Below are 60,948 nucleotides of genomic sequence, written 5' to 3' on the forward strand. Positions count from 1 at the left end.
GGACATTAGGGGGGGGGGTCCAAGGCATTAGGGAGGAAACTATGGGATAACTAGGACAGGAGGAAAAAGTCTCTGGCAACTGATGCTTCACTGCCCTTCTTGTAAAGAAAAAAAACACCTTGAGCATCCTTCACTTTGGAGAAACGGCAGCCTGCCTTTGAAGGGACACACTTTTTTTTTTTAGAAGAAGAAGAGTTGGTTTTTATATGCCCACTTTCTCGACCACTTAAGGGAGAATCAAACCGGCTTACAATCCCCGTCCCTTCCCCTTCCCACAGCAGATACTACACGAGGGGTCTGAGAGAGCTCTAAGAGAGCTGTGACTAGCCCAAGGTCACCCAGCTGGCTTCATGTGGAGGAGCGGGGAAACCAACCCAGTTAACCTGATTAGCTTCCGCCGCTCATGTGGAGGAGTGGGGAATCAAACCCGGTTCTCCAGATCAGAGCCCACCGCTCCAAACCACCGCTCTTAACCACTATACCCCGCTGGCTCCTTTTAGGAGTCCTGTTCCCCACAGTAGGGGTGAGGGATTCCCCCATCCCCTGTTCCCACCGCTGAGAAAATTTCTTTAAATTTAAATTTTAAAATATGCAATGCTGCAGGCGGGAGAAACTTTTAAAAAACCCTGCAGCATTGCATGCTGCGCTATGTAACTTTGGGTGGAAAAAAAAGTCTAAGTGGCATAGGGTAGCTCTAGGGATTGCCGGAAAGTCAATGGTTTTTACCATAGAGTTTCTGGCCATTCCTAGAGCTTCTTAGGTGGCTTTTTTTTTTTAACTGGAAGTGATTTGGTGCCGCAGCTGACATTGCAGCAGATGTAAGGGTTCCTCCAGAGGGTACAAGCCTCAGCAACTTTTCTTTTAGAAATTAACCACCTCTCTTCTCCTTGTGCTTGATCACCTGCCCTCAAAAAAACCTGTATCTAATGCATTTTTATTCCACCCTTATTTAGGATTGCCAGTCTCCAGGTGTGGGGCTGGAGATCTGCTATTACAACAGAGATCAGTTCCCCTGGGGAAAATGGCTGCTTTGGAAGGTGGACTCTATGGCATTGAAGTCCTTCCCCTCCCTAAACCCGCCCTACTCAGGCTCCGCCCCCAAAACCTCCTGCAGGTGATGAAGAGGGACCTGGCAACCTATATGTAGGGTTGCCAGGTCTCTGTTCGCCACCGGCGGGAGGTTTTTGGGGTGGAGCCTGAGGAGGGTGGGGTTTGGGGAGGGATTTTAACGCCATAGAGTCCAATTGCCCAAACAGCCCTTTTCTTCAGGGGAACTGATCTCTATCGGCTGGAGATCAGTTGTAATAGCAGGAGATCTCCAGCTAGTACCTGGAGGTTGGCAACCCTACCAATATGTCACCCTTCCTCACTGGCCAAAACGGGGGGGGGGGCCTCCTCCATCATCTTGGCTGTTTTTAGGAATTTCTGCATAAACCCACTTTCCTCCTTTACCGAGGATACGCTGGATAGATCTCTGCTCAAGGTTTCCTTTCCTGAGTGAGCAAAGCCGTAGGAGGTGCCCCCGTGACGGGCACCCCAAGGTGGAGCAAGGGGTTGTTTGTCTTCTGCCCCAAGCCCTGTATTAGTTTAGAGCAATATCCAAGGAATGGTGCCAGTTAATCTGGAAGCACAGTGGGCGGCGGTGGGGAGAGGAGAATTTGCAGATGAGTTGGCAGGGCACGCCCTGAGCTGCGTATGCCCGCTCGGCAGGAATGTGGATCGTCTGCCACAGCCGGTGCCAAAGCCGTCCCGAGGTGCAGGCGTTGCCCGTTCTACTGAAACCTTTCGGGTGTCGCCACGCATAAGTCACGGGGTAATTGTTTAGGAAGCCAGATTTCTTTTTTACTGCAGGCCGGGTCACGGGGAAGGAGTGATATAATGAGGTATTGAGTAGGGTTGCCAGCTCCGTAGGGTTGCCAACCTTCAGGGGGCGGCTGGAGATCTCTTGGGATTACAACTGATCTCCAGGCGACAGAGATTGCTTCCCCTGGAGAAAATGGCCGCTTTGGAAGATGGACCCTGGTGGCATTATATCCCACTGAAGTCCCTCCCCTCCTTCCTCAGGCTCCACCCCCAGAATATCTAGGTATTTCCCAACCCGGAGCTGGCAACCCTACAGCTCCAGGAAAGGGAAATTCCTGGAGATTTGGGGGATGGAGTCTGGAGAGGGTGGGGTTTGGGAAGGGGAGGGACTTCAGTGGGGTATAACGCCATAGAGTCCACCTCCCGATACGGCCATTTTCTCCAGGTAAACTGATCTCTATCGGCTGGAGATAGTTGTAATAGCGGGAGATCTCCAGCTACTACCTGGAGGTTGGCAGCCCTACTTCACACACACACACACACACACACACACACACACAATCACATGAAGCAGCGACCGGTGCGTCTCAAGGTGGGAGCAATCGACACCTGGAGCGATCTCACTGTCATTATTTTCTGGTATTTATTTAATTCATACCCCACCTTTCTCCCTAAAGCGGCCCATGTCGTTCTTCTTTCCTCCATTTTATCCTCACGACAACATTTTGAGGTAGGCTAGGCTGAGAGTGTGTGACTGGCCCATGGTCACGGAGCAAGCTTCCAGGGAAGAGTGGAGATTTGAACCTGGGTCTCCCAGATTCTAGTGTTGGGGGATTCCTTTTCCCTAGTACGTTTTCCTCCTGCACTTACCCTAAGGAGCTCAAAAAATGGCACATGTGGTTTTCCTTTCTTCATGCTATTTTCTCTCAGCGCCCTTGTAAGGTAGACCAGAATGAGAGAGAATGGCTGTCTTGAGTTCTCTTGGCGGGGATTTGAACCCAGATCCTAGCCCAAGAGTAACCATTCCGCTGATACGGGTGTTCTTCTCTCCGCCTCTCTCATGGACAGGCTCATTCATATGTCTGTGGAAGTGAAATTCCTGGAGGGGCAGATACATCCTCACTCTAATGTGCATGTCTTTGAGCGCACGCGCATGGTCCTGAACTAATGGCACATTGTTTGTCTTACGCATGCTTTTCACCTCTCTGAAAACAACTCTTGCTGAGCGCATTACAATCAATCCTTTAATAACTCCCAGCTAGTTCCTTTGTGACTAAACATTCTAGGAAGTAGAGAGAATGTGGAGCAGTCTCCTGTCTCCGGTTGGCAACTGCAGCAGAGATGCTGGTCGCTTTCCAGAAGTTCACAAAACCGGGTACAAACAGGGTTGCCAACCTCCAAGCTGTGGCTGGAGATCTCCCGCTATTACATCTGATCTCCAGCCGACAAAAATCAGTTCACCTGCAGAAAATGGTCCCCTTTGGAAGGTGGACTCTATGGCTTTATGGCCCATTGGAGCCCCTCCCCTCCCCAAACCCCGCCCTTCTCAGGCTAACCCCCCCCCCCAAATCTCCAGGGGTTTCCCAACCCAGAGCTGGCAACCCTAGGTACAAAGGCAGCAGCCTCCCCCTGTTGCTTGTACTCAGTGTTTGGTACTCGGGGGTAGACTGCATCGGAACATGGAGGTTCCATTTGTCTATAACGGCTTGTTGGCCTATATTTCCACATATGCTTGACTGGAGAAACATTTGATCTGTCTCCTGGCTTTTCTGCAGAGGGAACGAAACTTAGAAACAGCTTTTTTTTCCCCTTCCTTCTTTCCTGCCCTGCTGGGCTAATCCAGCTGAGTGGGTGTTATGCAAGTGCCTTGGGAAGTTACATTGGAGGCAGAAAAGTATGTCAGTAGGGCAGCATGACTCCATGCGCTTGGCGCAAGCCTGACGGACAGGCCCGACACCCAACGGCATCCGCCACTGAGTCAACAAGCAGGCCCGGCGGCCCAATGGGCGCGTGTGGCCGGGGCGGGCCCCTTCCCTCCGGATCCCGCTTGTACGTCAGCGACATGTTTAGCAGGTGGCGGTTATATAACTGTGCGCGGTTGCAGCCTCCCTGCGCCAACCACAACAAGAAAGCCTCGGGAGAAGTTGGGCAAGAGAGAGAGAGATTGCCCAGGCATAAGGGACACAGTTTCCTTGATGCGGACGTCTTGCCTCTTTTCAATTTAGAATCATAGAATCGTAGAGTTGGAAGGGACCACCAGGGTCATCTAGTCCAACCCCTTGCCCAATGCAGGAAATTCACAACTACCTCCCCCCCACACACACCCCTAGTGACCAGAAGATGGCCAAGATGCCAATTTGTTGTGGGAGGCAGGAAGAGGGGAGAAAAGAAGCATGGGGGGGGGAACCCAGTGGGAACTTTTGATTTTCCTGTTGTAACTAATTTGATTCCTTTGGCAGGATAAGCCTTCCGACCCCGGGTGGCCATGCTTTGGCTAAGCCTACCATAGGGCTGCCAACTTCCAGGTAGAAGCTGGAGATCTCCCGCTATTACAACTGATCTCCAGCCAACAGAGATCAGTTCCCCTGGAGCAAATGGCCGCCTTGGCAATTGGACTCTATGGCCTTGAAGTCCCTCCCCTCCCCAAACCCCGCCCTCCTCAGGCTCCACCCCCAAATCTCCAGGTATTTCCCAGCTTGGAGCTGTCAACCCTAGCCTACCAACTTGTTTCCCAATTTCCTTTGTTCCTTATACAGGAAGATTATTGGGGCCATGGCTCAGCGGCAGAGCATCTGCTTGGCATGCAGAAGGTCCCAGGTTCAATCCCCGGCATCTCCAGTTAAAGGGACCAGGCAAGTAGGTGATGCGAAAGACCCCTGCCTGAGACCCTGGAGAGCCGCTGCCGGTCTGAGTAGACAATACTGACTTTGATGGACCGAGGGTCTGATTCAGTAGAAGGCAGCTTCATGTGTTCAAGGTTGTCAACCTACCGGTGAGGTGTGGAGATCTCCCAGAATTACACCTGATCTCTAGATTACAGAGATCAGTTCATCTGGAGAAAAGGGCAGTTTCAAAGGACAGACTATGTGGCATTATACCCCACTATGGATGCCAGTCTACAGGTGGGACCTGGGGATCCCCTGGAGTTAGAGATCATCTCCAGACTACAGAGATCAGCTCCCCTGGAGAGAATGGCTGCTTTGGAGGGTGGACTCTATGGCACTGTACCCACTGAGGTCCCTCCCTTCCCCAAACCCCACCTTCCTCAGGCTCCACCCCCTAAATCTCCAGGTCTTTCCCAACCTGGAGCTGGCAACCCTATGGAAGTTAGTTTTATTGGGTTTTTTAGAAGGTTTTGGACCCTGGGTTGGGACAGCCCAACCTTGCATGCAGGGATTCAGTCTGGGAAGCACTCTGCACACTGATTTCCATCTCTTGTGGAGAGTCCGAGGAAGAAAAAGCCAAGAGGCCCAAAACTCTTCAGGGACAGCTGCATTCACACCTTTTATAATTTTTTTAAATTGATTGATACTTTTGAAAATTCGTTTTGAGTGTTTACACCCAACCAACATTCTCCGGTCCCTTTGAATCTCAATTTGGTACATATCAACGAAAGATAAGCTCCGCCATTACCAGCATAAATTGAACTGCGGCAAAATATCCAGGAAAAATAAATTTATTGGCGGTCTGTACACTTAAGGTTGCCAACTGAGGGTTGGGAAATTCCTGGAGATTTGGGGGGAGCCAGGGGGCAGGAGGGGAGGGACCCCAGCAGGGTATAATGTCATACAATCCACCCTCCAAAGCAGCCGTCTTCTCCAGAGTAACTGATTTTTGCAGTCTGGAGATTCATTAATTCCAGGAGGTTTCCAGTTCCCACCTGGAGGTTGGCAACCCAGACATCTCAGGGGGAAAGTTCTCATGTTCTCTCTCTCTCTCTCTCTCTCTCTCTCTCTCTCTCTCTCTCTCTCTCTCATCCCAATCAACTTCATAAGTAGGGTTGCCAACTATGGGCTGGGAAATGTCTGGAGATTTTGGGGGCAGAGCCTGAGGAGGGCGGGATTTGGGGAGGGACCAGTGGGGTCTAATGTCATAGAGTCCACCTTCCAAGGTGGAATGGGCTTCCTCGGGAGGTGGTGGGCTTCCCTGGATGTTTTTAAGCAGAGGCTAGATGGCCATCTGTCAGCAATGCTGATTCTATGATCTCAGGCAGATAATGAGAGGGAGGGCATCTTCTGGGCATGGAGTTGGAGTCACTGGGGGTGTGGGGGGAGAGGTAGTTGTGAATTTCCTGCATTGTGCAGGGGGTTGGACTAGATGACCCTGGTGGTCCCTTCCAACTCTTATGATTCTATGTTTCTAGGTCACACACAAAGGGCAAGAACAGGTCGCGCACACGCCCCGTTCCTCAGGCCATGTTGCACAAAATTATGCTTTCATGTTTCTGTTTTTCTGGTTTAGGACTGAATCCTTGGAAATGATACCTGCCTTTCTCCCTAACATAGTGACCCCGTACAGAGAGTTCTTGAGTGTACATACCTACATGGCCCGACCTCAGTGACGCTACCTGTAAAACGGGTGCCAGGTTTCCGCAAGCACGTTTTTGGAAATGATACCTGCCTTTCTCCCTAACATAGTGACCCCGTACAGAGAGTTCTTGAGTGTACATACCTACATGGCCCGGCCTCAGTGACGCTACCTGTAAAACGGGTGCCAGGTTTCCGCAAGCACTTTGAACAAGCTTGCATTAAAAAAAGGCAGGAGAGCGCTGGGGAAGAAAACACAGCCTCTGAAATATCTCATAATAGAAGCACTTTCTCTCTTGGGGGAGGAGAAGGAAATCAATTAAAAAATCTCTCCCCTCTCGGAGCATGTCACCCATATTTTAAAAGGCACAACGACCTTGCAAAGCTGAGGCTAGCAGCATCTTTTTATTAAAAAAAAAAGAAACCCAGATGTTGATTTGCAGGCAAGGAAAGTCTCTTGTGGTGTTGGAGGCACAGAGGCGGCCTGTGCACAATGCAGAAAAATTCTTCCTGGATATGCTTTTGGTAGAGACGAAAAACACTCTGCGTATGCTCAGGAAGGAACTGTTTTCTTGTGGCGGACTCCTGGTTCTGAAGCAGAGCCTCGGGAGACACAGAAGCATCGGTGCAGCCCTGCTAAGGCAACTCTGTCCCCAAAAGCGTAGCAGGTTGTGACGAGTTCAGATCCTGACTAATAGAGTTGGGTCTAAGGTTGCCAGCTCTGGGTTGGGAAATTCCTGGGGATTTTTGAGGGGAGGAGCCTGAAGGCGGCAGTGTTTGAGGAGGGGAGGGACTTCAATGGGGTATAATCACCTTCCAAAGTGGCCACTTTTTCCAGGTGAACTGATCTCTTCCACCTGGATATCAGATGTAATGGCAGGAGATCTTCCTCCACTACCTGGAGGTTGGCAACCCTAGCAAGGTCCCTGTTGTAACCTTTTCCTCCTCCCTGCAAGGAGAAAACTGGCCCCACAAGCAGAAAGGTCGTACACTCGCTCACTTTACTTGTGGTGCCTGTTTTCTACTTGCAGAGAGTTTTTAACCAAGAAAAGCTCTGCGAGACGCAAACGGACGCCTCTCCAGCGATCCGTCCATCCTGACTTCCTCATCTGTGTGAACCGAGCATCACAAAGTCGAAAGGGGGAATTTTTTTTACCTAGTTCGCTTTGTGTGTCCAAAGAGGAAGAAGGAATCTGGAAGTCAGCCCGGGAGAGCCTTGCTTTGGGGAGAGACCCAGGAGGAAGATTCTGGTTGTTTTGCATATAAGGGCTTCCCCAGCGGGCCAGGCTGACGCAGGAAGGAGCTTTACCAGCTCTGTCTTGGGTGAATCGTGATGCTCGGATTGATACTTTTCTCTTCTGAGAAACTCAAGCTCTGAACTTTCTTTAACCCAGGACTGGCTGCAGAGCGTGGCACCGTCTGGCAGTAGCCAGGGGCCCTTGGCCGGAGAGAGCCCGATTCCCAGCGCAAGAGACAGCCAGCGTGGTGTAGTGGTTAAGAGCGGTGGTTTGGAGCGGTGGACTCTGATCTGGAGAACTGGGTTTGATTCCCCACTCATCCACATGAGCGGCGGAGGCTCATCTGGTGAACTGGGTTGGTTTCCCCGCTCCTACACAGCTGGGTGATCTTGGGCTAGTCACAGCTCTCTTAGGGAGGGTTGCCAGCTACAGGTTGGGAAATCCCTAGAGATTTTGGGGGTGGAGCCTGAGGAGGGCAGGGTTTGGAGAGGGGAGGGACTTCAATGCCATAGAGTCCAATTGCCAAAGCAACTATTTTCTCCAGGGGAACTGATCTCTGTCACCTGGGGATCAGTTGTAATAGCATGACCTCACATCCCTGTTCTACTCTCTTCCTTCCCTAGGGTTGCCAGGTCCCTCTTCGCCACTGGTGGGAGGTTTTGGGGGCGGAGCCTGAGGAGGGCGGGGTTTGGGGAGGGGAGGGACTTCAAGGCCATAGAGTCCAATTGCCAAAGCAGCCATTTTCTCCAGGGGAACTGATCTCTATTGGCTGGAGATCAGTTGTAATAGCAGGAGATCTCAAGCTAGTATGTGGCGGTTGGCAATCCTAGTATAATGCCATAGAGTCCACCTTCCAAAATGGCCACTTTCTCCAGGTGAGATTTTGGGGGTGGAGCCTACGGAAGGTAGGGTTTAGAGAGGGGAGGGACTTAGAGTCCAATGGCCAAAGCACCCATTTTCTCCAGGGGAACCGATCTCTGTCACTTGGAGATCAGACGTAATAGCGGGAGATCTCCAGCCACCACCTGGAGGTTGGCTAATCTCCTGTTAAGGAAAAATATCCCAACACGCAGCCACTTCCAATTCTTTTGTTATTTTTATATTTTTCCTATGCTTAGTATCTCTTTAAATACCAGTTCACAAAGTTTTCATAACACGATTTACAATACTAAACCACCATAGACAAGATAGATAAATTGTCCACAATGTCCTGCAATCCAAGTCCTCAAAAAGAGAAATTTCAGATGTCTTGCTGCACAGTGTCGTCTTGCAATATGTCTTCTAAAAGTCAGCTGACAAGCTGACCAATAGGATTCCTCTTTTGCACAGCCGTTTAACAATCCATACTCAGTATCCACCGTAGTGAATATATGCAGGCTAATGCAATGATAATATGACAAGCAACCGGTTATGCCTTGTTTCGCTGGTTTTCTGCTTCTTCAGATAATTACAATTTCATCCGATCACAATTTTGCGATTCAAAGTTCTATGCTCATTAGCCTTATAGGCTTATGCAGGTTTAGGCGGAGCAGGTGATAGCGAAGGCCATTTTTACAAGACAGATTGTTGGCGTGCTGTTCTGGGGTGGAGATCCGGGGCCCGGAGTCTGTAGTCATCAATCCTGATGTAGTCATCAGTATGCAATCCCAGTCCCTTTGTCTCCTAAAGCGTGGAGGGAAGCTCGCCATTTGACTTGGGCAAGGGACGTTCTGTGCTGCCTTATAATTGCGGCGAACGGCTTTAGTCACTGGGCGAGACAGTTGTGAACCGTGGAATGGTGTCGCTGCAGAGAGTGGCCCCTCCTGCAAGGCATTATGGGGCACTGGTCACACCCCTCCGGCCTCCACAGGCAAAGTGCATGGCGGTGCCTCTCCTAGGGTTGCCAGTTCCAGGTTGGGAAATACCTGGAGGTTTTGGAGGCGGAGCCTGAGGAGGGCAGGGTTTGGGGAGGGGAGGGACTTCCAACGCCATAGAGTCCAATGGCCAAAGCGGCCGTTTTCTCCAGGGGAACTGATCTCTGTCGGCTGGAGATCAGTTGTAATAGCAGGAGATCTCCAGCTAGTACATAGAGGTTGGCAACCCTAGCTTCTACAGAGCCGAAAAAAGAGCGCTGTAGTTTAAGAAGCAGTTGCAAACTCATGACACATTTTTGTGTATCTGTTGTTAGGGCTGCCAACTCCAGGTTGGAAAATTCCTGGGGATTTGGGGACAGTGGCTGATAGGGTTGCCAACCTCCAGGTAGTAGCTGGAGATCTCCCGCTATTACAACTGATCTCCAGCCAATAGAGATCGGTTCACCTGGAGGAAATGGCATCTTGGCAATTGGATTCTGTGGCACTGAAGTCCCTCCCCTCCCCAAACCCCGCCCTCCTCAGGTTCCGCCCCAAAAATCTCCAGGTATTTCCCAACCTGGAGCAGGCAACCCTCGTGGCTGAGGAGGTCAGCGTTTGGGGAAGGATTGGGATGCCAGTCTTCAGGTGGGGCCGGGGGATCCGCCGGAATTACATCTCATCTCCAGACGACAGATCAGCCCCCCTGGAGAAAACAGATGCTTTGGAGGGTGGACTCGATGGCCTTGTACCCCACTGAGATCCCTGTCCTCCCCAGCCTCCACCCCCAAATCTCCAGGAGTTTCCCAACCTGGATCTGGCACCCCAGCCCCCCCTCCAGCCCCACCGGTGGCCCGGGGGGACCTGGCAACCCCACATAACACAAGCACAGCTTGAAATCTGGATGGATCTTGGAGGCCTGAGAAGCGCGGCTTTCGGTGTTTCCCGCCGAACAATGAAAGCTGCTAGTCCTCATGGCGATAAAGCTGCCTAAGGCTGCAAGGCATCAACGGCTCAGCTTCGGCACAGCGAGCCACTGCTGCTCTTGCAGAGTTGGTTTTGTTTGTTTACATTGGGGTCATGAATCACCTTTCCGAGATGACGCACGCCGAACAGTAAACCACCCGGTTCTGGGAATCATGTTTTTGCCCTGCAGTTCCAAACAAAAGTTGTCATTTTGGGCGGTCTGGATTCTAGGCTGTTTCAGTGACCAGAGGGGTTTTTGGGTTTCCTTGTGGGAATGGCCGCTAGATCCACATTTTGGCGGAGGGCTGGGGAAACCTCCAGGGCTATCCTCTCAAGGAGGTTTAATCCTGGTAGCTTTATGCAAAGAAATCTTTTCTCTTATGCTGGCTGGCTTCCTTTCTCTGTACTATCCCCAAGTGCGAGGCCAAGTGAAAAGCCATCCAGGGTGGATTGTAATTTTTTATTTTATAGAATCGTACAGCTGGAAGGGACCACCAGGGTCATCTAGTCTGACCCCCTGCACAATGCAGGAAATTCACAACTACCTCCCCTCCTACTCCACAATGCAGGAAATTCACAACTACCTCCCCCATTACTCCATGCCCAGAAGATGCCCAAGATGCCCTCCCTCTCATGATCTGCCTACTGTCATAAAATCAGTATTGCTGACAGATGGCCACCTAGCCTCTGCTTAAAAACCTCCAGGGAAGGAGAGCTCACCACCTCCCGAGGAAGCCTGTTCCACTGAGGAACCGCTCAAACTGTTAGAAAGTTCTTCCTAATCTTTTGATTTAACTTCAACCCGTTGGTTCTGGTCCGACCTTCTGGGGCAACAGAAAACAACTCGGCGCCATCCTCTATACGACAGCCCTTCAAGTACTTGAAGATGGTTATCATATCCCCTCTCAGTCATCTCCTCTTCAGGCTAAACATACCCAGTTCCTTCAACCTTTCCTCATTGATCTCCAGACCCCTCACTGTCTTTGTTGCCCTCCTCTGGACATGTTCCACCTTGTCTACATTATTATTATTATTATTACACCAGCGTGGTGTAGTGGTTAAGAGCGGTGGTTTGGAGCAGTGGAGTCTGATCTGGAGAACCGGGTTTGATTCCCCACTCTTCCACGTGAGCAGTGGAAGCTAATCTGGTGAACTGGATTTGTTTCCCCGCTCCTCCACAGGAAGCCAGCTTGGTGACCTTGGGCAAGTCATGCTCTCTCAGCCCCACCTACCTCACAGGGTGTCTGTTGTGGGGAGGGGAAGGGAAGGTGCTTGTAAGCCGGTTTGAGTCTGCCTTAAGTGGTAGAGAAAGTCGGCATATAAAAACCACCTCTTCTTCTTCGCAGTCTCCTATCCAAATGCTGACCAGGGCCGATCCTGCTTAGCTTCTGAGATCTGACGAGATCGGACTAGCCTAGGCCATCCAGATCAGGGTGTTGATGGTAATGGAGACACGTAATGTGTGCTTCATGTTTCGTTTTGGTCCCAGGATACTGGAATCTGGAGGAGTTCCAGCTAGGGTTGCCAGCTCCGGGTTGGGAAATACCTGGAGATTTGGGGGGTGGAGCCTGAGGAGGGCGGGGTTTGGAGAGAGGAGGGACTTCAATGCCATAGATTCCAATTGCCAAAGTGGCCATTTTCTCCAGGTGAACTGATAGAGTTGTAATAGCGGGAGATCTCCAGCCACCACCTGGAGCTTGGCAGCCCTTGTTCCAGCCCAGGTTTTACTGATTACAATTCCTTTGACTCCTTTATTTATTTATTTATTTTACAAGGGTCACACTAAGGGGGCTGGGGCTAACCGTTGATCCCTACCCCCAAGGCAGTTGGGGGGAAGGGAAGAAGACCTTCAATTTCTTTTATTCTCTCCTCTTGTTAAAAATTAAACTCTATAAAATACTTGAGCGCCATCTCCTGGGCATCAATTGAATTGCAACTCCTCTTCTTATTTGAGCGATAAAAAGTTCCTTTCCGGGAAACCAAAGGAATTGTTAGTGGTTAGTAGGGTTGGCAAATCTGGGTTGGGAAATTCTGTAAGTGAGATCAGAGTGAATTGATGCAGAGTGAATTGATGATCCTGAATGTGGATATACACACGATAGAGCCACGATTCGTTTTGACCATGCTTACAGAGATATTTGGACTGTTAATAGCAACATTCTGAAAAAATTATTGTGGATGGTTCTGATTTATTCCAATATTGAAGAGGGAAATATTTGGATTAATGAACAGGCCCTACTTCTTATGAGTGTTTTGAATTTTGGTCAGTGATTGGTTGTACTTTGTGTTTTAAATACTTTCACTTTACGGTGTGTATTTTAAATACCGTAATTTGTACCCCTCAGGAAGGTCTTGTGGCCGAAACATGTTTGGTTTTAATGAATTGTTTGTACTATTTGTATCATATTAAAGTTATGCTAGTTTATCTTATGTAACTCATTGGTGTTCATACTAGTATTAGGCTATTGGTCAACCTTCTTTGGGTGCAAAGGTCATTAATAGCCCACTGTTTTAAATATGGTTCATTGATAGGGTTGCCAAGCCCCTCTGCGCCACCGGCAAGAGGTTTTGGGGGCGGAGCCTGAGGAGGGCATGATTTGGGGAGGGACTTCAATGCCATAGAGTCCAATTGCCAAAGCAGCCATTTTCTCCAGGGGAACTGATCTCTATCAGCTGGAGATCAGTTGTTATTACCAGGAGATCTCCAGCTAGTACCTGGAGGTTGGCAACCCTATTCATCGATTGTTGTCAGTCTTGCTAAACTGAAAAGAGAGTTCGGTTTCATTTTAATTGTTGAGTGGATTTTTATCCCACCCTTTCTAAATATTTAGTATATGATACAAGCACACTGCTTTTTAAAGGCACTAAGTTAACCATGTGGGCATTTTTTGTCTCTCTCCTCTGCCTCCCCCTCCCTCTTTACCTTCACCCTTTTCTACAGCGCAAATAGAAGTGATCCCCTGTAAAATATGTGGGGACAAATCTTCAGGGATTCACTATGGTGTCATCACCTGCGAAGGATGTAAGGTGAGTGAGAGGGGGGTGCCGCGAAATTGGGCTGTCCTCTTGGAGTGAAATTTGCTTTCGGTGGCTTCTAGAAAGGGTTAGACCAGGGATGTCAAACATAACGCCCAAGGGCCAGATCCAGCCCCTGGAGAGCTCTCACCTGGCCCATGAGCCAGCAGAGGCAGCCACCCCCCTACTCTCAATCTAGGCTGGCGAGCCACTGCCCGGCCCGATCAAGTGACATTTTATGTTATATCCATCCCTCGTAACAATTGAGTTCGACACCCCTGGGTTAGACGCATTTAGGGACTTCAGGCAAGGGTGCGATAGCTAAGTGGAGCCTTCATGACCACACATAGCGTACTTTTAAGCACCAGTTACTGGGAATGAATAAGGGAAGACTACATGTTTTGTGCTTCCCGAGGGATCTGGATAGCCATTTTTCAAAGGATGAGAGTTGACTAGACAGATTCGGGTCTGCTCCAGCAAGCAAATAACCGTCTTCAGACCACTCGTGAAAGGAATAACAGCACTAAAGGATCCTCTACATCAGGGGTGGGGAACCTTTTTTCTGCCAAGGGCCATTTGGATATTTATAACATCATTCGCGGGCCATACAAAATTATCAACTCAGAACTCGCCCCCACACATTCTGGCCCTGCCCCCTTTAACCCCTCCATTGTTGCCACCTCCACCCCCAGCCTTCTTGTAGTACAGAGGGAATACGTTTCTCCACGGCCCGGGTAAGAAAGGGTTAACACAGTTTCTTGGCCGGTCCTAGCAGCTCCATAGCTAATGACTCTTCTGCAAGGGGGAAAGAAGATCCCTTTTCTCGGCAAAACAAACTCGAATCTGCCTTGAATAGAGGCTATTCCTGTCCGCAGGAGCGGGCAGATTGCCAGTCTTAGATCCTTCTGAGCTAGAGATCTACCAGGACCCACAAAGGGCCAGACCAAATGATTTCACGGGCCTTATACGGCCCCCGGGCCTGACGTTCCCCACCCCTGCTCTACATCATTTAGACGATTTTAATTTTTGTTTTTTATATTCTCCTTGGATGTTCCTGCCTAGTTTTTTTCCTTACATGGCAAAAGCACAGGTCTTATATAGGCGGTAACCGCTCCCAGAAATGCAAAGGAAAAAATCGACCAATGTTTCCACACCTTCTTTTATTAAGGAATGTTTTGTATTCCATTTTGAAATAATCATAAAGAAACCTGTAACTTATCAAGAAAATAGAAACCAATGAAATAAATGCTGGCACCTGTAATAAAAGAATGCAGTCGTCGAGATGTGGAAATATTATCTTCAGCCCGAGAGCCAGCGTGGTGTAGTGGTTAAGACCGGTGGTTTGGAGCGGTGGACTCTAATCTGGAGAACCGGGTTTGATTCCCCACTGCTCCACATGAGTGGCAGAGGTTAATCTGGTGAACTGGGCTACACATCAAGCCAGCTGGGTGACCTTGGGCCAGTCACAGTTCTCTTAGAGCTCTCTCAGCCCCACCTACCTCACAGGGTGTCTGCTGTGGGGAGGGGAAGGGAAGGTGATTGCAAGTCGGTTTGATTCTCCCTTAAGTGGTAGAGAAAGTCAGCACATATAAACCAACTCTTCTTCTTCTATCTAGAGTTTTTATCCTGTGTAGTTCTCTCCTCTTCCATTTTGCCCTCACAACAACCCTGTGAGGTAGGTTAGACTGGGAGAAACAAAACAAAAAAAACCCTTGGATGTTCCAGCCTAGGCCTCTCCCTTACAGTCTACTTTTCTTTATGCAGGGAGATTCTCTACCACCACCACCGCCCCAATCGAGAAGCATTTTTTTTAATGATGCACATGAGGATTGGTACAGTCCAGGCACAGTTTTACCATGTTATCTGCTGTGTTGTAGCGTTCGATCTCCCAACAACCTTTTAGGCCAGCTTGGAAGATGCTAATCTCCCCCCTTTCCTGTCCCCTCTCCAGGGATTCTTCCGCAGAAGCCAACAGAATAACGCCACCTACTCTTGCTCGCGCCAAAGGAACTGCCTCATCGACAGAACCAACCGCAACCGCTGCCAGCACTGCCGCTTGCAAAAATGCCTGGCCTTGGGGATGTCCCGTGATGGTAAGTCTTCTCTTTGCAGGGGTGGGGGCTGCCCTGTGAAATCAGTTGGGAGGGGGTCAGTGATATTCGGAAGATGATACGTTTGCATCAAGTTCAGCTGTGATACTCATTGGATAAAGTTTTGAACTTGGAAGTTCTGGCAGAGGGACGCAGATTCCTTCCTCTCTGCAGCTCTATAGCGCCACCAGGGCAGATGGTCAAAGGGTGGTATTGCAGCCATAAATTCAGCATCAGTTGGTCAATGCAATTGGCCATTTTAGGATTCGAGCTGGAGATCTCCTGATATTAAAACTGACCTCTGGGTGACAGAGATCAGTTCACCTGGAGAAAATGGCCACTTTGGTGATTGGACTGTATGGAATTCTACCCCATTGGTCCCTCCCCAAACCCTGCCCTCCTCAGGCTCCACCCCCAACATCTCCAGGTATTTCCCAACCCGGAGCTGGCAACCCTACATTATACCCCAATGAAGTCTCCCCTCCCCAAACCCCGCCCTCCTCAGGTTCCATCCCCAAAATCTCCAAGTATTTCCCAACCTGGAGCTTTGCCTCTTGGGCACCTATCCTGGCGGGTAGTTTCCGATCTCTCTCTCTCTGCCTGGTCTGCCTGTCAAGAATGCTAGAGTAATCATGTTGATCAAATAAAGCTGCCTTAAGAGCATAAGAACATAAGAAAGGTCCTGCTGGATCAGACCCAGGCCCATCAAGTCCAGCAGTCTGTTCGCACAGCGGCCAACCAGGTGCCTCTAGGAAGCCCCCAAACAAGACCAACCAGTGGTTAAGAGCGGTGGTTTGGAGCAGTGGACTCTAATCTGGAGAACCTGGTTTGATTCCCCACTCCTCCACATGAGCGCTGGACGCTAATCTGGCAAACCGGGTTGGTTTCCCCACTCCTACCCATGAAGCCAGCTGGGTGACCTTGGGCTAGTCACAGTTCTCTTAGAGCTCTCTCAGCCCCACCTGCCTCACAGGGTGTCAGTTGTGGGGGGTGGGGGGGAGGGAAGGTGAAGGTAAGCCGGTTTGATTCTCCCTTAAGTGGTAGAGAAAGTCGGCATATAAAAACCAACTTTTCTTCTCCTTCTTACTCTTGGTGTCAAAATGAATGAGTTATATTTGCTTACAGCGCCTAAGGGGAGGGGGTTGTGTGATGTTTTATAAATTGTTCTCCTATGCAGCAAAGGAGGAACGAGGGTTTTGGTTTGGAGGTGGGCAGGTTGCTGAGCTGGCAAGTGGCCGCTCAGTCCCAGGGAGGAATCTCTTTTGGACGTGGCCTGACATCTGCCCCCTTCCCCCTCTCTTCCCCCTGTTCCGGACGGCAGCTGTGAAGTTCGGCCGCATGTCCAAGAAGCAACGGGACAGCCTTTATGCCGAGGTGCAGAAGCACCAGCAGAGCCAAGAGCAGAGCGGCGAAGCCAAGGAGGAGCCGGAGACGTTGTCGCGGGTCTACACCACCAGCGTGAGCAGTGGCCTCTCCGACCTGGACGACATCTCCATGCTCTCCGACAGCTTCCTTTTCGATTTCCCCTTGACCCCCGACGGGAACAGCAATTACTACAACCTGGACCTCTTGACCTCCGCCCAGCCGTCGCCCGACCAGTCCAGCATCGACCTCAGCGATGCCAAGTTCATCAAGCAGGAATCCATTTATGAGCTGATGCTGGACCCCGGTCTCTACACCCACAGTCCCCTCGAGAGCAGCCAGCTGGTCTCGGACATTTCGGTGATGGAGATCGGTTAGTATGTGGGAGAGTTCATGGCTACTAGTAAAAATGGCTACTAGTCATGATACGTACCTATTCTGTCCAAGATCAAAGGAGCAGGCCTATTCTATTAGGTGCTGTGGAACACAGGCAGGATGGTGCTGCTGCAGTTGTCTTGCTTGTGGGCTTCCTAGAGGCACCTGGTTGGCCGCTGTGTGAACAGATTGCTGGACTTGATGGGCCTTGGTCTGATCCAGCAGGGCCTCTTCTTATGTTCTTAAGTCTTAGTTATGGGCTTCCTAGAGGCAGCTGCAGCCGTCTTGTTTGCGGGCTTCCTAGAGGCACCTGGTCGGCCACTGTGAACAGACAGCTGGACTTGATGGACCTCGGTCTGATCCAGCATGGCCTCTTCTTATGTTCGTTTTTGCCTAATTGGCTTCCCATCTTTTTTCAAATGGGCAGCCCATTCCTGAGGGAGGGGTAGATCTGTGGTCACCTCCTCAGAAGCTTCCCGGCCACTGCAAAGGAAAAAAACAAACCCTTTTTTAAATTAAAAAAAGGAAAAAAGGGGGAAATGCCCCACTGTAAACAGCAAGACTGTGCCACCGGAAAATGTGGCAGAGCCACCTTCAAGCTCAAGGGGGCGATCCCGGGGCAAAAGGGGTCTGGAAGCTGACTTATGTCAGCTCTGCCCCTTGGAACGCCCCCCCCCCAACCCCGGCGTGGCCTGTCGCTTCTGAAGTTTAGGTCCTGGCACGGTGATTGTGTCCACATTGCTCTGAGGAGCCAAGGCGCCAGCGTGTGCGCTGACTGGGTTGGCGTAAGTACCCAGTGTCCCGGGTTAAACGGGCACTTATGCCGGCATGGCACGCCAGCTCCTGTGAAGCTTTGCCCCCCACCCCAGGAATGCACTCTTAATGTCTAAATTTTTGAAAACATAAAAGACAGTTGCAATGCCAGAAATCAGTATGGAGCAATTCAAGCTCTGTTTTGGGTCTTTCAGGACTCCTGTTCTTTAACGTTTTCCTTCTGTCCTTCCGTTTCCACCTTAATAAATGACTGCTGGTTCTTTTCCCTGCCAGCTATGACATTCATGAATCATGTTGTCAATTCATCCAGCAGGGGAAAGCGACTTATTACTACTTTTTATATTCCAAGCCAAGTTAGTGCACATTATTTTTGTATGCGTGTCTTAGCGCCGTTACGGATTGGAGTAAGACAGCAAAATAATGAGCAATGGCTTTGCCAGCAAAGTGAAAAGCAGCACTCAATTTCCCCACATCCTGCCAGTGAAAACGGATAACTGATTCATAGATGCCATAGCCTGGTGAGGAGAAAACAGGGGTGGGGAATTAATTAGGCTGTAGAGGAAGGAATATTTTGGGATCAAAGAGACATTTTGCTGAACAGAATTTACCTGTGAATAAACATATGTCTCTGAGTGTATAGTGCCCTCAAGTCGTCAAGTCACAGCCAACTTATGGCAACCCCTTAGGGTTTTCAAGGCAAGAGACTTACAGAGGTGGTTTGCCATTGCCTTCCTCTGTATTGCAACCCTGGTATTGAATGAATAAGGCTTGGCTTCCTGTCCTAAAAACCTCCAGACTAACAAAGACTATAGTCAACAATAGCCATGGAGATTAGCTTTGGATTTCACACATTAACAGATCATTTCAGGATACAATGGTTCCATATTAACATACCACACCGTCATTAGCACATTATCTTGATACTTACAGGACAATGATTAGCACATTACTTTTGCAGGACAATGACTCAGCTCAAACCCAACCCCTTTCTGACTATATCTTCCTACACACTTGACACTGAGAGACACTGTCCTTCAGTGTTACTACTCTGAAGATGCCTGTCACAGTTGCTGGCGAAACGTCAGGAAAGAAAATTCCAAGACCACGGTTACACAGCCCGGATAACCTACAAGAACCAATAAACCCTGGTATTGTTTGGTGGTCGCACATATTGAAGACATGACACTGCCTTCTACTGAATCAGACCCTTGGTTCATCAAAGTCAGTATTGTCTGCTCAGACCAGCAGCGGCTCTCCAGGGTCTCAGGCAGAGGTCTTTCACATCACCTACTTGCCTAGTCCCTTGAACTGGAGATGCCGGAGATTAAACCTAGGCCCTTCTGCATGCCAAGTAGATGTTCTACCACTGAGCCACAGCCCCTGGTCTTCTATCCAAGTTATAACCAGGGCCAACGTTGCTTAGCTTCTGAGATCTGATGTGATCAGGCCATCCAGGTCAGGGTGAATGAACATATAGTAGGATGAATTTCACTCCAGGGATGAATTCTTATGGGGGATATAGTGTCATATTAAGTACTGTGTAATATTCCGGTTTCATTTCTGCTTCTGGCTAACTGTGAGAGAGTGATCTCTTAGCAGCACAAAACGTTCATGTGGATAGCCCCAAGGTCTATATTTAGCATCCAATTGTATCTGATTTCAATATTTCAACATGTGTAAGTGGTTGATACGCAGTGGTACTTCGCTTTCTACTCAAACAGTATTCAATCACGGGCGTGCATTGAATGCCGTTTACTATCTGAAAGTCAACTATTTCATCTCTGAGTCAACATCAAAGCCATCACTGAGCCTCCATTGAAGCTCAGCCGTGGATCAGTGGGGATCCGTGATAGATCAGTGAAGATCAGAAGCTGCAGAATATTTATATCTGAAAGGGAGGGGGTTGGCCGATCCTTAGGTCTATGTATCAGGACCCTGACGCCCTCCTTGTATTCCCAGAACACCTCGCCCAGAACGTGATCAAATCGCACCTGGAAACGTCCCAATACACAAGCGAAGAGCTGAAGAGGCTAGCCTGGACGCTTTACTCGCAAGAAGAGATAAGGGGCATGCAGAACAAGGTATATTTCTCCCTCCCAGCTTTGAATGGGAGCGTGTCAGAATTTAGGGTTGCCAGGTCCCTCTTCGCCACTAGCAGGAGATCTCCAGCTAGTACCTGGAGGTTGGCAGCCCTGTACAGGCAGAAGGTTGAGAGCCGGCCGGTGGGCTCCGGGAGCTGGCTGGTAACATTTCCCTCTTCTTTCTGCAGAGCTGCGAGGTCTTGTGGCAGGAATGCGCCCTGCAGATCTCCAACGCCATCCAGTACGTCGTGGAATTCGCCAAACGCATCGAGGGCTTCATGGAGCTCTGTCAAAATGACCAGATCATCCTCCTCAAAGCAGGTGAGGAGAAGCAACGAGAAGAAACCGGCTGGCTCCCCACTCTCTGAGCGAATGGCCCTTGCTCAGATTTGCTGGCGTGGATTTTCCCTTTTAAAAAATCCCAATTTTCAATACTGCCTATCATTTGTGAATGCATTGATTTTGACTAAATAATTACATCGACCTTTGTTGCTTTCAACAAACACCTGGGTTTTTCTCCATTCTTGCAGTCTGCTCAGGGTGTATTAACTGGCAGAACTTGTTTTAGAACCCATGACTAAGGCTATGCCTCCCCGCACTGTCAAATGAAGTTAGTTGCCCTACAACCTCCCTGAAATCTTATGGGATGTTAGTCACAAATAATAGTTAGCCGCAACTAGGGTTGCCAACTGCCAGGTACTAAGTAGGAAGACAGCACATGGCTCAATATTCAATTCAATTCAAAGCAACACCAAGGGCTAATTTATTCAAATAAAAAACATACAAGAATAAACCCAACAAACCAAAGTAAGAGGTAGAAGTGTTAACATCACACAGTTCGCCTCGCAGGGCTTAAGGCAGCACCTCTGAACAACCTCTGAACAAGCAAAGGACTATATACTTCAAATGTGTTTCAATGTAGCCAGATGGCTATAACATATAACAAGAAAAGATACAGTTTCAAAGCAGCCCAAAGGCTTATGAATATATAATCACGAAGAAAGCAACCAAAATCCTGGAAGGGTCCATCGCAAGAATGCGTTTTGAATTCTTCATCAACTTGCTGACCCAATTAACATGAGTTATGTACTTCAATGTTGCAAAACTCACAGTGATGAGAGTGTTCCCATTATGTTGCGCGAAAAGAATATAGGAATTCAATAGGGCAAAAAGCTCAGGCTCTGTAAGCATCAGCTTCTCCGGAGAAGATTTATTCTTGGTTTATTCTTGTATGTTTTTATTTGAATAAATTAGCCCTTGGTTTTATTTGAATTGAATTGAATATTGAGCCACGTGCTGTCTTCCTACTTAGCATTCACTATTTCCAGCATAGGTTTTTTCACTTCTTAGTTTACTAACTGCCAGGTACTAGCTGGAGATCTCCTGCTATTACAACTGATCTCCAGCAGATAGAGGTCAGTTCACCAGGAGAAAATGGCCCGCTTTGGCCATTGGACTCTATGGCACTGAAGTCCCCTCCCCAAACCCCACCCTCCTCAGGCTCCACCCCCCAAAATCTGCAGGTATTTCCCAACCTGGAGCTGGCAACCCTGGTCGTAATGCCGGAATATCTCCACCCCCCACCCTACAACACGGGAAGTGAGTTTGCCTAGGGGAAAGAGCTTGGGGAGGGGAGGTTATTGGATTCTCAGCAGCCAGCTTGAGGGGTTCAACTCCCCTTCCTCTCCTCTTTAACTGCAATTGGGACAGGCCAAGTTTAACCACAGATCATGTCAAACCTGGCTGCAAATACTAATTTATTGATCCCAAAGTTGAATGGAAAAATCAGAGTATTTATAAATGTATATACATTGCCTTTGTAGGCAGAGTCTTTACAGCCTTCTACATCTGAACATACCAACTATTTTTCTAACCTCCTCTTTTCTTTTTCCTTCCTTTTTTGTTTTACTTTATCCCACCTCTTCCTTCCTTGTGGGGTTAATATTTTTATTCTTGGATTTTTTCTGTATTGCTGTTTTGACAAATGGTCCTCACTCTGTTTTATATATCCATGTGAATTGAAACTTTTTTTTTTTAAAAAATTGCTATTTTCAACATGGGGGTTGGATTTTTTTCTTTTTTAAAATTGGTACGGGGATGCCGGACACCTCCCGTTGTTCCTCTTTTGCCCTCTGGTGGTCTGTCTGTCTGCATCAGGTTGCTTGGAGGTTCTCCTCATCCGCATGATTCGGGCCTTCAACCCGTTGAACAACACGGTGCTCTTTGACGGAAAGTACGGCGGGATGCAGATGTTCAAATCTCTCGGTAAGCGGGCAAAGGCTTTTTTTAGTGCCAGCAGCTGTGTTTTATGGAAGTGGGTGTCTTCTCTTTTCCCTTTTACCCTGACCTGGTTAGCCCAAGCTAGCCTAATCTTGTCAGATCTTGGAAGCTAAAGCGGGGTCAGCTTTGGTTAGCACTTGGATGGGAGACCACCAAGGAATGCCAGGGTTGCTACGCAGAGGAAGGCAATGGCAAACCACTTCTGAATGTCCCTTGACTTGAAATCCGACTTAACAGCTCTTTACACCACCACCTTTTCCCTTATAGGGATTGTATATCTGTTGTTGTTTTTATAAAACGGGAAGGCAGTTGGGGGAGGAAGAATGAACCCTTCCTCACCTTACCTCCTCGTGGTCTGACTATCATGCAAGACATTTTTCTTACACCATCAACAAAGGGGAAACAGACAACCCCAAAAACAACAGAATTAAGTTCCCAAATGTCAAGAAAAAAATCAACATTCAAGGCTAAATGTTACATAATATAAAGGTTATGTCAATGCAAAATATGTATATATTTATTACAGGCTAAAATCAATAACATTTAGAAGGCCCTGCAATAGCCTACCAAACCAACATGCACATGTAGGTTTGGCCTTGTATGTTGATTCTTTCTAGACATTTTTCTTAGCATGGCTCAGTTTCTTGTATCAGGTGGGGGAAAGGGAATTTAAGTGTGGAAAGCATAAGGAGGTTGACGGTTTTACCTTCCAGCCCCTATACACCCCCTTTGAAACTAAAATCAGACTCCACCCTTCCACAAACCTCCATTGACAGGAACTAGGGTTGTCGGCGCTGCCTTGGCAAATGCTGTGAGGTTTTGAGGGTGGTGCATGCAACAGATGTGATGCTCCAGGTGACATTCTGGGAATTACCCATAATCTCTTTGGTAAAGGCCACAGAGACATAGGAAAATTCCCATGGTGGCCATTTTTTCTACTGTTCCTCAGTTTCTTGCAGGTGAGGGATTGGTGCCGAAGGCAAGGGTTTACCAACTGTGGGCAGTTACGTTTCCAGGTGGCTTGGAATGGCGGGCAATTGCCCGCCAATCCATCGGCCAGCTCACAGCAAGGATTGCGCGCGCGGCCATGAGCAATGAGATCCCGTCACTTCTGGTTTACTTCCGGAAGCACCGCAGCGCGACGGGACGATTTACTTTGTGGCAAATCGTCCTGTTGCGCTGTGGCGCTTCCGGAAGTAAACCAGAAGTGATGGGATCGCGTTGCTTGCAGCCAGGCACATGCGATCCCCACCCCCAAATTTTCCGCTGGAGGAGAGGGGGGACCTGGCAACCCTAGCGAGACGGCAAGCGAACATGAACATGAAAAAAACCCCTCGCGAAGGGATGATAATGCTGCTGCCCTGACAGGAGGCTTGTTGTCGTAACGTTGCCCCCCCCTTTTGGTTCTCGCTTAGGCTGTGACGACCTTGTCAGCGCCATCTTTGAACTGGGAAGGAATCTTTGCCGGCTGCAGCTCTCTGACGAGGAGGTGGCTCTCTTCACGGCGGCGGTCCTGCTCTCTCCAGGTGAGTGACCTTAGCCCAAATGAACTTGGCTCCCGCACTCCTAGGTCATTTACGCATGGGAGTTTTACCTGAGGTTCATTGCACGCTGGACCCACTCTTTCCTGCTGGGAATCTATGCACCAGCAGTCATCCAAGCTCAAATCAAGTCCCCGCCCCCATAAATGCTGCTTTGTAAATGGCTTACTTTGTAGAGCTTACTGTGAGAGAAAAGCCCCCCCAAACCCAATTGTTGCATAAAAAAACATTTTAAGAAAAATAACGAAGCAATCTGAAAGGGGGGGGAGAAATCCAAGCGTCGGTTTTAAAAAGCCTTTCTTTTGCTCAGAAAGAGCTCCCAGGAAGCAGGAAGTATTTGAATCCCCACCTCTGGACATGCTGCTTTGTAATTGGCTGTGAGTGAAACTAAGCTTGCGTGTCCCGCACTTTGCCTTATGCACAGAGATTTCACCCGAGCTCAGCTCAGGGGAGAGGGAAGAATCGGGTTAATAGAGGAACGGGAAGGCTGGGGTTTGTGAGGGCTGGCAGTGAGGTAAACTCTAATGGAGGGAAAACTCATGCATAACTCCAAGGAACAACCGAGACAGACTGGGGGCGAACATGAGTGAAAGTACCCATGCATAAACGGCCATAGTCAGTAGCCAAAGTACTTAGACAGTTGGCTGGTCCAGTAGAGCAGCTCCTTACTGTCAGCCAGAATCCCAACGGCTTCTTTCTGCGAGTCTCTCTCATGTCAGTTCCAGCTGGGGTCTGTTGGCAGTAACCGGGGCACAACCATGGCAGCTTGTAAGTAAAGGCCAGCTCTGTGCTGCTCAACGGCGCCACCATTGCCGATAGACAGAAAGTGGTATTGCAGCTCTTAGCTTACCGTTCAGTTCAGTTCTTCATTGTTACAGTCAAAGACCATCATACCTACAAATTACAGTCAGTAGTTGTAAAAAGGGGGTGGGGGTAACTGTATAAAATCCGAAACTAAAAACCGTGATTGAATATATAAGCTAAGGGTAGCTTTATGGCTATCATAAGTAAATTCTGTAAACCTCAGCTACAATATAAGCTAGTACTGTGTATCTAAGGCCATTGATCCACCTACTTATTTGTGAGTGTGTTTCTCTTCTTAATAACTAAAAAGCAGAATTTTTGCCTTTGCACGGAATACAAAACAAAAAATAGTGTTGTAAAGTAGCAATAAGGTATATATGAGTCCCATGGCGCAGAGTGGTAAGCTGCAGTACTGCAGTCCAAGCTCTGCTCACGACCTGAGTTCGATCCCGACGGGAGTCAGTTGCAGGTAGCCGGCTCAAGGTTGACTCAGCCTTCCATCCTTCCGAGGTCGATAAAATGAGTACCCAGCTTGCTGGGGGTAAAGGGAAGATGACTGGGGAAGGCACTGGCAAACCACCCCGTAAACGAAGTCTGCCTAGTAAACGTCGGGATGTGACATCACCCCACGGGTCAGGAATGACCCGGTGCTTGCACAGGGGACCTTTACCTTTACTTAAAGTAGCAATATATAACTAAACCAGAACAACACCAGGCTAAAGAATCAAGAAATTTATCAATATATATATATAAGTTATAACAACAGGCATAAATAGCCTATAACTTACTATGAAATGTAAATCACCTAGATATACAAGGAAACAACAAACCCAATCTCATGATGAGGTATAGAATTAAATGAAAAGTCAAATAGGATGCATCAAATTCCGCGGGAGGATATCAGCAACTGGAGATCACCCTCACAAATTCCCACGGGATATGGCAGCCTCCTTATCCTCAAGCAACAGTTTGACCAGAGCTAACTCCGTACACCTCCCAAAAAAGTTCCGGCAGAAGTAGCTTACCATGGATCAGGTAATACAAGGGTCCAATACAGTTCCACCAGGGTCCATAAAGCTGCTGCTTCTAGCTTGGCTCTTCAAACTCTCATTTGCTACACACACTTTCCCCAAATGTGTGTTGCTGTAAGCGCAAATAATGTTAAAAGCACTGCTTTTTATTATGCTGGCTTTGGAGTCCAAGCAATGCCAAGTGATCTATTTTATGTCCTCTCTCTCAGATCGCCCCTGGCTGTCAGAGTCCAAGAAAGTCCAGAAACTCCAGGATAAAATCTACTTGGCTTTGCAACATGAAATTCAGAAGAAAAACTCCAATGAAGACAGACTGTCCAAGGTAATAAAATGGGGTGTCAGATGATGGTCTGTTCTTGGTTGGTTCCAGGGTTGTGGTGAACCCTGAGAATAATACCTTCCAGTGGTTCCCTCCAAGTATGATGTCTTATTATTTTAATATTATTACTATTTATTAAATTTTTACCCTGCTATCTGTCCTGACCAAGGCCAGGCTCAGAGCGGCTCACATCCGTCAGAATACAGCACATAAATTAAATAAAACTCAGTAAAAGCTCCAACAAAAGATTAAAGTTTATCAGTGACCAATTTGCACCTGTTATTTGCACGCTGGTCCCTAAGGAGCTAGGGAACGGCAAATGGGACCCCCAGTGGAATTCGATAAGATGGGACGGAAAAGACAGGGGTGGGGAAGGGAGGCCCTGGTCCTAGTTGAGGACCTAAATCGTAAATAAGTGAACAGCGTGGCCAAGGGGCCCACCTCCAGCTAGGGCTGTTACCGCACTTTGTATTCCCAGCAATGTATTAAGAGTTTGAAATGTTATAAAAAACATCGCTTTAAAGGGGTTTTTGGATACCACGGCTTGTAAATGGTTGGAAGATGTTTTCATAGCTAAAGTGCGAACAGTATTTTTTATAACATTTTCAAACTCTTAATACATCGGTGGGAATACATAGAAAGTGCAAACAGTATTTTTTATAACATTTTCAAACTCTTAATACATTGCTGGGAATACAAGTGCTGTAACCCCCTAGGGTTGCCAACCTCCAGGTACTAGCTGGAAATCTGCTATTACAACTGATCTCCAGCCGATAGAGAGCGGTTCACCTGGATAAAATGGCCCCATTGGCACTTGGACTCTGTGGCATTGAAGTCCCTCCCTTCAGAAGAAGAAGAAGAAGTGGTGGTTTGGAGTGGAGCCTCTGACCTGGAGAACCGGGTTTGATTCCCCATTCCTCCTCATGAGCAGCGGAGGCTACTCTAGTGAACTGGATTTGTTTCCCCACTCCTCCACATGAAGCCAGCTGGGTGACCTAGGGTTAGTCACACCTCTCTCAGCCCCACCTACCTCACAGAGTTTCTGTTGTGGGGAGGGGAAGGGCAGGTGATTGTAAGCCGGTTTGATTCTTCCTTAAGTGGTAGAGAAAGTCGGCATATAAAAACCAATTCTTCTTGTTCTTCTATTTCATAGGATTTTCCTGTGCATTGTTTAACTAGAAGCCTAATTATTGTACTCTTTCTAATCCATGTTCTATTTCTAAGGTGGAACAAAACTTGGCAACGTGCTGGGAGGGGGGAGTAGTTTGGGTTATTTTTTTCTTACCCACAAGTAGATCTCATTAAAGCAAAGGTGAGCAACCATTGCTACAAGCCTTTTCAAGCACACACAGGTTCTCTGACACGAGGGGGGGGTCTCTCTCTCTTTTTTTACTGCAGATAGTCTCAAAGTTGCCCTTAATGAAGACGATTTGCAACCTGCACTTGGATAAGTTGGAATTTTTCCGTCTCGTTCATCCCGAGACGGCCACGAATTTCCCTCCCCTGTACAAAGAGGTCTTCAGCTCCGAGCTGCACTTCAGCGACCCCCAAGAGAGCTAAGGGCATTCGGAGGCGTCCGCGGCCAAGCTGAGCTTTGTCTTTGGAGTCTGGAAACGGACCAGAACTTTGGAGGCTGGCTTTTGCGAAAGGGAGGGGAGAGACCTCCCCCCTCCAAGAGGTTTATTTGAAACTGAACTTTGCAGGGCAACGCAGGGCTGGGTTTGCCTTGCTGCCTTGCTGTGGTCTGCAATAGCTATTGAATGTATTTGCACCTTGAAGGATCCACAAAGTCTGACTTTTACCGTTCTGGTGAAATGAATGTGAACCGCCATTCGGTAAGAAGGATACCCCGGTAAGCAAGCATGGTCACGTTTCCCGTCCTTCGTTATACACGTGCTCCAGTGGGGCGCACCCCTTCACCCCCCCCCCGGTCGCGTGAGCATGCCCACAAAAAAATTCCACGGAGCCAGCCGACACCCACCCACTGACAACGATGTTCCCGCCTTGTTTAAAACAATTTGTGTATTATTATTATTATTACTATTACTATTATTATTATTGGGGTGTATGTGTGCGCGCGTCTAGGTTAAATGGCCTCGGCGGAATGGAAACTGGGCAATACAGATTTGTGTCAACTGAGGGAGAGACTCTAAAGTGCGGGGTGTCTGGAGGTGTGAACAGATTGGTCCTCCAGGTACCGAAACGGCAAAGAGGAGAAGTGAGTTTTGGGTAGACACCTAATTAATTTTGTACGAGTAACTAGGGCAGGTGAAAAGCCAAGGTCGGAGGGCTGGACCCTCTAATTGGACAGGGGAGGAAGAAACTGATCCTCCATGTTCCTTTCTTAGAAACAGTGCTGCCAAGAGAGTAACAGTATAAAAGCATCTCTCTAAAATGGGATAGATCCCAGAGAGATTCAGATATTGATGCTCCTTGTCGTGTTAGGGTGGTCTCTTTCAATTCCACATGGAGGGGCATTCAGTTTCCCAAGGTTTGTTTTTGCTTTTTTTTTTAAAAAATAAGAGCCTTGGAAATTCCCACGATCCAGCCTCCGAGGACTGCTCCAGAGAAAGAAATTGAGAAGGAAAATCAGCAAGCCCCGAGTGAAATTTGCTGGAAGAGCTCATTGCACAAGGCAGGGGTTTCTTTTCTGTCACCCCCCTGTGTCTCTCCACTGAAAGCTGGAACCTCCAACCCTGCCGCCTAGGTAGGCAGCTCAGACCCTGTGGTCATTCCTGCCAGAACTCAGGATGGGCAGAAAGGGCAGAAGAGCCTCTTGTACCACTACTCACAGGGTGGACCCCCTGAAATTGTGCTATTCGAGTCTGCATTCCAGAGCCAGTCTCGCAGTGACCAGTTGCGATGCTCTATGCTCCTTTCGCATTTGCAGGCATTTCCAAGGCAACTCGACAGTCTGTGCTTTTAGGAACCCCCACCTTCCTCGTTCCCCCCCTTAACCTTCTCTGCTGCCAGCGTCACTGATAGCGTTGCAAAGTTAATATTGCCGTTCTTCGTAGCGATTGCAGAGAGGTTGCTGTCTGAGTTGGCAGTAGCAAAATGAAACAAAAATCCAGTGGCACCATAAAGACAAACAATGTTTATTTCAATATGAGTTTTCCTTGGACAACCCACTTCGTCATGCCTGCAGGGCTGTGCCTTTTGCTCCCCCCACCCCAATTCCAATAATAACTGGCTTTTCTGCATTCTCATTTTCTTGCTTCTAAATTCCTGTTTCTTGGGGGAGGGGGGGTTCAGTTAGGCACATGTTTTGCTCCCTCTAGTGGTCGATTCGATATCACACAAGTTTATATCCAGCGTATCTCCCTGCAAATTTAAACTGCAGGGTTTTACACTGGATGTAAACTTGTTTGATATCGAATTGACCACTAGAGGGAGCAAAACGCATGTAGAACTGAACCTCCCCCCACCCAAGAAACAGGAACTTAGAAGAGAGGAAAATGAGCATGTGGAAAAGCCCAATGTCAGATTGGTTTCCCTCAAGGCATTGGTATGAGGAAGCCAATGGAAAATAGCAACTGCATTTCTGTGTGTTGCCTTTCAGACCAGGAGGGGGTGATTTAATGCAATTTTTCAGTGCTGTAGAGATGGGTACTCTGCAGTGTTGCAGAAGGGGGGAAACAGTACTAACCCCCCTCCCCGGACGATTAATGGCATTGCCTGAAGGAGTCACAGGGTGAGGGTCAGTATCTTCATTTCTTTCTGCTAAAAGCCAGGAACTCCCTTAAATCAGGAAAGATGGAATCCTTGCTGAATTAAGGCCCAATCCCACTGCAAATTTCTCCTTCCTCTGTTTCTAATAAAGCACTTTACTAACTTGGTACTGCTGGAGCTAAACCCCAAGTAAGTTATACTTTAAAGAAGGGTGTATTTGACAGCGTGCAAACAAAAAACAATTCCTGAAATGGTATCAAATTATTGTTTTTTAGTATAATGACCATACGAGGACGGTATTTGAGTTCTAGAAGGGCCCCAGTGTCAATTCCTGTGGGGACCACCCACCCATGTTATTCATGCACTTTTCCCATCAGTTTCAAATATAAATAAAAGAAACTGTGATGAATGGCTCAGAGCTCCTGGCTTTAACTGCTGTATAAAGTAATTATTGTATTGTTTAATCAGAGCTTTCACCACAATAGGGTCAGTTAGACCCCAATATGTTGGAACAGCAGGGTTTTATGTTGTCTGCTTTACCTTAATTAGGGTCCTCGTGCCCTTTTAATGAAAACTTTAAATAATAATTCTGATAAGAAACTCAGTTGCAGGAGGTGAAGAGTGGGTTGAAACAGTACAGAACAATCAAGACTTATTGCCGAATAATCCTAGGAGCAAGAAGTAAACACATGAACACATGCAGCTGCCTTATACTGAATCAGACCCTTGGTCCATCAAAATCAGTATTGTCTTCTCAGACCCGCAGTGGCTTTCCAGGGTCTCAGGCGGAGGTCTTTCACATCACCTACTTGCCTAGTCCCTTGAACTGGTGATGCCGGGGCTTGAACCTGGGACCTTCTGCATGCCAAGCAGATGCTCTACCACTGAGCCACAGCCCCTCCCATAGTGACATAGGTGGGGGGGGGATTTTTACATATGACCCAAAGTTCATGGTTGAACTGGTTTAGCAGCCATCCCCTTGCCCCGAGAAACTCTGGGAACGCCAGTCTCTAACAGAAGTCGCGGCACCCCGCCATACTACAATTCCCATGATTCTTTGGGGACGCCATGATGGTTAAACCTGCTTAAGTCTGTAGTGCGGAAATAAGCTTATTGTTTGCAAGAATAAACATGGGATTCTGAGAAATCCAAAATGAAGGTACATGGTACAGTGGATTCTCTAGACACCCAAGATATGGACTCTGGCAAAGTATTCCACATTCTGAGAATCTTGACTTTCTTTTCTTTCTTTCTTTTAAGTGCAAGGTTTCCACTCCTTGTGGCTCGGAGCATGCACTTGAAAAAGGAACCAGACAGGGAACAGAGCCTGACTTTTAGGGGTCAGGACTTCAGGGGGTTCACAGGAACAGAATCAGGAACAAAAATGAAACCAAGCGTTGAGAGATCATTCTTTCTAAATTGATGATCGCAATAAAGACATTATATATAATCTATATAATTTTTTTGAAGCAATGGAAAACTTAGATGTATATTTATCACCTCTGCAACCCTCGCACTGTGTATGAAAAGGAAACAAAAGTTGGGTTTATGATGTATTTATTCTTGTGAATGTTGGTGCAAAAGAGAAATCTTTAAAAAAAAAAAACCGCTGTCTGTTTTATGTTGTTTTTATGTTTGGGGCGAAAGAAGAAACGGAATGCATTTGTTTAAACACAAAACTCACTCTTGTGTTAGGGAACAGACAGGCTTTCGGGGTGGGGGGGAATGACCTTGTTAGATTTAGGATTACAAAAACGGCTTCTGTTTGCATTGAATGTTTTGTTGTGTAAAGATTGTAATTTCTATTTTTTTAAAGAAAGAAAAAGCCCCTACATTTCCTATTGGGGACCGGTCCACTTCGACACGAGAGGAGGTGGGCTGGCAAAAGTCTATTTAAAAGAGAGGGAGGGAGATGAATTTTTCATGAACTTTTTAAAAAAAGTAATATGTGTATTAAAATCAAACCTTTCCATGAGATGTATTCTATAGAGAGAGATGTATATTGCACAAAATCTTATGGGGCAAACACAATAAAGTGTTTTACAGGGTAAAAAAAATAATAGACTGGGTGTCTTTTCTCCTGGTCAATCTACTTTTTAAGCTCAAGAATTTGGGATGAGTTGCAGCAATTCTATGTCAATTATGCACCATTCCTAGAGGGCCTGGAAATGCCGTGTTGGGGAAATGATGGAAGGAAAGCTTTGCATATCTGCAGAACTATCACAAAGGCCAAATAGGTTGGGTTGCCAATCACCAGCTGGTGGCTGGAGATCTCCTGGGATAACTGATCTTCCAGGCGACAGAGAACATTTCACCTGGGGAACGTGGCCGTTTTGGAAGGTGGACTCTATGGCATTATACTAGGGTTGCCAGCCTCCAGGTAATGGCTGGAGATCTCCCACTATTACAACTGATCACCAGCCGATAGAGATCTGTTCACCTGGAGAAAATGGCCACTTGGTCAATTGGACTCTATGGCACTGAAGTCTCTCCCCTCCCCCAAACTCCGCCCTCCTCAGGCTCCGCCCCAAAAACCTGCCGCCAGTGGTGAAGAGGGACCTGGCAACCCTACATTATACCCTGCTGTGGTCCCTCCCCTACCCAAATTCTCCAGGTATTTCCCAACCCAGAGCTGGCATCCCTACAAATAATAGGGTGCCAACCTCCAGGTAGTAGCTAGAGATTTCCTGCTGTTACAACTGATCTCTAGCCGATTGAGATCAGTTCCCCTGGAGAAAATGGTCTCTTTGGCAATTGGACTCTTTTCCCCACCGCTTCTCTCTCTCTCTCTTCCCCCTCCCCAACACCACATTTCAAAAGAATCTACTTCCTTCCTATCAGCAGGTAAGTGAAGAATATGTTTACTAACAACCCATATACAAGGAAACAATAATGCCTATCACTACTATAATTCTAAGTCCATCAATACAATACGTGGGTTCACAATAAGCCATATGATACACAATAGCAATGTACATAATCTGTGTTCCAAAGTCCAACCATCTCCATGTGGATCACAGCAGGTAAGTGAAGAACAGGACTTCTGTTGTGCCTAAAAACAACAACGTTACCCCAGGTAGCTCTGATCTAACGCATCGGAGATCAGGAGTTAGTTTTTACAGCTTTTACTATTTAATGGTACCCGTTTAAATATACAAGCTGGGATCAAATCTCTCCAGCCGAGACCCAAAGAGTCAGACTGCAGAAAGAATCACATTTTCATTTAGCATTGATCAACCTTTTATAGACTTCTCTTCAATATAGATACATCGCTAATTTTCCCATGCTGTCATTCTTAACAAACACTTTTCTGCAAAGCAATTCTTTTGCTTGAGACGCGAAGGTCCTTGTAATGAGATAACGAGCTAGCAAAGCCGAGAAAAACCGGCAGAGTTTGAAATATTGCAGACTGAGGAATGTTTGTGTGCTTATGCAGACTTATTGAATAGAAAGAAAGAGGAAAAGAGGGGGGGCGGTTCTTGACACGCATTTATCTACACGGGTGTCATGTCTAAAAGGAAGATTCCTGCACCTGTTTATGTACACAGGGGCAGTTAATAGTGCCACAGGTAAAATACCATTATTTGGGGCACTTCACTTCCAAAAGGAGCAGCAGGTAAGTGACTTCCAAAAGGAGCGGTGGTAGCCTGTAGCGACTGCATAAGCAGACTCAGGGTGATGGAAAATCCTCCACTAACACAATGGAAGCCAAGGAGGTGGTTACCATCCACCGTGACTCATTTCCCTTTCCCAGACACCTGGCACAAACTATCACCGGCATTGCTTGTACGCTCCTTGAATTGGGGGTCTAAGGCTATTTCAGGCATTCTGCTTGTTTACCGGCCGCTTAATTCCCCAGTGAGAACCCTTCTCTAAGTTGATAGGATCAGGCAAGGGAGAAGGCAAGAAAAAGGTTGGCCACAATGGATAGAGTTGCCAACCTCCAGGTACTAAGCAATCCAATTAACAACCTGTGTCATATAATAGGAAACCTGAAGATAATGAACAGCATGTGGACTCAACAATAATATAGCAATTCAAACTTAAATAAAGTTACAACTCTTTAAGTGTTTCAAATTTTAAGTGGGCATTAACATTCATGCCCCATTTTTATACAGTTCCAAACTTATAAACATCAAACAATACAGCATGAAACAAAACCCAAAACCTGAGTACTACTCCTAAACAGAAAAGACTTAGTACAGCCTGAAACGGTCTGGTAAACACAGACTCTGATTACAACGCAACTCAGAGTCCGTGGGCAGCCGCCCCATGTGTGAGTTGCGTCTCTGGCACCCGAAGAAAACCAATTGCAGGTTCAATAAGAATGTGGTGACCTCGAAACCGAGGGGAAGCACTCCTGCGGGTGCAGAAAGGACCCAGGTGACGGTCCAAAATCAAGTCAAAGGTGGAATAAATGCAGATAGAGACGTGAGACCAGTCGTATCACGTTTCGATGGCTTCATCAGCTCATTGTGAACTTATTTAGCTCCGGATGCATTCAAAGCAAATTGTGCATCATGCAGCCGGTAAACCACCTAGTGCTATAATGTAAATTCATTTATACAATAATTATTTAATACATTCACATGACAACAACACATGTAGAGTTTTACCAATTACAATGGTACATTCCATTCCTTACCCGAACCTGTGTGTTTCATTTTTTGCAGTTTGAGTGTTCACACATCGCTTCTTTCCTGTGGTGGTAGCCTCCGCCCTAGCTTCTTAGGTTAAAAAGCTCTATTGGCCAACTGAGTCGTCACCTGGGTCTTTTCTGCACCCGCAGGAGTGCTTCCCCTCGGTTTTGAGGTCGCCACATTATTATTGAACCTGCAATTGGTTTTCTTCGGGTGCCAGAGACGCAACTCACACACGGGGCGGCTGCCCATGGAGTTGTGTTGTAATCAGAGTCTGTGTTTACCAAACTGTGTCAGGCTGTATCAAGTATTTTTTGTTTTGGAGTAGTACTCAGGTTTTGGATTTTGTTTCATGCTGTACTGTTTATAAGTTTGGAACTGTATAAAAATGGAGCATGAATGTTAATGCCCACTTAAAATTTGAAATACTTAAAAAGAGTTGTAAGTTTATTTAAGTTTAAATGGCTATATTATTGTTGAGCCCTTGTGCTGTTCGTTAACCTCCAGGTACTAGCTAGAGATCTCCCGCTATTACATCTGATCTCCAGCTGATAGAGATCAATTCACTGGAGAAAATGGCTGCTTTGGCAATTGGACTCCATGGCATTCAAGTCCCGCCCCTCCCCAAACCCCACCCTCCTCAGGATCCGCCCCCCAAAATCTCCAGGTATTTTCCCAACCAAGAGCTGACAACCCTAGGTATAAATGAATTAAATAAACAATTAAATTGTGTCTTATATGTTTGTTGTATGGGTTATCCTGCTCTTCCTGCCTTGTTTTCTGCTTTTGTAATTCCATTTTCTACACTGCTTGACACGTCATGTCTGATACTTTTTTTGCACCGTTTCTAGTGTTGGTCATCCTAGCCTTTATTGCATTGATCTTTCATGCTGTTTGCTTACAGTGTTTTACACCACGTAATCTGCCTTGAGTCTCCCAGAGAACAGCAGATTCTAAATAAAGTAAATAAATAAAGTAAATGAAGACAGTTGAGAACAGGTCCTCCCCATGTTCTGGCCTGGGACAGTCTGCCTCTAATTGCCAGATGCTTAGAACAAACCAAGATCAACGGATCCTCTTCGTCAGCTGCACAATGACTCATCAATAACATCTTAGTATTAGTGACAATAACAGCTGTTACTACTCATACAATTTGTCGAGATTAATAAGTGGTAATCATACTATATTATTATATATACTAATAACATTAATTAACAAAGGCAATTCTACACTGGTTTTCCGTCCAGACATAATGCTCTTAGTACTACCGTCATTTGTTCCAAATATTCCTGATACAAATAGGAGTATTTTATGGTATACTGAAGTTTTAAAGAGTTTTACTTTAGTGGACTAAAGCAATAATAATACTACCAGTAGTAATTATTAACATAACTAGATTGGGGAGGGGCTGTGGCTCAGTGGTAGAGCCTCTGCTTGGCGTGCAGGTCCCAGGTTCAATCCTTGGCATCTCCAGTTAAAGGGTCCAGGCGAGTAGGGTGATGGCAAAGACCCCTGCCTGAGACCCTGGACAGCTGCTGCTGGTCTGAGTGGACAATGCTGACTTTGATGGACCCAGGGGTCTGGTTCAGTATAAGGCAGCTTCATGCGTTCATGTATTGATGCCTGTCCCGAGGAACGCTGGGAGCTGTAGTCCCCCGCGATTGTGGCCCGTGGGGGAATTCCTTCCAACGAACTACAATTTGCATTAATAATCTGTAAAATCCTTCTATTTCTATGGGGGAAACACCCCGAAGCAAATTTCTAGCATCTTTTGTCCCAGGCAGGCCACCGTAGCCTCCCCTTCAGCCTATCGGCTGCCTGAATCGACACGCTCCCACTCGCGCCGTCACATGACCGTCGGTCGCCTCGAAACTCGCCCCCATCCCGGGGCACGCCGGGAGCTGTAGTCCCCGGCCCCATTGTGGCCTACGGGGAGCGCCTTTCGACGAACTACAACTCCCACGGCGCGAGGCGGCAGCCGCTCCGGGCTTCGGCGAGAGGGGAGGGCAGCGGCGGCTGTTGCGAGCGCCGGGAGCGGCGACGGCGGAAAAAAAGCCAGCCAGCCCGGCGTGGGGTAGGCTGAGCCGTATTGCGGGGCAGGGTCCCCTGTGGGTCCCGTTGGGCCAGGGAGGCCGCTGATTGGCTGGCGGCGGAGAGGAGGGGCGGGGCTTGCACCAGCGTTCAATACAAGGGGAGGCTTTGCACGCTCAAGAGACTTGTGCACCAAGGAGGAGCGTAAAAGGAGTGTTTTTCCAAGCGTGGTGAGTGTGAACTTGGGGTGTTCATTTTTTTAAATGTATATATTTTATACAAAATATTATATATATATATATATATATATATATATATATATATATATATATATATATATATATATATATATATATATATATATATATATATATATAATATTTTATATATATAAATGTATATATTTTAAATATATATATTTTTATATATATATTTCATGCAATTGTGGAATAAATATATTGCACTGTTAGGATACTATGCATGTATATATCTCCCTCCTTTATTTGCTGTGCAGTGTGATAGTTGCTTTGCAATATATTTGCAGCCTGGGGTTTTCGGGGTCCGCTCTCCCGGCCCCTCCTCCTGACAACAGCCCTGCCGAGTAGGCGGGTCCGATCACCTGCTGCGTGGCAGAGGAGGCCGAGAAGCGCTCGGAACGGAGAGCGTGCCGGTTCCCCCTCGCTCGCTCTCGGCCGTTGGGGCGAAGCCAACCGCCCGGCGGTTCAGTGGTCTTTCTTCCTCCCCTCCAAGGAAAGCCTCCACCCTTTGCATGCAGCCAAGGTGTGAAGGAGGACAGGCGGGGAAAGGGGGCCAGGGGAAGAGACGCTCAGGGCAGAACCAATGGCAGATGCCCCCAGGCTGCTTCCCAGAGATCCAGGGAGGAAAACAGGCACAACCCTGGTTTGCAGCATTCTCTCCTTTTTGACTCTATACTGAACACATGAAGCTGCCTCATACTGAATCCGACCCTTGGCCGGTCCAAGACAGTATTGTCTGCTCTGACCGGCAGCGGCTCTCCGGGGTCTCAGGCTGAGGTCTTTGCCATCACCTCCTTGCCTAGTCCCTTTAACTGGAGATGCCGGGGATTGAACCTGGGACCTTCTGCATGCCAAGCAGATGTTCTACCACTGAGCTACAGCCCTTTCCCTAAAAGGGAGCTGTGTGTGCCACAAATGGACACATGAACACACATGAACACACGAAGCTGCCTTCTACTGAATCAAACCCTTGGTCCATCAAAGTCAGTATTGTCTACTCAGACCAGCAGCGGCTCTCCAGGCGGAGGTCTTTCCCATCACCTCCTTGCCTAGTCCCTTTAACTGGAGATGCCGGGGATTGAACCTGCATGCCAAGCAGAGGCTCTACCACTGAGCCACAGCCTCTCTCCATGGCTCTCAGGCTGGGGTCTTTCACATCACCTACTTGCCTGGTCCCTTTAACTGGAGATGCCGGGGATTGAACCTGGGACCTTCTGCCTGCCAAGCAGATGCTCTGCCACTGAGCCACGGCCCCTCCCCTCTATAAATAGAGTTGCCAGCTCCCGCTTTGCCACCAGCGGGATGTTTTGGGGCGGAGCCTGAGGAGGGTGTGGTTTGGGGAGGGACTTCAGTGTCATAGAGTCCAATTGCCAAAGCGGCCATTTTCTCCAGGCGAACTGATCTCTGTCGGCTGGAGATCAGTGGTAATAGCAGGTCTCCAGCTAGTACCTGGAGGTTGGCAACCCTATCTATAAAGCAGTGGTTCCCAAAGTGGGCAGTACCACCCCCTGGGGGGGGATGACCTAGGGGGCACTGATAGACAAGAGGGCGGCAGGGGGGCGCTAGAGGTGGGCCCCTTCAACTGTGTTTTTCACTAATTTACTATTGATCAAGCTATGGCACCGTGCTGGCAAATTTGGGAGAAACTATCAGAATTTTCTCCAGACTTTGAAGAGCTGTTACCACTGGATCAAGTTCATCGGTTTTGTTGAATAAATTTTAACTAAAAGTTTTAATTTGATTTTGAATAGATGAGCAATTGTTACTATTCTGAAATTTTATTGTTAGTATCTTCTTTAGTGAGTCATGCAAATCCCTGGTTTGAATGATGCTTTTTATAGGATAGTGGAGGGGACACTGGGGTTGAGTTTGTGGAACCAAGGGGGCGGTGGCCTGAAAGATTTGGGAACCACTGCTATAAAGGAAGCCACAGCCCTCAGTTTGCAAGAGCTGAGCAAGGCTGTTAAGGATAGGATGTTTTGGAGGACGCTGATTCATAGGGTCGCCGTGAGTCAGAAGTGACTTGACGGCACTTTGCGCACACTTAACAAACACAGCCATAGAAAAGAGCAAGAGTCCAGTAGCATCTTAAAGACTAACAAAACTTCTGGCAGGGTGTGAGCTTTTGTGAGCCACAGCTCGCTTCTTCAGATAACACACAGCCGTGTTAGTCTGTCTGTAGCAGTAGAAAAGAGGAAGAGGCCAGTAGCCAGGTTGGTTTCCCCACTCCTACACATGAAGCCAGCTGGGTGACCTTGGGCTAGTCACAGGTCTCTCCTAACTCTCTCAGCCTCACCTACCTCATGGGGTGTTTGTTGTGGGGAAGGGAAGGTGATTGTAAGCCAGTTTGAATCTTCCTTAAGTGGCAGAGAAAGTCGGCATGTAAAAACCAACTCTTCTTCTTCTTCTAGCCCCTTAAAGACTAACACAGTTTCTGGTCGCTTCCGTGAGTATCTGAAGAAGTGAGCTGTGACTCACGGAAGCTCCTACCCTACCAGGAATTTTTGTTAGTCTTTAAGGTACTACTGGACTCTAGGCTCTTTGGTTTTTCAGTCTCTTCTCTTCCCTCTGGCTTTAACTTTTCCTGCTGGGTCTAAGCTTCTTCTGGGGCATGGCATGCTTGGGGACTGACCTGTGTCCTCTGAACTTTGTGAAATTGCCTATTTGATTTCCGGGGGCCTCTCTTTGCTTGCGCCAGAGGTCTGGCTCGGTGATTTAGTGAGAAATCCGTCAGCTCTGATCATTTAAAGCAGCGGTTCCCAAACTTTTCGGGCCACCGCCCCCTAGGTTCCACAAACTCAACCCCAGCGCCCCTGTACCCTATCCTATAAAAAGCATTATTCAAAACAGGGGTTTGCATGATGCACCAAAGAAGATAAGAACAATACTATTTCAAAACAGTAACAATTGCACATATATTCAAAACCAAATTAAAACTTTTCAGTTGAAATTTATTCAACAAAACTCATGAACTTGATCCAGTGGTAACAGCTCTTCAAAGTCTGGAAAAAAATTCTAATAGTTTCCACCAAATTTGCCAGCATGGTGTCATAGCTCGATCTACTGGAAATTAGTGAGCAACACTGTTGAAGGGGCCCACCTCTAGCACCCCCTGCTACCCTCTTGCTTCTTAGTACCCCCCCAGGTAATCCCAGTGCCCCCCCCCAGAGGGTGGTACTGCCCACTTTGGGAACCACTGATTTAAAGGGTTGGACCTGCTGGGCGACATGTGGCAAATCAGGGGTATGGCCGCCTAGGAGCATATTCTACTTGCCAGTGGTGACCACGCAATGCGTAGGCAGGAAGGAACTGAAAGGGAAGTGGGAGAGAGAGGACGCATTGATTATTTCTTTTTGGCAGGGCCTCTTTAACAGCCACGTGATACAGGGGGGTGTAAAACTTTTTAAAAAAGCAACCACCCCCCCCCAGTTCCTGGGAAAAGTTCAAGAGGCAGAATCCCCTTAGCAGGATTGGGGTGGGGGGTGTTGCAGCGCCAGAGATGCCCTCATGTGACTGCTGAGCTGTGAAGCGGCATGCATCATGTCCAGATAATAGTGCAAAGGATGCAGGAAACAAAACAGCAGTTGGAAGCAAAAAGGAAATAAGCAAGCTTTGTGCGAAGATGAAAATTTGGCAGAGCCCTGGGTGTTGGCTTGTTGGGGCTTAACTAGGACGTTTTGCACTCCATCGTGGTGAGAAGGCGCCGACCATCTTGTGTCTTTATCGAGGAACGTGAATTGAAGCCTTCTCCCTGGTAGAGGATCGGTCATGGGGGGTGGAGGAGAGAACAGAGGAATCTCTGTTTCGGTCCAGCGAAGAAACGGGCTTTGGTTGTCTTGGCAGGCACGGTTTTGCCGAGACGGTCTGCGTAGAGAAGAGATGCGTTAATTCGGGCTCCGTCCGTTTGCTTCGCGCCTGCTTTCGCGTGGACCATACTTGCGTGAGTAAGCCTTTTACTGTGGTGGGGGGGGAATGTGTGGGGAGTCCTGTTGGTTGCCGTTGTCTAGCAGGGGTGGTCTCATCCCAACGCTTTGCAAGGAAGCCCACCAGAGTGCATTTGCGTGTGGGTTTACCCTAGCTGCACCATTGTTTGCCTCTCTTGTTGTGAGCATGTGATATACCCCTGCTTGATTCCCATCCTGTTTAGTATCCAGTACAGATTAAGTTAATTCATGCCATCGTATTCCCTGTTTCTATTTATGGGTATGAAAGCTGGACATTGAAGAAAGCTGATAGGAAGAAAGTAGATTCCTTTGAAATGTGGTGTTGGAGGAGAGGGTTACGGATACCATGGGATGCCACAAAAAAACAAATCAGTGGGTTCTAGATCAAATCAAGCCTGAACTGACCCTAGAATCTAAAATGACTAAATTTGCAAGATCTGAGCAAGGCTGTCAAAGATAGGACTTTGATTCATAGGGTTGCTATGAGTCGGAAGCGACTTGATGGCACTTAACACACATAACACAGACCTGGAGCCGTCCCTAACAACCCTCTCTGCCTTCCTTCAAAAGCCATCTTTCCCTTGGGCATAAACCCTTTGCCTTCCTCTCCTGTGTGCGTTAAGTGCCGTCAAGTCGCTTTCGACTCATGGCGACCCTATGAATCAACGTCCTCCAAAATGTCCTATCTTTGACAGCCTTGCTCAGATCTTGCAAACAGGGCTGTGGCTTCCTTTTTTGAGTCCGTCGATCTCTTGTTGGGTCTTCCTCTTTTCCTGGTGCCCTCAACTTTTCCTAGCATGATTGTCTTTTCCAGTGACTTGTCTTCTCATAATGTGACCAAAATACAATAGCTTCAGTTTAGTCATTTTAGCTTCTAGGGTCAGTTCAGGCTTGATTTGATGTATAACCCACTGATTTGTTTTTTGGTGGGGAGGGCAGTCCATGGTGTCCGTACAATGAGCCCCATGGGTCAGAGTGGTCAGCTGCAGTACTGCGGTCCAAGCTCTGCTCACCACCTGAGTTCGATCCCAACGGGAGTCAGTTGCAGGTAGCCTGCTCAAAGTCGACTCAGCCTTCCATCCTTCCGAGGTTGGTAAAATGAGTACCCAGCTTGCTGGAGGTAAAGGGAAGATGACTGGGGAAGGCACTGGCAAAACCACCCCGTAAACAAAGTCTGCCTAGGAAACGCCGGGATGTGACGTCACCCCATGGGTCAGGAATGACCCGGTGCTTGTACAGGGGACCTTTACCTTTTACGGTATCCGTAACCCTCTCCTCCAACACCACATTTCAAAGGAATCTACTTTCTTCCTATCAGCTTTCTTCGTTGTCCAGCTTTCACACCCATACAGAGTAATAGGGTATACGATGGCCTGAATTAACTTGATCTTGGTTGCCAGCATCACATCCTGACACTTAAGAATCTTTTCTAGCTCCTTCATGGCTGCCCTTCCCAGTCTCAGTCTCCTTCTGATTTCTCTCCTGGTGGATCTAAGTATACATGGAATGGAACAAAATGTAGTTCTTTCCCCTGTATACTGCCACCGGTATAAGTAACCTCTCCCTCCATGCCGTTCCTCTGAGTTGCACTCTGGACTTTGAGCACAGAGTGGCGGTGGAGAGTGCCGTTGAGTCGCAGCTGAATTAATGGGGACCCTGTAGGGTTTTCTAGGCAAGAGACGTTCAGAGGTGGTTTGCCGTTGCCTGACTCCATATCAACTCTGGACTATCCTGATGGTCTCCTGTCTAGGTACTAACCAGGACCCACCCTGCTTAGCTTCTGAAATCTGACAAGATTGGGCCAGCCAAGCCAGGGCAAGCCCAGAGCCGGGGATGTTACATTTTTATGAAGCCCACTGTAGGTTGAGAGTACCTTCGCAGTTACATGCCAGCGTGGCGTAGTGGTTAAGAGCGGTGGTTTGGAGCGGTGGACTCTGATCTGGAGAACCGGGTTCAATTCCCCACTTCTACACCGTGAGCAGCCGAGGCTAATCTGGTGAACCGGGTTGGTTTCCCCTCTCCTACACATTAAGCCAGCTGGGTGACCTTGCTAGTCACACTCTCTCAGCCCCACCTACCTCACAGGGTGTCTGTTGTGGGGAGGGGGAGGAAAGGTAAGCCGGTTTGAGTTTCCCTTAAGTGGTAGAGGAAGTCGGCATATAAAAACCAACTCTTCTTCTACGTGGTCTAGAAACTTTGCCAGGGAAGGGGCTAAAACATACATGTGGTGAAATTCTGCACTGCTGCAAGCTCGCACAGAAAATACAGGCTGCTCCGGCCATGTCTGATATCTCGGGACTGCATCTCTCGTCTCTGCTCGATCAATTGCTGGTGGGATTTCTTGGCAAACCAGGCCGGTGTTGAGAACGAACACTCGTCTCTTTGTTTTCTGCAACATTCAGGGAGGGAGGGGAGAGAAATTTCCTTGAATTGGCACAAGAAGTCTCTTGTCTGTTTGCTAGAATGGACGGCTGCGGCAGCTATTACCAGGACAAATTTCGCGGGCAGCATGAGCTGCTGGGGAAATCTGCGGGTGGGGGCCCCGGGGGCTAGATCCAGGGCCCCTGACTCGAAGGATCTGCTTTCCTGCATCAACTTAGATGCAGGTGCTTATTGGTGCTGTATTGTATGGTGTTCTCAATCTGTATGGGATTTTCACAAAGGGATAGAAGGCAATGACCCCCAAATAAATAAAAGGACCGGTCCCTGCCCCAAGGAGCTTGCAATCTAAGTTTTGATGTAGGGGGAAAGAAACAAAAGAAAGGGGGACTATAGATCATGGTTCAGGCTTCATAGTTAAATTGTGGAACTCCCTGCCCCAGGATGATGTGGTGGCTGCCAACTTGGAAGGGTTTAAGAGGGAACATGTTCATGGAGGAGAGGGCTGCTAGTAAAAATGTATTCTAGTCATGATGCATACCTATTCTATCCAGGATCAGAGGAGCAGGCCTATTATATTAGGTGCTGTGGAACACTGGCAGGATAATGCTGCTGCAGTCGTCTTGCTTGTGGGCTTCCTAGAGGCACCTGGTTGGCCGCTGTGTGAACAGACTGCTGGACTTGACGGGCCTTGGTCTGATCCAGCAGGCCCTTTCTTATGTTCTTATTTAGGACTGGATTGGTGCTGAACAATTCACAGGAGTCTGGGGCTTGGAGGAGGAGGTCTTACGAACCACTGAACAATATGAAATGTGGTGTAGCGGTTGAAGAGTGTCGGACTAGTATCGGGAAGGCCCAGGTTCGAATCCTTACTTGTGCCATGGAAGCTCACTGGGTTACCTTCGGCCTACCTCACAGGGTTGTTGTGAGGATAAAATGGAGGCGAGGGGAATGCTGCAAGTTGCTTTGGGTCCCCCACTGGGGAGAAAGGCGGGGTGTAAATGAATTAAATAAACTAATCTTAAGGCTGCTGGTTGCCATTTCTTTTCTTTTTTTTAAACGTTATCTTCTGTCGGGGCCAGATTTGGCACAAGGGCTGCCAGCTGCCGATCACATTAAGAAGCCGATCCCTGTTTTCTCCAGACAGAGTTGCTGGCCAAACCTGTTGGTCTGCCCCTGAGACGGTAGTTAACCTCAGTTTTGCCTGTGGCTTATACATTTCTCTCTTTTTTCCCCCTTAGGTCCTGCTCGAGGTAAAACCTACCTACAATTGGTTTCTACGGAAGGAATGGCAGGTAAGGAGGCCAAAACAGCCCGTCGGCCTCGAGACAAATCCCCCTCCGCACGCATGTGTGTGTTAAGTGCCGTCAAGTCGCTTCCGACTCATGGCGATCCTATGAATCAACGCCTTCCAAAACGTCCTATTCTTAACAGCCTTGCTCAAATCTTCCAAACTGACGGTCGTGGCTTCCTTTGTAGAGTCCATTCATCTCTTGTTGGGTCTTCCTCTTTTCCTGCTGCGTTCAACTTTTCCTAGCATGATTATCTCTTCCAGTGACTCTTGCCTTCTCATAATGTGACCAAAATACGACAGCCTCAGTTTAGTCATTTTAGCTTCTCCGGTCAGTTCAGGCTTGATTTGATCTAGAACCCACTAATGTGGAGTTTTTTTGGCGGTCCAGGGTATCCGTAACCTTCTCCTCCAACACCACATTTCAAAGGAATCTACTTTCTTCCTATCAGCTTTCTTCGTTGTCCAGCTTTCGCACCCGTACATAGTAACAGGGAATACGATGGCATGAATTAACTTGATCTCGGTTGCCAGTGACACTTCCCTACACTTAAGAATCTTTTCTAGCCCCGCACACGTACACGCATACAGCTCAACTCACCATAGCATGACTTTTTGATACCAAGCAAATGTCACACCCCCATGTGTAACACAGCAAAACCAGTTTGTACTGCAGGGTTTAGAGTAGAGTGTCCCATGATGCGGGGGGGTGGGGGGGCTTCCACCATCCAATTTGGGGGCTCCTTCTCCCGACTTGTTGAGTTCTGCCAGCAGGGCCTTTTTTTATGAAGCGCTGTTCACACATGCCGTTTTCTGCCTCTCTGTCTTGGCTTCTTTCCCCCCCGCAGAAAAAGTGAACAACTTCCCCCCGCTCCCCAAATTCATCCCCTTGAAGCCGTGCTTCTACCAGAACTTTGCCGATGAGATTCCAATCGATCACCAGACACTGGTGAGGAGGATCTATCATTTGTGGATCTGTAAGTTCAAGATGCAGCCGCTGGCTGGGGAGGGGGGGCATGGGTGGGGGGGGAGTCCTGGGCAGAGAATGCTGTCTATTTGATATTCAAAAGGGCTGGGTGTGTATTGGGAAGCGGTAGGAACATTAACTTGCTCTTGCTTGTGTGTTTCTTAGAAATAAGTTTCTAGTCCTCATTACTGCATAATGATGCTTGGAATTGTAGAAGTTATTCCTGCTAGAATTTCAGTTGCTCTTATGGGTTTTTGAGTAGAACATCAGAGGGGCCACCTTATGCCTAGCACAACTGGAATAATTTATTCAGAGAAGAGGTGGTTTTTATATGCCAACTTTCTCTACCGCTTAAGGAAGAATCAAAGTGGCTTACAGTCACCTTCCCCACCCCACAACAGACACCCTGTGAGGTAGGTCTAAGAGAGCTGTGACTAGCCCAAAGTCACACAGCTGGCTTCATGTGGAGGAGTGGGGAAACAAATCCAGTTCACCAGATTAGCCTCCGCCGCTCATGTGGAGGAGTGGGGAATCAAACCCGGTTCTCCAGATTAGAGTCCACTGCTCCAAACCACCACTCTTAACCACTACACCATGCTGGCTCTGAGCAGAGCAACCGTAGTTCAGTATTGTGAGGGGGTTCCGTTCCCAGGACTCTTGAGGATGTAGACCTGGAAAAATACAGGCCCACTGTGATGCTTTTGCCATGCATGTTGCGGATAAAATCTCTCATCCACTGTGAATTAGTGTGTCGTGGTGAATTAGTGGTGTAGTGGTTAAGAGCGGCGGTTTGGAACGGTGGAGTCTGATCTGGAGAACCGGGTTTGATTCCCCACTCCTCCACGTGAGCGGCGGAGGCTAATCTGGTGAACTGGATTTGTTTCCCCACTCTTCTGCATGAAGCCAGCTGGGTGACCTTGGGCTAGTCCCAGCTCTCTCAGCCTCACCCACCTCACAGCGTGTCTGTTGTGGAGAGGGGAAGGTGATTGTAAGCGGGTTTGAGTCTCCCTTAAGTGGCAGAGAAAGTTGGCATATAAAAACCTACCTTCTTATTATTATTTATTGCAAGCCTTTATGAGCAGCTGTCCTTCTTTTCAGCGCTCAAGGCGGCTTAGGCAGATTAAAATATAGAATAAAATGCATTAGAAACATAGAACCAAATTCTAAAATCACGGCCCGGGGCTGCTACTAAATTCGCCAAATGCAGTCCTAAATAAAACAGCAATAAAACAGTCCAGTAGCACCTTAAGGATGAACAAAATTTCTGGCAGGGTATGAGCTTTCGTGAGCCACAGCTCACTTCTTCAGATAAAGCTCACACCCTGCCAGAAATTTTGTTTGTCTTTAAGGTGCTATTGGACTGTGGCTCTTTTCTACTTCTAGTGACAGACTAACACAGCTACCCATCGTGATCTCAATAAAACAGTCTTCCACTGTGTCCTAGAAGGTCAAAAGTGAGGGTCCAGGCTCACCTTGCTGGAGAGGTTGTTCCATAACCACTGAAAAGGCTTGTTCCATAACCACTGAAAAGGCTCTGTCTCACGTTCCTACCAAACGAGCTTCTTTGATTGATGGGGCAGTCGGGAGGGCCTCCCCCCTGTGTCTTAATCCCTGGCAGGAGCATGTGGGAGAAGACGATCCTACAGATAACCCGGTCCCACCATTGGGGCCGTTCCATCTCAGGATGCCAGTCCGGTCCTAGTTATATAGAGATGACTTCCAGTTTGTGTGGCCTGATGAACTGGACAAGCTGCTTAGAGGTTTGCAGACCAGGACGTCTAGACTCGTAGAATCATAACATTGGAAGGGACCGCCAGGGTCATCTAGTCCAACCCCCTGCACAATGCAGGAAATTCCAAACTACCTTCCCCCCCACACACCCCCAGTGACCCCTACTCCATGCCCAGAAGATGGCCAAGGTGCCCTCCCTCTCATCATCTGCTTAAGGTCATAGAATCAGCATTGCTGACAGATGGCCATCCAGCCTCTGCTTTAAAACCTCCAGGGAAGGAGAGTTCACCAACTCCTGAGGAAGCCTGTTCCACTGAGGAACCGCTCTGTTAGAAAATACTTCCTAATGTCTAGATGGAAACTCTTCTGATTTAATTTTAACCCGCTGGTTCTGGTCCGACCTTCTCGGGCAACAGAAAACAACTCAGCACCCTCCTCTATATGACAACCCTTCCAGTATAAGAAGGTCGGACCAGAACCAACTGGTTAAAATTAAATCAGAAACATTCCATCTAGAATTCCTCAGTGGAACAGGCTTCCTTGGGAGGTGGTGAGCTCTCCTTCCCTGGTGGTTTTTAAGAAGAGGTTAAATGGCCATCTGTCAGCAATGCTGATTCTATGAACTTGGGCAGATGATGGGGGGGCATCTTGGCCATCTTCTGGTCACTAGGGGTGTGTGGGAGGGAGATAGTTGTGAGTTTCCTGCACTGTGCGGGGGTTGGACTAGATGACCCTGGTGATCCCTTCCAACACTATGATTCTATATCCCCTCTCAGTGTCCTCTCCAGGCTAAACATACCCAGCTCCTTCAACCTTCCCTCATAGGACTTGGTCTCCAGACCCCTCACCATCTTTGTTGCCCTCCTCTGGACACGTTCCAGCTTGTCTACATCCTTCTTAAATTGCGGTGCCCAAAACTGAACACGGTACTCTAGGTGAGGTCTAACCAGAGCAGAGCAAAGTGATACCATCTCAAGCCTTTTGCCCTCTGTGGGTGCTGGGGGTCAAGCTGGGCTGGGTTGGCCAAGTGAGTCCGGGACGTCAGTGCCTCTCTGTGGGAAGGCTGTGTGAGAGACACTGTTGTGAAGCCCTTCCTAAAGAAAGCATCCCTGGACCCCGCTGACCTAAACAACTACTGCCCAGTGGCCAACATTCCTTTACCGGGGCCAGGTGTTTTAGCAGGTGGTAGCTACACAGCTTCCGGCAGTTTTAGAGGAGATGGATTATCTAGACAGGGGTCACTGGAGATCCGATTGATTAAATTAATTTAAAATCATATTTCAGCTGTAGCTTCCATCGCAGTGTTGGTTTTTTTTCTTTTCTGTCAACCCTCTTTCTCAGTGTGTATAATTTGTATTAGATGCACACATCCCTGAGTCTTGCCTTTTGAGGGCTTCCTGGAACTGAAGACTGCACAGATTCCATCCAGTGCATAGTTAACCTATGGAATGAAACGCAGCAACTGACGGCCATGCATTGGGTGGCTTTAAATAAGAATTAGATGGGGAAGGGGGGGGTAGAGAGCCCTGGTAGCTCAGTAGAACCTCCATATTCAGGGGCACTGTACCTCAGAACATCAGGTGCTGGAGACAAAAGAGGAGAGCTCTTTGTGGGTTTCCCAGAGGCATCTAGGAGCCCCGTGGCGCAGATTGGTAAGCTGCAGTACTGCAGTCCAAGCTGTGCTCACGACCTGAGTTCAATCCCGACCGAAGTTGGTTTCAGGCAGCCAGCTCAAGGGTGACTCAGCCTTCCATCCTTCCGAGTTCGGTAAAATGAGTACCCAGCTTGCTGGGGGTAAAGGGAACATGACTGGGGAAGGCACTGGCAAACCACCCCGTAAACAAAGTCTGCCTAGGAAACTTCGGGATGTGACGTCACCCCATGGGTCAGGAATGATCCAGTGCTTGCACAGGGGACTACCTTTACCAGAGGCATCTAGCTAGACACTGGTTGTCAGAGAAGACCCAGGGGAGAGGCATCCTTATGACTTCTCCGACCGGTCTAATAACCTCAGCCTCTCGAAACGAGGATTGCTGGATATGAATCTGGTGCTACCACCATGAAAGCCCATGTTTTGCCTAAACTGAAATACAGGCCCCTCTGCAGAGCGCAGAAGCGCCGGCCCTCCGAGAACACCTCGGCCTGCTTTGTCCGCTCGCCTGCCAACCTTCTCTTTTTTCCTCCGCAGTCTACTCCGTTACGTTGGGTGTCAATCTCATCGCTTGCCTGGCCTGGTGGATCGGTGGCGCGTCCGGTGTGAATTTTGGCTTAGCCATCCTCTGGCTGGTCCTTTTCAGCCCCTGTAGTTATGTCTGCTGGTTCCGGCCCATCTACAAAGCTTTTCGGTAAGTGCCGATTCTCTTTCCCCCCTTTGCCCCTCAAAAATCCACACTGTTTGTCCTTTTTCCAACGGCAAAGAGAACATTACTAGCCTGTTACTGGGGTTGATCAGACCCCAGACTAACAGTTTAGAAAGGCAATAGGCCGTAAAGTTGAATTGGGGAATCAAACCCAGCTCTCCAGATCAGAGTCCACCGTTCCAAAGCACCGCTCTTAACCACTACACCACGCTGGTTCTGACCACACTGAAGCTGGTTCATCTAGCCTCCTAAGTTTATATCAAATGGGTTTGTTTAATTAAAAGAAAATTCTTTATGTCCTACAAAGAAAAAAAGATGTAAAGAAAAAAACATCACAACAGTGGTGGAGTATCTACACATAAATTTCTATAAATGGTTTCCAAATATCTAAAAATAAGTCTATGCACAATTGCCGTGTGTGTGTGGGGGGGGGGAGGCCATGCCTCGCCAGCCTAGATCGAGAGTGGGTGGGTGGCTGCCTTGCAGGCCAGATAAGAGCTCTCAAGGGGCTGGATCCGGCCCCCGGGCCTTCTGTTTGACATCCCCTCTATAGAGTTTTCAAAGCAAGAGACTTACAGAGGTGGTTTGCCAGTGCCTGCCTCTGCACAGCAACGCTGGACTTCCTTGGTGGTCTCCCATCCAATTACTAACCAGGGTCAACCCTTCTTAGCTTCTGAGAGCCAACAAGATTAGGCTTGCCTGGGCCATCCAGCCAGTGTGGTGTAGTGGTTAAGAGCGGTGGTTCGGGGCGGTGGCCTCTGATCCGGAGAACCGGGTTCGATTCCCCACTCCTCCACGTGAGCACCGGAGGCTAATCTGGTGAACTGGGTTGGTTTCCCCACTCCTGCGCATGAAGCCAGCTGGGTGACCTTGGGCTAGTCACACTCTCTCAGCCCCACCTCCCTCACAGGGTGTCTGTTGTGGGGAGGGGAAGGGAAGGTGATTGTAAGCTGGTTTGATTCTCCCTTAAGTGGCAGAGAAAGTGTGCATATAAAAACCAACTCTGCTTCTTCTTCTGTGTACCCTGCGTTCAAATTCTGATAGGGTTCTGAGGTCCTCAATCCAATGATTTACCAGAGGTGGGCTTCTATATTTGCAGTAGAAGAGAAAGATTTGAGTCCAGTAGCACATTAAGAGACCAACAAGATTTGTGGGGTGGGGGAGCTATCCAGAGTCAAAGTTCCCTTCATCGGTTACAAGTAGGGATGGAGACCCCTGAGCCATTATGTCCCAGTCAGAAGGTGGGAGAGGCATTGTAAAGAATGGAGTCAGGATGCAAAAGTTGCAGTGCAGTTCTGTATCTGATGAAGGGATCTTTGATGCTTGGAAGCTTACACCCCAGTAATCTTGTTGATCTCTAAGGGGCTTTCCTTGAAATTTGTTTTGGTATGAATGTACGTTCATATTTCTTTCAAAGCTCCTTCAGGTCAGAAAAACGGAGGCATAAATTCCTCGTCAGAGCCACGGTCTTGGCTGAAAGGTGGGATGCGAATAGTAAAATACGATAAAGTGAATTGGCACACTTTTCATTTTGGAGATTCGCCAAAGCTGCCCTCTACTCACAAGATTGGAGAGGAATCTTCCTTTGTGGTGGACGTGGGAGCTGCTGTACGATCCCCCACCAAAACTCGGCCAGGATTGTCCCTTCTGGGCCAGCTTTCCCTTGCGGCATCATTCTGCCCATATTTTTAATTATTTTTTTTTGCTTTTTCTTTAGCAGCCCCTGAGCTCTTCTGATACGGCACCAGAGAGCCGTTTCCCCCCGATAATCTCTCCCCAAAGCCAGATTACTGTCAGCTCATCCCTTTAGCCCGAGAGGCGTGCGAGCTGCTGATGACGGCAAACCGGCAGCAGGGAGGCAGAGGGAAATATCTTCTCCTTCGGGCTTCAACCAGCCCGGGGCTGCGATGCCGAAGGAGAGAGCCGGGATTCCGAGTCGGTAGACGGCTGTTGCGGGCTGCTGCTCAGTTCTCTCAATTAAGAACATAAGAAAGGCCCTGCTGGATCAGACCGAGGCCCATCAAGTCAAGCAGTCTGTTCACACAGTGGCCAACCAGGTGCCTCTAGGAAGCCCACAAGCAAGACGACTGCAGCAGCATTATCCTGCCTGTGTCCCACAGCACCTAATAGAATAGGCATGCTCCTCTGAGACTGGAGAGAATAGGGATGCATCATGATTAGAATCCATTTTGACTAGTAGCCATGAATACCTCTCTCCCCCATGAACATGTCCACTCCTGTCTTCCAAATTGGCAGCCATAAAAACATAACATAAGAAAGGCCATGCTGGATCAGACCAAGGCCCATCAAGTCCAGCAGTCTGTTCACACAGCGGCCAACCAGGTGCCTCTAGGAAGCCCACAAACAAGACAACTGCAGCAGCAGCATCCTACCTGTGTTCCCCAGCACCTAATACAATAGGCGTGCTCCTCTGATCCCGGAGAGAATAGGTATGCCCACCGAAAAAGGGGAGGGGATAAACTTAAGTACCTAGAAGGTCAAGCAAAAAACAGCTAACAAGGCCAACTTCACTAGTATCCATCTTGACTAGTAGCTATGGATAGCTCTCTCCTCCATGAACATGTCCACTCCCCTCTTAAAGCCTTCCAAGTTGGCAGCCATCACCACATCCTGGGGCAGGAAGTTCCACAATTTAACTATGCATTGTGTGAAGAAATACTTCCTTTTATCTGTTTTGAATCTCTCACCCTCCAGCTTCAGCAGATGACCCTGCCTTCTAGAAAAGCTTCTCCCTGTCCACTCTCTCCAAACCATGCATAATTTTGTAGACCTCTGTCATGTCCCCCCTTAACCACCTTCTTTCTAAGCTAAACAGCCCTAAGCGTTTTAACCGCTCCTCATAGGGCAGTTGCTCTAGACCCCTGAGCATTTCGGTTGCTCTTTTCTGCACCTTCTCAAACTCTGCAATTAAAATTGCTGCCTCAAAAGGGTCTTTAAGGAGTGTTGCCACCCCTTTTCTGGGTGTGCCTCCAGTGTGAAGGAGGCGAGCTTAGAGCAGGGACTCCTGCATAGGTGCGGTAGGCAGGTAATCCACACATTCCCCGATCCTAGTGGCTCAGTGGCAGGAAACCTGTCTGACCGATGGAAGTGTTCTGGGTTCAGGCCCAGTCAAAGGGTCCCCTGTGCCGGTCGTTGTGCCTCTGAATGAGTTGCTGCTCTGGTCTTGCCTCTGCTATGGATTTCTTAGTTTAGGCTCGGCAGATCCCCAGGTTCATTAACTGTCCTCTGGGCGTTCTGCCACCCAGGGACTTCTGATTTGACTCATTGGGGCTGACCCGCCCTTCCTTACCCAGTCTGAACGTGGTACGGGACAAAGAACTTGCACAAGGAACGTTTCTTCAGAGCCGCCTTTAGTCCTGAAGGTTGCTGAGGCGGCCTGTAGGTGGCTAGGCTGAGAGGTAGTGGCCAGTGAGCATCCAGGAAGAATGGTGATTTGAACCCAGGTCTCCCCAGGCCAATGCTTCAGAAGGAGAGTTGGTTTTGGGGAGGGGCTGTGGCTCAGTGGTAGAGCATCTGCGTGGCATGCAGAAGGTCCCAGGTTCAATCCCCGTCATCTCCAGTTCAAGGGACTGGGCAAGTAGGTGATGTGAAAGACCCCTGCCCAAGACCCTGGAGAGCCGTGGAGAGGGGCTGTGGCTCAGTGGTAGAGCCTCTGCCTGGCATGCAGGAGGTCCCAGGTTCAATCCCCAGCACCTCCAGTTAAAGGGACTAGGCAAGTAGGTGATGTGAAAGACCCCTGCCCGAGAGCCATGGAGAGGGGCTGTGGCTCAGCGATAGAGCATCTGCTTGGTATGCAGAAGGTCCCAAGTTCAATCCCCGGCATCTCCAGTTCAAGGGACTAGGCAAGTAGGTGATGTGAAAGATCCCTGCCTGAGACCCTGGAGAGAGGCTGTGGCTCGGTGGTAGAACAGCTGCTTGGCATGCAGAAGGTCCCAGGTTAAATCCCCAGTGTCTCCAGTTAAAGGGACCAGGCAAGTAGGTAATGGGAAAGACCCCTGCCTGAGACCCTAGAGAGCTGCTGCTGGTCTGAGCAGACTATACTGATTTTGATGGACCAGGGGTCTGATTTAAGGCAGCTTCATGTATTCCGCTGCTGTACCACGCTGGTTAAATTTCCCCCCCTCTTCTCTTCCTCCTTCTCCCAAGGTCGGACAGTTCTTTCAACTTCATGCTCTTCTTCTTCGTCTTTGGAGCACAGTTCCTGCTGGCGGTCATCCAAGCGATCGGGATCAGCGGGTGGGGCGCATGGTAAGTGGGAAAGTCTCTGGTCCTTTCTCTTATTGCTTTGACTTACAAATAATATTTACCAAAAAAAATCAAGGAAGGTACATACAGTTGATGTTGTTTTTTAAAATGGCAAATCATATCGATGCCTGTCCAGCCAGTGATTCTATTTAGAGGTGTCGTGGTGCGCTCCTCACAACCGAGCCTTCTTAGTGGTGGCACCAAAAATTCGGATCTCTCTTTTCCTGGCACCACATGAAGTCCTTTTTGTAGCTCAGGAGTTCCAGTGGAGGGTTTCAGTCCTTGGTTCTCGCTTAGGGTTGCCAGCCTTGGGTTGGGAAATACCTGGAGATTTTGGGGGCTGAGCCTGAGGAGGGTGTGGTTTGGAGAAGGGAGGGGCTTCAATGCCATAGAGTCCAATTGCCAAAGCGGCCATTGTCTCCAGGTGAACTGATCTCTATTGGCTGGAGATCAGTTGTAATAGCAGGCAATCGCCAGCCACCACCTGGAGGTTGGCAATTCTGTTCTCGCTTACTGCTCAAGGTCTGTTTCTTATTTGTATGTGTGTGTTTTTATCAACCATGTCTTAGGTTGCATTTAAGCAGACACATTCCTGATTTTTAAATGCTTTTTATCTTTTCAGGTGGCTGATATATTTTTTTACTGTTGGGGTTGACGTTAGGTTATAACCTTTCTTCCCAACCCCCAAGTAGAAAAGCATAGCTTTTAAAATATTCTTTTCACTTCTAAATTATGAGTGCTTTTTCCGGGGCTGGGCATAACGTAAGCCATTGTGAATATGTATGCCCACAAAGGAAGAGTTTGAAATATTTTAGCTACCAGTCAAATTCATAAATACACACCCAGGACTATAGTTTCAGAGGGCAGGCCGTGTTGGTCGGTAGTAGAATAGCTAGATTTGAGTCCAGTAGCACCTTAGAAACCCACAAGGTTTTCCAGGTGTAAGTTTTCAAGAGTCAGTTCTCCCTTCGAAAGCTTGCACACAGAAACATCTTATTGATTTCTACAGCCCTACTTGACTCGCACTCAGGACAGAATACCACAAGGAGAGGTGTGTGTGTGCGTGTGTGAAGTGCCGTCAAGTCGCTTCTGACTCATGGCGACCCTATGAATGAAAGTCCTCCAAAATGTCCTATCTTTGACAGCCTTGCTCAGGTCTTGCAAACTGAGGGCTGTGGCTTCCTTTATTGAGTCCACCCATCTCTTGTTGGGTCTTCCTCTTTTCCTGCTGCCCTCGACTTTTCCTAGCATGACTGTCTTTTCTAGTGACTCTTGCCTTCTCATAATGTGACCAAAATACGACAGCCTCAGTTGAGTCATTTCTCTGGTCAGTTCAGGCTTGATTTTTGTTTTTGGAGGGGTACAGAAGGAAAAAAGGGAAAAATAAGAGTATCCACCGTGCAATTAAAAGGACTAAAATGTGGAAATAAATCAAACAGGTTGCCATGCTTTTCAACGCCATTGTACAATCAAATAGTAACCCAGGTTATTAAAAAAATGTTTAAACATTGCTAATCATAAAATACGATCATTTTTGTGTCATGTCTATCAAACGCATATAATACCCCTGCAATCAAAATAGTTATCTAAATATAAAATTGAATTAAATATTAACCATAATACCCTTTTCGTTGCCACCGAAGCACCGAAATAAGTCGTTTCAGGTCCCAGGTGAGAAATACGTCTCCTCTGAATAGCAGCTCGTGTCTTTTTGGTTTGTTTAAAGTTTCTAGTCCCTGTGGTTACCAAGATTCACTTGACGACATGTGGGCAGCTGGAGAGGCATGAATAAGGTTTCCAGTGGTAATGGGGGGCGGAGGACTTCAGTGTCTCTTCTGGACCCCACCCCTGGAAGGGCTCAAAACCCAAATAAATTATGCAGAACAGTAAAAATGCATAGTGCCAATATAATCTCCCCCGCCCCCAGTGGTCCCTCAAGCGTTACTGAGGAACCAACTGGTTGAAATTAAATCAAGAGTTTCCGTCTAGACATTAGGAAGAATTTTCTAACAGTTCGAGCCGTTCCTCAGTGGAACAGGCTTCCTCGGGAGGTGGTAAGCGCTCCTTCCCTAGAGGTTTTTAAGAAGAGGTTAGATGGCCATCTGTCAGCAATGCTGATTCTATTACCTTAGGCAGCTGATGAGAGGGAGGGCATCTTGGCCATCTTCTGGGCATGGAGTAGGGGTCACTGGGGGTGTGGGGGGGGAGGTAGTTGTGAATTTCCTGCATTGTGCAGGGGGTTGGACTAGATGACCCTGGTGGTCCCTTCCAACTCTATGATTCTAATTTCACCCTGTCTCTTGTACTCTCTTCTAGTGGGTGGCTGGCAGCTGTGACTTTTTTCGGAACCAGTGTTGGGGCCGGCGTGATCATGCTTTTTCCTGCAGTAATGTTCACGCTGTCAGCCCTTGTGATGTTCGTCTGTCTCCTTCGGGTAAGCGTGGGGTGGGTGGGTGTTGAATTGGGGTGGGGGTCGCCTGTTAAGGTTGGGCTAGGGAAGAAAGTCATGAAGAATGTCCCAGACCAGGCCAGCGGGCAGCACGAAATCAATTTAAAGGTTCCAGGGTGTTTGTCCGGTGAGGAGGTTGTCTCTGCACGTTATAGCTCTGGCCTTAATTTTAGCCAGCCATCTCTCTGGTGCAGCTGGGAGAATCCAGTCGTTCCCAGTTCAGAATAATAGCTTGTTTTGTGCGTGGGGATCTATGTCGAGCCTTTGTACAGATCTTCCAACCAACTTTTGGTTGCTGGGGTTGACGGTATGCTTCGGCCCTTCAAGTATTCTGTTCTAAGCCCTATGGGCAAGTCCTGAGGATGTCTAAGGGTCAGCCCTTGCATTCTGAGTAGCGTATCCGTGGCAACCATGTCCCATGCCACTTCGGCAATATCTGAATTAAGATTTTTTTGCAGGACAGGTCAGCAACTTTCCACAGCTCCCCTTCTAGCTTTGCGGTCTTTTGGACGTCAAAACATATAAGTAGAATCATAGAATCACAGAGTTGGAAGGGACCACCAGGGTCACATGAACACATGAAGCTGCCTTATACAGAATCAGACCCTCGGTCCATCATAGTCAGTATCGTCTACTCAGACCGGCAGCGGCTCTTCAGGGTCTCAGGCAGAGGTCTTTCACATCACCTACTTGCCTGGTACCTTTAACAGGAGATGCCGGGGATTGAACCTGGGACTTTCTGCATGCCAAGCAGATGCTCTACAAACTGAGCCACAGCCCCTCGGTCCTCTAGTCCGACCCCCTGCACAATGCAGGAAATTCACAACTATCTCCCCCCCCACACCCCAAAGACCCCTACTCCATGACCAGAAGATGGGGGGTGGTGCTCCAGGATCCCTGGCCAAACTGGCCTGGAGGGAAATTGCTTCCTGACCCCAACATAGCGATCAGCATTACCATGGGCATGTAAGAAAGGGCCAAGAGAACCAAATGCTGATGCAACCCTTCCTTCCCTCCCTCTCATGATCTGCCTAAGTTCACAGAATGACCATTGCTGACAGATGGCCATCTAGCTTTACTTAAAAACCTCCAGGGAAGGAGCGCTTACCACCTCCCGAGGAAGTCTGTTCCACTGAGGAACTGCTCTAACTGTTAGAAAGTTCTTCCTAATGCCTAGATGGAAACTCTTTTGATTTAATTTCAACCCGTTGATTCTGGTCCGACCGTCTGGGGCAACAAAAAACAACTCGCCACTATCCTCTGTATGACAGCCCTTCAAGTACTTGAAGATGGTTATCATGTCTCCTCTCAGTCTTCTCCTCTTCAGGTTAAACATACCCAGCTCCCCCAACCTTTCCTCATAGGACCTGGTCTCCAGATCCCTCACCAGAGCCAGCGTGGTGTAGTGGTTAAGAGCGGTGGACTCTGATCTGGTGAACTGGATTTGTTTCCCCACTCCTACACACGAAGCCAGCTGGGTGACCTTGGGCTAGTCGCAGCTCTCTTAGAGCTCTCTCAGTCCCACCTACCTCACAGGGTGTCTGTTGTGGGGAGGTGAAGGTGATTGTAAGCCGGTTTGAGTCTTCCTTAAGTGCTAGAGAAAGTCGGCATATAAAAACCAACTCTTCTTCTTCCTCTCTATGATAGCCCTTCAAGTTCTTGAAGATGGTTATCATATCCCCTCTCAGTTTTCTCCTCTCCTGGCTAAACATTTCCAGCTCCTTCAACCATGCTTCATAAGACTCGGTCTCTAGACCCCTCGCCAACTTGGATAGGGGGCGGACGGGGCTATGGGGTGTAATAAGCTGTCGTCTCCCTCTCAGATCAGTTTTCTCTCGGTCTTCCTCAGGTCCACCGACTCTACCGTGGGGGAGGCGGCAGCTTCCAGAAAGCCCAGGAAGAGTGGCACAGTGGCCTGTGGAGGGACCCCCCGACTCGGGAAGCTCAGTACAACAACTTTTCGGGGAACAGTCTCCCGGAGTACCCGACCGTCCCCAGCTACCCTGCCCGAAGCCGTTAGCGCTGAACCGACCGCTAGATGCTTTATTCAGGGTCGTCCCAAAAATATATTGTTGGTACTTTGGGGGGGGGGGTGTCAGCGGAGATTAATAATCTCCATTCTCCTATTTTTTTATCCCTCCCCACTGGGTTTTTTTGTTTGTTTTTTACATTTCCCCTTTCAACAATTGCGGAAGATCGAGTTCCTCGATTCTGTCCCATGTTCTCAGCCTCTTCCCTCCAAGAAATGGCGGAGAGAGGGTGGGGTGCCAATATTTGCCTAGTTCTGTGGCAGAGGACAGGGCCCGCAATTTCTGTTCACTGCCCCCCGTCCACCAATTTTGCCAATGGATACATGGGGGGGGGCTGTATACCCCCCACCTCTCGAGACCTAGTCGGTCTATGTAGATCCAGCAGTCCACTGCCGCATTCCTCTGTCGGGGAGGAGATTTAACCTCTCTTCCTTCTCCTCACCCCCCCTTTCGCTGCTTAGCTCGCTCATATGTTCCAAATGTCTTTCGAGGTCTCGTACCGGTTCTTAAGAGAGGGGAACCCATTTACTGTCCAGTAACTGACACTAATGGCCAGGCGCCCACAGTGAAATTGTTCTTGGACTATACTGTGTTAGATTGCCAGGGGGGGGGGAGAATTGCATGGTGCCATTCTTTCCCCTCTAATTAAAAAAAAAGCCTCTCCCTGCAAGATGAAAGCTAGCACCTCAAGAAGAATGGTTCCAGCCTATCCTGAGGTGCTAGTTGTCCCGTGTGCCAGGATTCTTGTTTCACAAGGGAATGTTCAGACCTGAGACTTGATGCAGAGGAGAATCAAGTGGCAAAGAGAGGAATATTCGTGGCTCTGCCATTTGTGGAGATCTTCATTGTTCAGGTGATCCAGTTTTTCTAGCCTTGGACAGCTCAGCTGCCCCGCGCCAAATGCCTGTTTTCTTTTCTCAAACTCTTTGAGAAGAGCTATTTTTGAGCGGCTTTTCCTTGCTACTAACTTGCTTGTGGTAAATCATTGAACAGTCTCTGCCTTGTCTGTACCTGGGCAAAATGCCCTGGACAGATCTGTTTCCTCTCCCCCGCCTTTTTTTTGGTTTTGGTTTTTTGCATCATGCCCAAAAGTCGGGTTGCGGAACATAAGCCGGTGATAACTTTGCGAGGGTCTGTACGGCGGTTCCGGAGATGGGATTCTGACAGTGCCGCCAGCATATTCCGGGTGGGATTCTCCAACTCTTTGATCCTCCAGGGCAAGGCTGGAAGTTTTCGTTATTGCCTTCCCCAACCCCCGCCCCCATGGCTGTTGGTATCCCAGGTCCCATTCTTCCCACGGCCAATAGCCGGGCCTAGCACACGTTGTTGTATTGGGATGGCTTCAGGGAGCACTACACAACCATTGTGGGTCAGCGTTCTTCGCACTGGGCGTCTTCCAAACCGAAGGTGGATTCCAGCTGACTGCCGGCCTAGCGTCTTCTAGCTGACTGCCAGCCTAGCAGCCTAGGAAGCCTTCCCCAAGTTTGGTTGCCCGACCCCAAATTTTCTTTGTCGAGGGGCAAACGATGCAGTCTGACTTCATGCACTGCCAAACGGTCACATTCTAACGGATAACTTCCCTCCTCCCCTTGGTTGTGTTTCGAGTGGAATGTGGGTCGGTTCCTCCCCAAAGGTGTGGGGCTGTGCCTTCTCGAAGAGGCCTGACCCACTCCCACCAGCCGATGCCCTTGGCAAGGATGCCCGTGCCCCTCGCACAGCACTTTGGCCGTTCCCAAAGAACAGGGTTCGAATCTCTTCCTCTCGCGGGTCCGCATCGATCTGATCGCGATACCTTTGAGCAACTTTTGCGCAAACGGGGGGGCCGAAACTGGAGGAAAAACCACAAATGTGAAAACTTGGCTTTAACCCTTTGGAACAGGAGGGGTTGGAGGAAGGGGGGGGATCGTGACTGCCCAGCAGGGGCAGTTGTGTCACGTGCCTTTCCTGCTGTAAAATTCTCCCACTGCTCTGTCCTCTTTCCTGGTTTGTACTGGAAGCACTCTGATCCTTCAACACACCCTCCCACCCCCCAAGACGTCTTGGAAGGGAGTTGTGTGTGTCTCAAGTAAGTTCCGTACAGTTTAACAGGAAAGTTAATGCTAGAGGCCAAAATCTCTTCCTTTTTTTATAAAATGGCTTTGCAGGGCCCGTCTCTCTCTCTCCTCTCGTGCCCCCAAGCCAGTTTGTTTACGGGACTCCCAAGAGCTCTTAAAACATTCCAAAACGAAGCCATGGGTTCACAGAGTCCTTAATTTTGGGGGGAGTGGTGACATGTGTAATTTTGCCCCCTGGTTCTCAGGGAGGTTTGCCATTTCGAAACCGCAAGGCGTTGGGGTGGCCGGGTCCTTCAGCACTGCTTTCCCGCCGTTGTTTTGCCTTAAGAGTGCCCGTTTTGACGCCTTTGGTTGCCGAAAGAACTCCGGGCGCAAGGAGGGGGTGTCCCTTTCATCTGCTTTCTGCGGTAGGGAACCGATTGGGGCCAGGGGTCGGAGGGGTCCTTTTCTGAGCCAGGAAGGGTTTGGGAGCGCAACCCTTTCCCCTCCACTCCCTGTCCGCTTTCTCTCAAGACGTTCTCTGCTAAGCCCCGACGCACATTACCCCCGCTGTCTGATAGCCGAGCTGCTTCTGTTACCCCTCCCTTGACACCTTGCTCCCTCCCTTCCATCCCGCGGGGACTACTTGGAAGTACCCATTTCTGGGAAGGGGAGACGGTGGTCACTGTTGGGGGGTAGCCGGCAGGGAGCGGGGGTATCACCTTTTGGGAGAACGGGGTGCACCCCTCGGCTCGCCTGCGGCTACCTCTAATCGGCCAGCCGCTTGCCATGCTTTAGAGGATGTGGGATATCCATCCATGTTTACAAAACCAAGGCGACTCGCGGGGCAAAATCGTCTGCCCA

At 48.4% G+C, this 60,948-nt stretch overlaps 2 protein-coding genes across 2 annotated transcripts; both read left to right on the forward strand.

Annotated features, from left to right (window-relative positions):
• Positions 1 to 11,807: 11,807 nt before the first annotated feature.
• On the forward strand, positions 11,808 to 27,613 carry LOC130494064 (nuclear receptor ROR-beta-like). The gene is made up of 10 exons (XM_056867710.1): positions 11,808 to 11,817; positions 13,232 to 13,389; positions 15,329 to 15,470; positions 16,789 to 17,202; positions 19,938 to 20,059; positions 20,248 to 20,380; positions 22,217 to 22,324; positions 23,755 to 23,865; positions 25,925 to 26,037; positions 27,433 to 27,613. The coding sequence occupies exons 1-10, from the start codon at positions 11,808 to 11,810 to the stop codon at positions 27,592 to 27,594; spliced, it is 1,473 nt and encodes a 490-aa protein (XP_056723688.1). The 3' UTR covers positions 27,595 to 27,613.
• A 16,605-nt stretch (positions 27,614 to 44,218) lies between these two features.
• Positions 44,219 to 58,068, forward strand: SCAMP4 (secretory carrier membrane protein 4). The gene is made up of 6 exons (XM_056845105.1): positions 44,219 to 44,252; positions 45,097 to 45,225; positions 49,135 to 49,291; positions 53,474 to 53,575; positions 55,889 to 56,006; positions 57,871 to 58,068. Exons 1-6 carry the CDS (start codon positions 44,246 to 44,248, stop codon positions 58,039 to 58,041), a joined length of 684 nt encoding a protein of 227 aa, XP_056701083.1. The 5' UTR covers positions 44,219 to 44,245; the 3' UTR covers positions 58,042 to 58,068.
• The last annotated feature ends 2,880 nt before the right edge of the window (positions 58,069 to 60,948 follow it).

The sequence above is a fragment of the Euleptes europaea genome, chromosome 2 (genome assembly GCF_029931775.1).
Source record: "Euleptes europaea isolate rEulEur1 chromosome 2, rEulEur1.hap1, whole genome shotgun sequence".
NCBI classification, from domain to species: domain Eukaryota; kingdom Metazoa; phylum Chordata; class Lepidosauria; order Squamata; family Sphaerodactylidae; genus Euleptes; species Euleptes europaea.

Bases quoted from the DNA above. Each gene is read 5' to 3' on its own strand.
- LOC130494064 (XM_056867710.1), top strand. The intron at 22,325-23,754 runs GTAAGCGGGCAA...GTTCTCGCTTAG, and splicing joins GCAGATGTTCAAATCTCTCG to GCTGTGACGACCTTGTCAGC. The intron at 23,866-25,924 runs GTGAGTGACCTT...CCTCTCTCTCAG, and splicing joins GGCGGTCCTGCTCTCTCCAG to ATCGCCCCTGGCTGTCAGAG.
- SCAMP4 (XM_056845105.1), top strand. The intron at 45,226-49,134 runs GTAAGTTCAAGA...TTTCCTCCGCAG, and splicing joins GATCTATCATTTGTGGATCT to TCTACTCCGTTACGTTGGGT. The intron at 56,007-57,870 runs GTAAGCGTGGGG...GGTCTTCCTCAG, and splicing joins TGTTCGTCTGTCTCCTTCGG to GTCCACCGACTCTACCGTGG.